This window comes from Delphinus delphis, chromosome 10, assembly GCF_949987515.2.
Source record: "Delphinus delphis chromosome 10, mDelDel1.2, whole genome shotgun sequence".
Classification (NCBI taxonomy): Eukaryota; Metazoa; Chordata; class Mammalia; order Artiodactyla; family Delphinidae; genus Delphinus; species Delphinus delphis.
Genome location: NC_082692.2, coordinates 64,431,177 through 64,486,411, shown reverse-complemented (window position 1 = coordinate 64,486,411; position 55,235 = coordinate 64,431,177). Strand labels below are relative to the sequence as shown.

Genomic DNA, 55,235 nt, shown 5'->3' with positions numbered 1-55,235 from the left:
TGGAAACCACACTGTGGGGGGAGCCTGGGGCCCCTTGTGTCCTGTCCCTCCTCACAGCCTCCCATGGACATGCTGTCTGTGGAGACCTGAGTCCAAGGATGTGACCTGTGTGTCTGGTCCTTCAGGGTACAAAGGGCTCCTGTACATCCACCTCCTCTGAACTCACAGCACTCTAGTCAGGTAAGCAGGGCTTACCACCAGTCTCATTAGGCCAAGGAAGAAACTGAGGCCCAAGGCAGGGTGGGGGTGTGGCCTTGGGAAGCAGGTCTTGGTCAAGTCAGGGTTGATGGCAGTACACAGAGCTCTGGCTCCAGTGTGAGTTTTCCTTGGCCCAATATGGGGCCTCCTGTCTCTCTTTTGGATGAGCCCCTGGCCACCTCTGTCTGGCCCACCAAACACCACCTTGGCCAACCCTGCATCTCTCCTACAGCCCATTGCTTTAAGAGGCCTGGAGACTCAGCTTTTTGACCTGCTTTGCTATGAGCATTGAGGGGCTGCTCTGGGGGGTCCCTTTCTGCTCTGTGCCAACTCCCACTCTCTTTCTTCCCTTCCTGAGCTGTCCCCTGCCCTGTGGATGCTCAAGATCATGGGTGAAGACAACACGTACACGTTGGACAAGTATGGAGTGAAGTAAGTTGCTCTGAGAATGGCTTCTGGGGCCTCCTTCAAGTGTTGTGGGAGAGGTGGAGCCATTACTGGCCAGGGTCAGCTTACATAACTTGCAAAATGAAAACATGGGTCCCTTGGCTCAAAAATTATTAAGAAATTCAAGCCCTCAGAAGTCAGAGAGATTGGAAGAAAGAGAAAGACTCCACTGGCAATTGATGGCTTTGAAGATGGAGAAAGATGAGCCAAAGCCTGGGGACAGCCTCTAGAAGCTGAGAACAACGGCAGCCACCAGCAGACAAGGGATTCACGACCTCAGTCCCACAAGCACAGAGGACCAAATTCTGCCAACAAGCTGAATGAGCTTGGAAGTAATTCTCCCCCAGAGGCTCTCAAAAGGAATCCAGCCCTGCCGTCTTAGCTGGGCCTTGTGAACACAGAGCAGAGGAACCCATCAAGCCTCCTGGCATCTGACCTACAGAGCTGCCAGGGTAAAGTTTCCCTTTGCATGCCTTAGAAGAAAAGAATGTTGGCTCCAGGAAACCTCTCTGAGCAGTGATGACATCACAGAATGGAGTGAGGTCAGGAGAGACGAGCAATCACCAAACTCACCCAAAAAGACCGTGGGGAAGAGTGGCTCCCATCGCAGGACACCGCTCAGTTTCATCAGCAACAGCAGACTCAAGCGGTGTGTTCTTGTACTGATTCTCTTCCCTACAGTTTTCACCGCCTCAGCAGCACAGACAGGATGGCACAGTGCGGAGCTTGGGGAGGGCATCAACACGCTGGCAGGAAAGCCCACCAAAACGGAGAATGAGAAAGGAGCACTGGCCCACTCTGAACTGCATCCCCTGTCAGATGGAACAAGGCTGGCAGCTTTAATCACCATCACTTCTGCAAGCCCTTCAGGGTGAAATTTAAAAGGACACAAACACAGCTTTTTCTTGACTAAAAGACTGTCGAGTGACTTAAATTTCTCACACCATTTTATACACTGTGTTTTATTTTTTTCATTGCTCTTATGCATTTTATTTATTTATTTATTGTTTTTGTTCCAAAGACTAGTTTTATTTATTTTTCACATGTCCACATTTCTGTATGTGATAGTCCTTTCCTTTTCTTTTTAAAAAAATATTTATTTATTAACATCTTTATTGGAGTATAATTGCTTTACAATGGTGTGTTAGTTTCTGCTTTATAACAAAGTGAATCAGCTATACATATACACATATCCCTATATCTCCTCCCTCTTGCATCTCCCTCCCATCCTCCCTATCCCACCCCTCTAGGTAGTCACAAAGCACCGAGCTGATCTCCCTGTACTATGCGGCTGCTTACACTGTGTTTTAATGTTAGGTAGTTTTACTTGCTTTCGTTTTGATCAGGGTTTATGTGTTTGTTTATATTTTGCACTTGTTAATATGAGACATCCGCGGGATGGTTCTCACAGGTAAACTAAATCCTTTCACTGTCCTTCTCGCTCTGTACATGTATGTATTTCTAGCCCCCAAGCATGGTCATCAGTGAGTTCTGTCTCTATATGCTGTCAGTTTCTATTACAGGAAGGACTGCTATGACCTCATGGTACAGCAAACAAGATCAACAACAACAAAGTCATAAATAATGAAAAAGACATAAAAAAAGAAAACATCAAAAAATAAAAACAAAAACTTCCCTAACTCTCCCTCCTACCATGGAACCGACTCTTTCCTGGCCCTTCCTCTCCTTGCCCTCTTCTCTCCCCAAGCAGGGCACACTTCTTACCTCTGTGTGTGGAGCCACAGAAAGTGGCTGGAAGGACAGAAGCTCTAAGAAACTCCTCTCTCTGAAATGGAGCAGGACCCTATGATCCTTGCCCCCCATGTCCTCAGTCTGCCTTTTGTCTGTAGAAAACTTTAGCCAAAGAATAAGTTTGACCAGAGAAGTGAAAAAATGCAGGAGCAAAGAAAAGCAGTCAAACAGAACAAAACAATAATAGTTTAGTCACTGAGCAAAGACAAAGAATTTTAGTTCCCTCTCAAGGGCTACAGATAATGTTCTGAGCCACATCCTGTGAGCTGTCTTATAGATACTGAAACCCACACCAGGTGGAAGAAGTTAACTACATCATGCCCAGACTGTAGACATGACAGAAGCTGCCACAATTCCGAGAACTGGCCTCAAGGAAATGGGAAAAAACCGACCCTGGAATTGAAGATTAACTGTACTTAAAACAATCAAGATGACGCTGGTCAGACCGCCACATGAGCAATTTCAAGATGACCGTCAGGGCTGACGGTACTGTTTCCGCATGTAGCCCCTCCCCCGTCTATAAAAGATCTTGTCCACTGATTGTCAGTGGCGGGGAATCGGCGTTTGGACACCCTCCAAACCTCCCCACCCTCCCTACCTTACCAGCATCTGAAATAAAGCCAACTTTCCTTTCCACCAACCTTGCCTCATTATTGGCTCTCGAGCGGTGAACAGCCAGACCTCACTTTCGGTTACATCACAGTGGTCGTCCCCTCACCTGACTGGGCTCCATCTTTCCCCATCCTACACCCAAATAATATCTTTGAATCTTTTCACCACTACCACAGAGCCCCACTCAGCCAGTTAGCCACAGTCTCAACTGAGAGGAGAAGGAGTTTCTTAGAGGATTCCACGCTGAAGCTGGCGGCGGCCAGGACAAAGGGCCTGTTGTACTCCGGCAGTGGGCTCCAAGGAGGACCACAAGGCCTTCTGCCAAGATCCGGATAGCTGCAGTTCAAGCCTTGCCTGCAGGGCCTATATGCGTATACGCAAGGTCACTAGGGTAGAGCCATTGCCCTACAATACCATACCCCAAATTTTCACATAACCAACTGAATTCTTTTGAGAGACATAGGCTGCCCCCTCACATACTCAAATTAATTGTACTGAAGGGCTGTGGACCCAAGTGTCTTCTGTGTCTTAGGCAACATCAGACGAGAGTGACCATGACGGACTCCCAGGAGGATGATCAGGCCCATTGGAGCACAGACTGGCCAGGCTCCCACCTGGAGCCAAATCAGCTAAATGTATTACTATTAACCCAGATGCAGCAAGTTGGCAACTGCATATACCCCACCTCTAAAGCCAGCGGGAAGTCTAGGGCAAGGCACTCTTTATCACCACAAGAGAGAATTTAGACTAGTTTGTGTGTTGTGGGTGAGTATAGGCCACACTTCCACATACTAAGTAGCAGCAAGCCCAGCAGGAGGTCTTGCTCCTGTGGGGTCAGAATCCCACAAGCATTTAAACTTACAACAGTTACTATAGTCTGTGCAAAATATATAAAAGAGTCCAAAATTTCATGATGAGGCTTAAAAAAGTCATATCAGTATCCAGAAGGTCTGTTCTGTCCTGTTTGGTGGAGGCTGTTCACTCCTGGGGGCAGCAGTTGCGGGAAGGTTTCCAAGAGTCCTTAGATCAAGACTCTTCATTGGCCGTTGATCAAGCTGAGGATGAGAGTAGCAGTCTGGGTGAAAGTGGCCAGACGCCCTGCTGACAAAAGCTGAGAGAGAGGTGAATGGTGCCTCCTCCCACCCTTGACGCTGTGAGTCGAAGGCCTTCTATTCCCATCACCAGGGTAGTTACTCTCTTCACAACCAAGTGATCGAACGACCAGTCCCTCAGCGATCACTGGTCCCGTCTCCAGTCCTCCCCTTGTCTCACCGGCACCACGTGCCCAGACTCCTCCCTACGTGCCCAGCAACTTTTCATCCTTATACCCCTTGACCCATCATAGAACATCTCTCTCTGCCCTGACAGGGGGTCTACACCGGCAGGACCACCTTAGGGGCTGTCACCTCATGTTCGTGATCGTTATTGTCACTGTCCCTCCTGCCCTTCCAGCAGCAGGGCAGGCAGCACAATGAGCACTAGGGTAATCTCACCCACCACAAGGCTCTTCTGGGCAACTTGCAAATTCCAGTACTAGGAGCTTCCAGGGGTGCATGGGAAGAAGAAAAGTGGGGTGAGAAAGATTACTCATGTGGTTGGAGAGTCTTCCAGATTGTGTGGGCCTCCTCCCTCATTTCCAAGGCTCATAATTAAACATTCTGTGTAACTAGAAGGTGGTCTTCCAGGGAATCGTCCCATTTAGAGCTCAAGATGCCTTCCTTAAGTGTGTGCTCCGCTGGGAGGTGAGCCTTGGTGTCCACTTATCCTTTCAGGGTTCCCTGTCAGAGTCCATTCCATCTCCCAATGGCACCGACTGCTTGGAAATGAGACAGGGCATTAAAGGTCCGGGGAGCGATCTGGGTAACTCTGCACTGCCGGTAGTTCTTACTGTAAGGCAGTGCCATTGTGGATTGGATGTATTTTGTGAATCCAGGTGTGAAACATAGACCATCTGAGAGTCCTGGAATACTATATGCCACGTATGCTGTGCAGATGGGGATGGCATCGCTGGTTATTGCCCTGGAGTTTCCTTTGTCACTCAGCTGTGGAGCTGGCGGTCAGCCACACTGGCCAGGCTTCCTTGGCCTCAGGTGCTGGCATCGCTAGGCCTTATTTTGAGTTTGATGCTGAAGGTAGATGGATCACCATTCCCTGTGTGATGGTGTATCCACATGATATGGGTCCCCACCTGGGCAGTGCAGATTTGATTCACTTGTTGATTCCATTGATGTTATCCTTGAATGGCCGTTTTCCATGGGCATCTGCAGGAGTCATGAACAGGGGTTGTGGGTGCTGAGCAAAGCATTATGTTTTGCCATAATGTTTATCCCCACAAAGATTGGGACTTGACTGTTCAGTTGTCCCACAGCCAGGCACCTGACCACACTGTCAGTTCATGGTGTACTGCCCATGAATCAGTGAAAAATGTAACAAGGTGGATTTTGGGGGATGTCTTCCAGGGTGGCTACACAGCCCACAGCTCCACCCACTGAGTGGAGCACCCTTGTTCATGCACAGGTATAAACAGGTACCTTGGAGGCTGAACAGCTGCATGTGGTGCAGCCCACACACCTGCCTTTAACTTAGCTGATCCATCCAGGAACAGGAACAGGCATCTTCGGGAAATGGGTGAGCTAAAGATATGAGGCTATAATCCAGATGTGTCAGTGATTACATTATGTAAGTAGCCCTGTGTTAACCAGGTTTTCTACTTTCTGTTTCTGATGTTTTCACATCCCCTCCCAGGGTTAGCAGATGCCTAGAGACAGCAGACTCTCTCCCTCAGCTCGCTTTTCACATGCAAACTGACCAGCACCCCACCCCACCCTCTCTGCTGCTGGGACTCTAACCCCCTGTCCTAATCACCCCAGGGTCAGGCATCAACAACTTGGGCAGCCCCTACACCCCAGCCCCAGCTCACTGAAATTACTCAAGCTAGCCGATCCTAAACCTGGTCAGCCTCACCCTCAAGCCTCGTCCATTCCTTCCCTGGAGAACATCACACGGGCTTCTCCGCAGTGCCCCGCCCTGGCTCTCTGCTTGTCACTGTCCTCTCCTGTGGGCCAGCACGACCCACTCCTCCCCACGGGAACTGTGAGCAACAAACTCGCTCTGCACCAGCGATGGCTCCACAGCTGAATAAGACCCAAACCCCGGGGACATAGGAACCACTGAGAGAGACAGAGACAGAGAGGGAGGAAGAGAGAGGGAGGGAAAGAGAAAGAGAGAAACAATTTAGGCAAAATGTAGGTGACCCTGGGAATAGAGAATATGAAAGTTTTTTTTGTACATTTTCTACTTTTCTGTAAATTATTACCAACTAAAATGTTTTTGAAATTTTTAAAGTTACAACACTGAGGGATTGCATAAGCATTACATTCCTTTTATTTGTAAACTGCTTCTACTCTTCGGTCTAATTCTTGCCCCTAAGACCTTGTTATAGTTGCACGCTTCTCTGGGAAATAATGAGCCAATAAAACATTATTTCCTTTTATGTTGCTTAAGACATATTTTAACCAGTATTAATCTAATTTTTGCAAATTAAACAGAATAAATAAAATTTCCATTTACATAAATGTACACAAACACACTGCCACAAACACCCACACAACCACACTGACACTATACCCCTACACTCACATATAAACCTGCACATGCCCACTCACAACACCCGTGCACACATGAATGCCCAGCCATACATACACATACACACCCCTGAATTACATACACACACAAACACTTTATACACTCCTCATACACACACATCCACACACACATTTTAGAAATCCCCATACACGACTCTACTGATATATCCCACACAGAAGAAACATCCCACACTCAAAATCCCCCACAAACCCACACACACCCAGACACACATCCCACATACACATTTCAGACACACCCTGACACCTACACATATACCCACAAACTCACACCAACATTCATTCTATACAACTTCACATATACACAAACTACACTCAAACCCACACACACACTCTCACACACCTAGGAACACAACATACCGATACTCTCACAAACACACTGCACAACACTTCCAACACATACATACACCTTGACATTTTAACACCCAACGATCCAACCCCCATCCACACACACACACACAGAAACATTTTTGAGAATAAAAGGAGGCAAAAGCCTATGGAAATGTTCCAGATTAAAGGAGGCAAATGAGACCTGACAGCTTCCTGATACACCTGACCCTAGGCAGGAACCTGTAACGCAGGTGAGAAACTCTGTAAAGCACATGATTATATCATCTGACATATAGGAAAAAGTACTGTATCCATGTAAATGTATAGACTTGATAATTGCTCTGTAGTTATATAAGAGGCTACCCCTAATCATAAGAAATACAAATAGAATTCTATGAGGCTAAGGAAGCCAGCTCTATCTACCACCTTAGCTTTAGATAACTTCTCTGTTTTGGTTTCCTTCTCTGTGACAGCACGGAATAAGTCTATGTTCTAAGTAACAGTTAGTTCTCCGTTTTACCAACAATAAGTAATGTTGCCAGTGCTTCGAAGAGTGGAGAGTCTAGTTTCACAAAATCTCATTCAATAGAGCTGAGATTCAAAAGAATCACGAATAGAAGATCGAGTCCCCAGGGGAACCCCAGCTGCTAGCCTGCTGCCTGCCAAGACACCAGGGCAGAAAAAACCGCAGGCAGTTCCCCTTGGAGGTCTCCATGAGCCCTCAAGCTTTCCCTGCAGTACCCACAGATGGCCAGCGGGGGCGATCTCAGAGCAACACCTTCAAGTTACTAGTCGCCCTAGGCAGCAGCAGCATTTACTTCCCTGCCAGGGCACCTGCGCTGCTACCAGAAAAACCACCTTCCTAGGGACCAACTCATCCATTGGGTACAGTAGGCACTGTACCTACGGACCATGATACTTCTAGGGACCCACAAAAATATTTTAATTTTAATTCCTTTTAAGAACAGAATATTAACATGACTATAATAGCAATGAATATATAACATTATATCTAGCCACGATTGTATTCAGCTATGTACGAATGCAGTTATAAAATGTAATTTTTAATACTTTTCTGTGGATGAATGGGTCCACGAAGGTGAAAGTGCCTAGGGCCCATGAAAGTGACAGTGTAGCCCTCTGTCTCCCCTGCCAGCTTCCTGTCCTGCTCTGGCTGAGGTGACACAGAGGCAGAGTGACACACAGGAGAACAGGGGGCTGCAAGTAGGACCCCAGGGACCAGGGCAGCCCTGACCCTCGGGCTGAGGCTAGAGAGGCCATGGGGGCTGAGGGACGAGACTTTTGGGCTCTGACTGGCAGGGGCATTGCCGAGTCAGAGCACAGGCAGTCTGGAGGGTACCCCGCCCTACTGTGCCAGCTGCTACCTTCTAATGGCCACATGGGAAAGGCTAGTGCACAAGGGCCAGTTCGGTGCCCTCAGGGAAGTCCACTGTGTGCATGGGCTGCATTTAATTCATCTCGTCCTGCTCTGATGGGGATTCCAAGTGTCTCTCTGGGTCCCTGCACTGACAGACGAGTCGGCACTGTGCCCTGAGACTAACACACTCTAACTATTGTCTCCTGACTCTCTCACCCTCTGAGATTCACATTTGGCCCCTATGAGGTCCTTGAACTTCCTTCTCTACCTAAATGACAGACCAACCCCTTAAAGGAGGTAATGTTGTTCCCAATTACAGATAGAGAGACAGAGGCCCAGAAAGATCAATTCTCCTGCTCAGGGCCACACGGGCAGGAGAGCAATTCCTTTCAGACATCTAGACCCCTCAGAATTCTCTCCCTCTGCCCCACTGAGGCTGACCTGGAGTCCCCTGTCCCGTCTCGGGAGCCCCCAAACTAACTCCTGAGACCTCACTGGTGGGGCTCAAGGGCAGGGTCCACAAGGACCTTGCCTGATTACAGCCCAGATTCCCTCCTTGGCACAGCAGGGGTCTGGGGGATGGAGAAGCCCCTCCTTGTCCTCACTCATTCCCTCCCTCTTCCTTACCTCTTGCTCTCCTCCACTCGCTGTGTTTGGCTTCTGTGCTGCCCCCCACTGAAGTTAGTGGCCTTCACATCTGCACAAACAATAGGAAAATATTAGGAGTCATCTCCCTGGGCCTCGTGGGCTCCTGTCCTACTCTGGCCACTTTGTAAAATCCTCAATGCCCCTTGGCTTACAGCACCACGCCCACCCCACTCCCCTCCTGCACCACCACCCTGGACGCCTCGGGCTCTTCTCTCTTCTCTCCACATCAGGCCCCGCACCTGACCCACCTGGGCCGAGTGGGTGAACTCTGCACAGCTCCACCACCATCACAGGCCACGTTCCCTAGAAGCAGGGCCTCAGCTGGGAAGTGAGAGGCATCTGATTTATTGAGGAGTGTTGTCTGGAGGAGGGAGGCGGAGGGGAGCAGGATAGGGCAGAGGAAGGAGCTGAGCAGGGACGTGCTCTACCCTGAGACGAGCTTCAGCCTCACCCACAAAAGCCTGGAACCCCTGCTTTAGGACTGACTGAGGCGGGGGCTGGGCTTTGATGTCCCCTCATAGTCAGTCCCCATCCACAGGCTGAGGGCAGAGGGGACACAACCCCCCAGGCATCTCCTGGGAGGCTGTGAAGGCAGCTGTGAAGGGGGCACCTGTGAGCCATTAGCATCCATATTGCACATTTCAAACAGATGGGGGACGGGGCGGGGGGGGGGTGCGGGGGCGGCAGCCGCCCAGTGAGGGGGGTCTGGGCAGGGCACTCACAGCACCTACTGCCCAGTGCCCCGCCCAGGGACCAGCATCCCCCTGGCACCTAAGAGCCAACCTGGTAAAGACTGAACTTTCATCTCCCCCCACCCGCATCGCATACCTACACCAGGACACTGACCAGACCGTGACCATGCTCTCTGGAAGCTCCCCACGCCCCCGCTGCATTGTCCAGCCTGTCAGGGAATCAACCTGCTTCATCCTGTCTGCAGTAACTCCATCCCAGTCAGCCCTGCACTCTGCCAGCCTCTTGGGCAACCCTCCTTCCATTCTCTCTCCCCTCCTCTGTTGGCTACTGCCCTGGCCTGATGCTCAAAGCCATTTATGGAAGGGTCTGATACTTGTTCTTTCACGGGTAAGGGGCCCAGTGGTCACACAGCAGACACTCTCACCAGCCAATCACTTTAGAAAGCACTGACAAGGCCTGCAGACCTCCCTGCCAGGGACCACTTTGGCTCCCTGGTCAAGGGTGGAGATGAAAACAATGTAAGCATCCAACCCTTTCCACTATCAGTGGTCACATATGCATGTTGAGGGCCTCATCATGGCAAGGCACATCTGGCCAACTCCGATGTAAAATATGAAAGGACAAGGCAGGGCTGAGGATAGAAAAGTGTTGCCATGGTAGCAGGATGGGCAGTCATGGGAGGAAATTGGAAACAGATGTGATCAGCACAGACCCATATCATCCTGATGAGTGATCCCTCTCTCAGGTTGGGCAGGGATGTGCCAGCTGCGATAGGCCTGACATGTAGCATTTGCTGATTTCCATGGTGTAAGTACTTCCATCAAGGCCGATTTCAAGCTACCAAGAGTTTAACAACCAGCTCGGAAAATCCTGACCATTTAACAACTGGCTCTGGCAAGCCTGTATCCTCTGGCACAGACACAACACAGCCCCCTGGGTGTCCTCTGCAAGGATTCCTTCCTCAGCTTGGGTTGATGTAGAGTGAGAAGCATGAGGTTCCTCTAACCTGCCTGAGATCAGCCCCACCTGCTCACCAAGAGGAGACAAGCCTGACAGGTAACAAAGTAAGTGCTCTGTGAGATCCTGTCCTCTGTCCCTCTCAGAGAGGGGAGTCTGTGTCTTGGTACAGGTTGGCCCACAAGCAGACCTAAGACAAGCATTTAGTGGAAGTAGTTTGTTTGGGAGGTGATTCCAGAAAGCACCAGCACGAGTGTAGAGAAGGGAGACAGGGCAGGACCTGAGTCAGAAGAGGACGTGTCAATGAACAGGTCACAGAAGTGGGCGACAGGGGCTCAAGCCAACTGGGGACCTCAGGGGGAGGTGTGACATGTCTGGGAGTGGACCCCCCAAGGAGTGAGGAAGAGGAGGTATTTTTCCACTGAGTCCCCCCAATGGTTGGTTGAGGCTGCTCCCTGCGTTCAGAATCCCCAGTGTTTCCAGTCCGCCCCAGAGCAAAGGTCAGCTAGAGAATGGGGAGGGGGCAGGATGTGCATAGTGTCTGAAACACCCAGGCACACAGAGATGTGACCCATGCGTCACTCTGTGTGTCTTTCACATTCATGCAGAGCTCTTCACCCTGATGAACAGGATCCTTCTTTTTTATTTAATTTAATTTAATTTATTTTTTTATACAGCAGGTTCTTATTAGTTATCTATTTTATACATATTAGTGTATATATGTCAATCCCAATCTCCCAGTTCATCCTACCACCACGACCACAACCCTCTCCCGCCACTTTGCCCCTTGGTGTCCATAGGTTTGTTCTCTACATCTCAGGATGCTCCTTTTTAATGCTGCATATTTTTGTAGCAGGTAGTTCCCTAAACACAAGCCCACCACTGAAATCTCAGACCCAGCTAAAGAAACAGTGATGTGTTCAATGCCAGAGGAAAAGCCAGGAGGAGTAGGATTTTCCAGACTTCAGATTGTCAAGGAGAAATGGAACACTATGGGCATTGTACCTGTAGGCTTAGCCCTAAGACTGAACTGCGTCTCTGTGAGTGTTTAACAAACGTCTGGCCCCTCCGGAGTCACCTCCATGTGAGCAGGGACAGCATCCTCACCAGCACTGCACACAGAGCAGGTCTCCTTAAGTCCTTACTCAGTGTTGGAGGAGGAGGGCAGAGGTGTGTGAAGGGCACGAGAGCGACCCGAGAATGGAGACGCTGTTGGCCCTGCTGCCTCTCCCCATGTCCTCCTGGAAGGAACAGGGGCCTCACCCACGACTGTGTTTACAGGAGTGATCTCTCTCTCTCTCTCTCTCTCTCTCTCACACAAACACACACACACACACACACACACACACACACACAGAGGAGGCATCCCAGAGGTAAGGACTTGGTCCCAATAAGTGGTAAGAACGAGAAAATTGAAATTGAAGCCTGGAGGAAGTTATTTTCACAAGAATTTATTTTTCACCGTCCAGAAGTCTGAACCAGAACTTATCAGACCCTCAGGACTCTTCTCTGGGCTCAGGGTTCACCAAAAGCCCTTAATGGCAATCCTTCACCGTTTTATGGAATACGTGGAATAGGTGGAATGGGGAAAGGTGGCGGGAACCTCGGACGGCGCCCTGGCCGTGGCAAATATGGAGGCCGGAAACGAATTCTCCTGACACTCTGAAGCTGTGAACCACAATGAAATTTATTTCTTTTGTGACTAGGCAGGGGTCAGGACGAGAAACCTCCCTCCCCACATGAACAACCCCCTAACGGACACACCAGGAGCACTGGGCCTTGTTCAGCCTTAAGCTGTGACCTTTGGAGCATGTGGATGAATCCCTACAGCCACAGACGTATGGGGAAACTGGGGTCCACAGATGGCAAGGGGATTCCCAGGGTCACAAGCCTATCCCAGCAAAGCTAGACGGGAGTAGGGGCTGAAAGCACATTACTCCAGTCAGTGCCTCTCAGAATTCAGAAGTCAAAATCCCCTGGAGGCCTTGTGAAAATACAAATGGCTGGGCCCCAGCCCAGAGTCTGATTCAGGAGGTCTGAGTGGGGCCTGGGAATCTGCCTTTCTGTCAAGTTCCCGGGTGGGACCCCACTTAGAGAACCACTGCTCTAAGGGATGGCAAAGCCAGTCCTGGAGGCCTGGGGCTCAGGTGAGGGAGGGGCCAGGTAGAAGGGCCTTTCTCTGCCCTCGAAGGGGCAACGGGTAATTGGTCCAAAGGATGTTCCACAACCCAACCCATTATCAGCTCCATAACACAGAAGGGGCCACTCACCTCATTACAGTTTATGTCAAATTGGTCCTTGGACTGGTCCAGGGTGACTGTCCCCACACACTGTTTCACCAGCTGGAAGGGGAGACTCGAGGTCAAACTGGAACCCCCCGGACCATCACCTCCCAAACTCAGCACAGGGGCTGGAAATATTCCCGGAAGCCCCCTGTTTACATCCCTGGGAAGCATCCTCCAGTGCCCCCAGCCCCCAGCCTCACCCCATTCTCCTTGAAGTCACACTGCTCCGGGGGCTGCTGGGTCGTCCTGAGGCACACGGTCTCCTTCACCGTGAAGCTCACAGGCTTCGGGGTGTCCAGGTCCTGATCCTGGTCAAGGATCAAAGTAAGGAGACTGGGCTCAAGCTCATGCTTCCTTCTCTGATCTGTCTCCCTGCCCCCACCTAGACGGCAGCCTCTCCAGCCCCTCCTGTGTGCCTGGGACCTGGCATGGTGCTGGGTGCACAGGGGAAGGGGACGGAGCCCACTCCTGGCCTCGTGGGCACACAGAGAGCAGGAGGGGACCTCAGACCAGCTCTGATGAGAACACCTGCACCTCTGACGGGCTGAGGGAAGTCAGGGGCTGCCTGCAGGAGGAGATCCTGTCACCGGAACCTCTAGGCCCAGCAGAGCCCTCCGAGTAGGGAACAAAGAAGTGCAGAGCGGACTCAAAACAGGGTAGTCACATCTCAGAGCCAGTGACCACCCTCTATCCCTGGAGCTCCCAGAAGGCCCTTAAGCCTGAACAGGGTGTACAGGGTGCCTATTCCCACAGCAGAGATGCTAAGGCAGGAAGCCTCATGCTGGGAGGGGACCCAGCTCTGGGAAGGTTTCCTGGAAGAGGTGGGAGCCCACCTAGAGGGAGAAGTCCCTTCCTGACAGGAGGTACAGCCTGAGCAGAGGGGGTGACAGCGTGGCCAGGGCTGGCGGGAGACAGCCTCCTCCCCAGGGTCCTCCTGACTCACGGCCTTGGGAGGCGGGTCCAGCTCCAGGAGGCGGTAGAGATTAGCTTCTGAGGACCGCTCGTTGAGACGATCCACAGCATGAAGCACAGCTTCCCTGTAGCTGAGGGTCTGGGCGCTGGCCGAGGGCACCACTAGTCCCAGCAGCAGTAGCCACAGTGACCACCGCCCCAGGGCGAGGCTGGCCCTCTGAGTCTCCATGGTCCCCAAGTCGGCCTCCTCCCAGCACGCAGGACCCTCCTTTATGCCCCTCCTGGGCCTGATGCAATGGCCCAACCACGCATCTTCCTGACCTGCCCCATCCCTGATCTCCTCCCCGGCTGTGAGCTGGACTTGCCTCAGCCCGGGCTGTTGCCTCACGGGGTTGTTGGGCAGTGGGAGCGGGAAGCCTCCTGTGGAAGGTGAAGAAATGGTTTCTCCATCTCCCTGACAACATCTTGGCCTCTCCTGGGGCCCATGGGGAGTGTCATAGGCAGGGTTGCTCAAGAGCATTGAGTCCTCCAGGAGAGGGAAGACCAGGCTCTGTCTCACGTCCCCTCTGCCTCCACACTCTGGTCTCCTCAGGAATAGGGTAAAGGAGTGTATTCAGCACTCAATCTCCTCCTCTAGGCACTGTCTGGCACAGAGTAGTCATCGGTTAATGTTGATGAGTGGATGACTGTACCAGCTCCTTCTAGAGCCTTACACACCTAGCCAAACCCTAGACAGACAGTCAACCCCACACCATCTTGTCTTTTGGGCCCAGCCCTCAGCCAGTCAGGGGCTTGGCTCCCTCTGTCTCCTGTCCTGGATTCATCCTCACTGTTTTCTCGGTTAAATAGTTCTCCACGGGTCCCCACCAGACATGGCCTGCCCCCCTGACCCCTCCTCAACCAAGCATGGGAGGGGTCATCTGCACTGGGACCCCAATTCAGTGCCGCCTCTCACACTCAAGGCCACTGCAGACTGGCCAGTCCTCACTGGATCCAAATTCACACTCAAGCCTTGTCTTCAACTATACGGACTCTAGAGACACGTCTGTCCTCCTGAAATGGCCCTTGACCGATTGTCCCCTGCTGCCACTCTCCTGGGTGCCCTCCTGCCTCCCCCGTGGCTCCTGCTCGGTCTCCTCCAAGGACCCTCCTCCTAAGAGGCAGGGCTGGCACAGGTGCATCCGGGCTGCTTCTCCTCCCAGTCCTCACACATTCCTGGGGACACCCCTTCTCAAGATACCAGTTATCAGGGACACACATCACTGGTCTGTATCTCTGAGCTCAAGACTCCCATGAGTGCCCCTGGTTGTCCGCACTGAGCTGTTGGCTGCTGTTGGCTGGGTGCCGCCGCAGGAGCCCTGAGCTGAAAGCCTGGGAGCCCCACCTGCTCCTTCTTCCTCCTGAGGACACTCCCTCTGGCCTCCCACCAGCCCAGCCCAGCTCCTACCACCGTCTTCTCTCAAGTGTAGCCACAGCCTCCACACTCCACCTTCTCTGGTTCCAGGCTCTCCCCAGACCACTGTCCGCCCTCCACACCATTGTCTAGGGGCTCAGGCCAAGCACTGATTGGGCCATTTCCCCCGCTGCCTTGAGGCACGGGCATCGGGGTCTGGGTCTGGATGCTCCCTGCTGTCCTCAGCCCCTGCCCTGCAGGCCTCAGGTGTCAGGCTGCCCCATCCACTGCAGCCACTCAGACAGCGCTGAGCCCCTGCTCTTCCCTATCTCTGCGCCTGGTCCCTCTGCTTGCCCTGCCCTTCCGCCTGGGGAAGGCTTCCCTGACCTCCATCCAGAAATGGCACCTCCTCCTCTTGGCTCCCACAGCCTCAGGAAGTCTCTTCTGATTTGACCCCAGGTGGCTCCCTGTCCAGTGCTGTGGATGAGACACCAGGCTGGGGGGTCGGTGTGGGAGTTGGTGAGAACACAGCCGGAAAGGTCATGGGCCAAAGCAATAGAGGGGCCACAGGCCAAGAAGGAGATTCTTGTACAGTTTTCTGGAGGAATAACCATGTGGTTGTGAGGCCTGGGGTAGCTCCTGGACTCAGCCGGCCTGTGGGACTCTTGGGGGCATGGCCAGGGCACCTCAGAAGGTGGCAACCGGGAAGGATGGCGCTGGTTGCGCACTCAGCCTTGGAGAAGGAAGGAGAGGTGGGCTTCTGTGCAACCTGGTTTCACAGTCCAGGTGTTGCCCCAGTGGCCTCTTGGTCAAGCTGTGTCCTTTCCCCAAGTCAAGGGAGGAAAAGAAGGTGATTACAGTAGCAAATAATTAGCAATACACATGGTTACTTGGTATTATGAAACCCTCCCTGTGCATTCCTGTCTCCGGGCCTTTCCATTTGCTCATCCTTCAGACTGAAGTCCCCTTCCCCATCCTCCCTGGATCCCGTGTAGGGTCCTCTGCCAGGTCCTCACACTGCACTTCCTGTAATGGGGGGCCTGCCTTTCATGCCTCCAGCATCTGGCTTTCCTGGTTTAGGAAAGCCTCATAGCCTATCAGAGCGGAGGTCTTCTCAGGAAAGACACCACAGCCCTTGTCCCCAGGCAGGTTGCCCCTGACTCCACATCTGGTCCTTGAGAAATCCTCATGTACCCTTCACCCCAACAAAGTCAGGTATGAGCCCTGACCCTACATCACCCACTCCTTTGCTCCTCTCAGCCATCCTTCCTGTCCAGACACTTTATGGGAAAGAGAACTGGACCCTAGGCTGCTGTGTCCCCAACTGTGGGGACACCCACTAGCTCTCTGATTTGACCAGCTGATGAGTAAAATGAGACCTACAGGCAATATCTTTCCAACAAGGCCCTCCCACCCTCTGAAAAATGACAGACCTGGACGTGGATCAACGGCCCCGACTCAACCCACCACGCTCGCCCTTCTACAGGGACAAGGGGCTGGAATTCAGACCCCCCTCCTGCCCTCTGCAGTGAGCAGGGAAGGCAGCCATGGCTGCTGTGAGGGTGGGAATTTGGGTCAGGGATGAAGGTCAGGACCCTCTGCTCAGGGTCAGCTTCCTCCTTTCCCTTGTACCACTTCATGTGAAGCAAAGAGCTGGGGAGATTATGTCCTCCTGGAAAGCCCTCAGCTAGGCTGGGATTTCCCAGGCACGGGCCTTGGAGAAGGAGAGCAGCTAGCAGGAGGGCAGCACTACCCCACCTCAATCAAACGCCTAACCAGCTCCTCTCCGCAGCATCTGGGGCCGTGTGACAAGGTGAGCTGGGCCCAGGTGGAGGCTGAGTGCGAGGGTGCCTGAGCTTTGCAGAAGAGGATCAGGCTTAGGGCCAGCCCCAGACATGGAGCAGACTGGTGGGCGTGAGTACCATTCCCGTGAGTGGGATTTTACTGGGGACATGGGTATAGACAGGGCAGCTAGGGGCGCAGGCCAGGCCTGCCCCCAGAGAGTCTAAGAGGGTGTCCTCTCCCCAGAGGGGACTCTGGATGCCTCAGGTACATCTGAGAAGGCACATCCTCCCTCTTCCTTCTGCCAGAACAAAGACCTGCAAACCCCAGGGTCTCAGGGTCGGCCTCCAAGAGACCATGTTCTGCAAGCAGGAAGCAGGTCAGGCCTATCTGGACCCCAGCTTGCAGGAGGATGAAGTGAGACGGTGCACTGCACACGAGGCCCACACAGCTTCACCTTTCCTGGGTGCCTCTGCGGTCCCTCCCCACAGCCTGGCTTGTCTTAGTGAAGGTCAATGCATCTGGTCATAGATGCCCTGGGAAGGCAGAAACTGCCCCTCCAGAGGCACCGAAGGGCTGTTCTGGGGGTCCCCTTCTGCTCTGTATTCCCACTCTCTTCCTTCCCTTCCTGGGCTCTCCCCTGTCCTCTGACTGCTCATGGCTGACGGCAAAGACTCAGGCATTTTCGAGTCAAGTACCCAGGGAAATAAGTTCTCTCAGAATGGCTTCCAGGACCTCCTTCCTGTGTTGTGACAAGTGTGGAGTCACCACTGGCCAGGACCGGCTACGTCATCTGCAAAATGAGAACGTGGGGCCCTTTGTGCAAAATCGTGGGAATTTCAAGACCTCAAGCATAAGTCAAATCTCCAAATTTTACAAGCAGCCCGTGCAGCTCAATATCAAAAAAACAAACAACCCAATCCAAAAATGGGCAGAAGACCTAAATAGACATTTCTCCAAAGAAGATATACAGATTGCCAACAAACACATGAAAGAATGCTCAACCTCATTAATCATTAGAGAAATGCAAATCAAAACTACAACGAGATATCATCTCACACCGGTCAGAATAGCCATCATCAAAAAATCTACAAACGATAAATGCTGGAGAGGGTGTAGAGAAAAGGGAACCCTCTTGCACTGTTGGTGGGAATGTAAATTGATACAGCCACTATGGAGAACAGTATGGACGTTCCTTAAAATATGAAAAATAGAACTACCATATGACCCGGCAATCCCACTCCTGGGCCTATACCCTGAGAAAACCATAATTCAAAAAGAGTCATGTACCACAATGTTCATTGAAGCTCTATTTACAATAGCCAGGACATGGAAGCAACCTAAGCGTCCATCAGCGGATGAACGGATAAGGAAGATGTGGCACATATATACAATGGAATATTGCTCAGCCATAAAAAGAAACAAAATTGAGTTATTTGTAGTGAGATGGATGGACCTAGAGTCTGTCATACAGAGTGAAGTAAGTCAGAAAGAGAAAAACAAATACCGTATGCTAACACATATATATGGAATCTAAAAAAAAAAAAATTGTCATGAAGAACCTAGGGACAAGACGGGAATAAAGACGCAGACCTACTAGAGAATGGACTTGAGGATATGGGGAGGAGGAAGGGTAAGCGGCGACAAAGTGAGAGAGTGGCATGGACATATATACACTACCAAATGTAAAATAGATAGCTAGTGGGAAGCAGCCGCAGAGCACAGGGAGATCAACTCAGTGCTTTGTGACCACCGAGAGGGGTGGGATAGGGAGGGTGGGAGGGAGGGAGACGCAAGAGGGAGGGGATATGGGGATATATGTATATGTATAGCTGATTCACTTTGTTATAAAGCAGAAACTAACACACCGTTGTAAAGCAGTTATACTCCAATAACGATGTTAAAAAAAAGAATAAGTCATTACCAGGTACCAAGCCCTTCTGAGCACAGGGGCCTGTGTGACTGCACTGGTGACACACTCGTGACGCTGGCCCTGCCCCCAGCCCCCAAAATACAGTCATGGCAGGAAGAGCTCCAAGTACCTGCTTCAGGAGTTCCTCAGATGGCGGAAATTTTAATTCCCTGGGAAATACATGTACTTATCACTTTGATTTACTGGTTCTCTGAAGTCGTCTTTAAGAAATAAAGAAGGGCTCTAAACACACACAAACATACACAAGTGTAGCGGCGCTGACTATACCAACTCCCATTGCTTAGAAGGGCAACCAGGCCCCAGGAAAGCAAGGGACAAGGGGGCTCAGCAAGGCTGTGGGTGGGGGCACGTGGCAGGGCTGGGACTGGACTCACGGGCCAATGCTCTTTCCACCGCCCACAGCACCCACAGCCGTCCAACTCTGGGGGCATCTGGAGCTCGTGACAGGGCCCATGGCCTCCTCTCCAGCCCAGCACCCCCCTGCCCCCAGCCTGCTCAGGCCCAGTGGGGCCCACACAGCAGGCTGCTTCCTGGGCTGGAACAGCCTCCTGCAGCTGCCCTGCCCAGCCGGCCTGATCTCCAGAGTCCTTGCTCCTCAGGACAAGCTCCCCTGTGCTCGGAGACACCGAGCGTGGGGGTGGAGAGCTGGGTACCCGGCCCTGTGAGCTGAAGAAGGGAGGCTCAGGGGACTTCCCTGGTAGTCCAGTGGTTAAGACTCTGAGCTTCCACTGCAGGGGGCGCAGGTTTGATCCCTGGTCGGGGAACTAAGATCCTGCATGCTACGCAGTGCAGCCCAAAAAAAAAAAAAAAAGAATGAGGAAGGGAAGCTCAGGATCGTCCCAGGCCCTCCCACAGAACGGGCACCAGAAGCTGAGCCAGGGAAGACAGGAGCACCCGGGCTCCAAAAGTGCCCTTCTCAGCTGTTCTACAAGGAACAGGAGATCTGGACAGTGTCCTCTGAAGACAAATGGGAACTCCTCCAGAAAGTGGATCTTCTGCTCTCCTGGGGTCAGGACAGATGGGACAGGTCCTGGGGAAGTTGGTTCTGATGACTGACATGCCATAAAATGGTCCAGGGCACAGATCCTGAAGCCAGAGTCCATCAGGTCCTAGCTCTGCCCCTCACTTGCTGTTTACTTTTGGGGAAGAAGTTGTCAGTCTCTTTGTGCCTCCATTTTTCTCTCAGTAAATTTGTCCTTGGAAAGCACACACCTCGGGTGGCTGATCAAGGATGAGGGCTGATAAAGGAGTCAACCCTGGGAAAGAACTTAGGGCACTGGTGCTGGAGGGTGGACAGAGAATAACTGGGAGAGATAATGGGCCAAAGTGTTAGAGGGGCCACAGGCCAAGAAGGAGATTCTTGTACAGTTTTCTGGAGGAATGACCATGTGGTTATGAGGCCTGGGGTAACTCCTGTACTCAGCCGGCCTGCGGGACTCTTGGGGGCATGGCCAGGGCACCTCGGAAGGTAGCAACCGGGAAGGATGGCGCTGGTTGCGCACTCAGCCTTGGAGAAGGAAGGAGAGGTGGGCTTCTGTGCAACCTGGTTTCACAGTCCAGGTGTTGCCCCAGTGACCTCTTGGTCAAGCTGTGTCCTTTCCCCAAGTCAAGGGAGGAAAAGAAGGTGATTACTGTAGAAAATAATTAGCAATACACATGGTTACTGGGTGTCTGTAATCCTCCCTTTGCTTTCCTGCCTCTGCACCATTGCATTTCCTAAACCTTAGGACTGAGGTGTCTAATGGTCAAAGAGCAGACCCTCTTACCAGTCAATCACTTTTGAAGGCACTGACAAGGCCTGCAGACCTCCCAGCAGGGGCCAATTACATCTCCCGTCTCAAGGGCTGACATGAAAAATATTCAATTAAAAAAAAACAACATTGTAAATTAACTATACTTCAATAAAATTTTTTAAAATAAAAATATACCTATATTCAATTTTTTTTGTTGTCAGTGTTCATTTAGGCATGTTCATGGCCTGGTCCATGGCATGGGAGGGACCTGAGAATGGAGACGATGTCCTGGACCTCTTGGCCCTGCTGCCTCACAACATGCCCTTCTGGAAAAAACAACCATTCCTCTATTTTGCATGTGCAATCACGTACGTACACAGAAAAACACACACTCTCACAGACAGACACACATACACACACACACACACAGGCACATATAGGAGGCCTGCCGTAGTTAAGGATTTGGTCCCAGTAAGTGGGAGGAGACGAGACAAGTGAAATTAAATAATGGAGGAATTTGCTTTCAGAATATTTTATTTTTCAGAGTCCGGAAGCTTGAGCCAAGGCAGACACCTGTAGGATTCTTCCATGGGCCCACAATTTACCCCAAAATCCTGATTAGTGGGCCAACTATCCGACCAACTTTCGACAAAACTCTTCCGAACCTGTTACGCAGCCGCCTGAATCTCCCAACACTCTGCAGCTGTGAACCAGGAAGAACCAGGTTACTTGTGGAGAATGGACCCAGGGGTAACACAAGACCGGTCCCCACCTGGACACCCCTTTCCAGGACCACACCAGGAGACTTGGACCCCAGTTTTCCCTCTAGCTATGACATTTGGAGCACAAGGTTGAATCCCTACACCCACAGACAGATGAGGAAACTGGGGTCCACAGATGGCAAGGGGATTCCCAGGGTCACAAGCCTATCCCAGCAAAGCTGGACGGGAGTAGGGGCTGAAAGCACATTACTCTAGTCAGTGCCTCTCAGAATTCAGCACAGTCGGAATCCCCTGGAGGCCTTGTGAAAATACAAATGGCTGGGCCCCAGCCCAGAGTCTGATTCAGGAGGTCTGAGTGCGGCCTGGGAATCTGCCTTTCTGTCAAGTTCCCGGGTGGGACCCCACTTAGAGAACCACTGCTCTAAGGGATGGCAGAGCCAGTCCTGGAGGCCTGGGGCTCGGGTGAGGGAGGGGCCAGGTAAGAGGGCCTTTCTCTGCCCTGGAAGGGGCAGCGGGTAATTGGTCCAAAGGGTGTTACACAGTCCAACCCCCCCAGAAACCCCTGCAGCTCAGAAGGGGCCACTCACCTCATCACAGGTGATGTTCATTTGGCCCTTGACCTGGTCCAGAGTGACTGTCCCCACACACTGTTTCACCAGCTGGAAGGGGAGGCTCGGGTCAAACTGGAGCCAGCAGACCATAACCTCCCAGCCTCACACCAGGGGCTGGAAATGGTCCCCAAGGCCCTGTTCAGCTCCCAGGGAGCACCCAGCCCCCAGCCTCACCCCATTCTCCTTAAAGTCACAATTCTCCTGGGGCTGCTGCGATGTCCTGGGGCACACGGTCTCCTTCACTGTGAAGCTTACAGGCTTTGGGGTGTCCGGGTCACCATCCTGGTCAAGGATAAAAGTAAGGAGACTGGGCTCGGGCTCATGCTTCCTTCTCTGATCTGTCTCCCTGCCCCCACCTAGATGGCAGCCTCTCCAGCCCCTCCTGTGTGCCTGGCCCCTGGCATGGTGCTGGGTTCACAAGGGAAGGGGACAGAGCCCACTCCTGGCCTCGTGGGCACACAGAGAGCAGGAGGGGACCTCAGACCAGCTCTGATGAGAACACCTTCCCCATGGAGGGGCTGAGGCAAGTCAGGGACCACCTGCAGGGAAAGACCTTGTCACTGGAACCTCCAGGCTGAGCAGAGCCCTCCCTGGTAGAGAGAGAACGAGGAGCAGGGGGACTTTAGCAGGGAGGCCACATGGCAGAGCTAGTGACCACCCTCTATCCCTGGAGCTCCCAGAAGGCCCTTAAGCCTGAACAGGGTGTACAGGGCGCCTGTTTCCACAGTAGAGATGCTAAGGCAGGAAGCTCTCATTGCTGGGAGGGGACCCAGCTCTGGGAAGGTTTCCTGGAAGAGGTGGGAGCCCACCTAGAGGGAGAAGTCCCTTCCTGACAGGAGGTACAGCCTGAGCAGAGGGGGTGACAGCGTGGCCAGGGCTGGCGGGAGACAGCCCCCTCCCCAGGGTCCTCCTGACTCACGGCCTTGGGAGGTGGGTCCAGCTCCAGGAGGCGGTAGAGATTAGCTTCTGAGGACCGCTCGTTGAGACGATCCACAGCATGAAGCACAGCTTCCCTGTAGCTGAGGGTCTGGGCGCTGGCCGAGGGCACCACTAGTCCCAGCAGCAGTAGCCACAGTGACCACCGCCCCAGGGCGAGGCTGGCCCTCTGAGTCTCCATGGTCCCCAAGTCGGCCTCCTCCCAGCATGCAGGACCCTCCTTTATGCCCCTCCTGGGCCTGATGCAATGGCCCAACCACGCGTCTTCCTGACCTGCCCCATCCCTGATCTCCTCCCCGGCTGTGAGCTGGACTTGCCTCAGCCCCTGCTGTTGCCTCACGGGATTGCTGGGCAGTGGGAGCGGGAGGCCTCCTGTGGAAGGTGAAGAAATGGTTTCTCCATCTCCCTGACAACGTCTTGGCCTCTCCTGGGGCCCATGGGGAGTGTCATAGGCAGGGTTGCTCAAGAGCATTGAGTCCTCCAGGAGAGGGAAGACCAGGCTCTGTCTCACGTCCCCTCTGCCTCCACACTCTGGTCTCCTCAGGAATAGGGTAAAGGAGTGTATTCAGCACTCAATCTCCTCCTCTAGGCACTGTCTGGCACAGAGTAGTCATCGGTTAATGTTGATGAGTGGATGACTGTACCAGCTCCTTCTAGAGCCTTACACACCTAGCCAAACCCTAGACAGACAGTCAACCCCACACCATCTTGTCTTTTGGGCCCAGCCCTCAGCCAGTCAGGGGCTTGGCTCCCTCTGTCTCCTGTCCTGGATTCATCCTCACTGTTTTCTCGGTTAAATAGTTCTCCACGGGTCCCCACCAGACATGGCCTGTCCCCCTGACCCCTCCTCAACCAAGCATGGGAGGGGTCATCTGCACTGGGACCCCAATTCAGTGCCGCCTCTCACACTCAAGGCCACTGCAGACTGGCCAGTCCTCACTGGATCCAAATTCACACTCAAGCCTTGTCTTCAACTATACGGACTCTAGAGACACGTCTGTCCTCCTGAAATGGCCCTTGACCGATTGTCCCCTGCTGCCACTCTCCTGGGTGCCCTCCTGCCTCCCCCGTGGCTCCTGCTCGGTCTCCTCCAAGGACCCTCCTCCTAAGAGGCAGGGCTGGCACAGGTGCATCCGGGCTGCTTCTCCTCCCAGTCCTCACACATTCCTGGGGACACCCCTTCTCAAGATACCAGTTATCAGGGACACACATCACTGGTCTGTATCTCTGAGCTCAAGACTCCCATGAGTGCCCCTGGTTGTCCGCACTGAGCTGTTGGCTGCTGTTGGCTGGGTGCCGCCGCAGGAGCCCTGAGCTGAAAGCCTGGGAGCCCCACCTGCTCCTTCTTCCTCCTGAGGACACTCCCTCTGGCCTCCCACCAGCCCAGCCCAGCTCCTACCACCGTCTTCTCTCAAGTGTAGCCACAGCCTCCACACTCCACCTTCTCTGGTTCCAGGCTCTCCCCAGACCACTGTCCGCCCTCCACACCATTGTCTAGGGGCTCAGGCCAAGCACTGATTGGGCCATTTCCCCCGCTGCCTTGAGGCAGGGGCATCGGGGTCTGGGTCTGGATGCTCCCTGCTGTCCTCAGCCCCTGCCCTGCAGGCCTCAGGTGTCAGGCTGCCCCATCCACCGCAGCCACTCAGACAGCGCTGAGCCCCTGCTCTTCCCTATCTCTGCGCCTGGTCCCTCTGCTTGCCCTGCCCTTCCGCCTGGGGAAGGCTTCCCTGACCTCCATCCAGAAATGGCACCTCCTCCTCTTGGCTCCCACAGCCTCAGGAAGTCTCTTCTGATTTGACCCCAGGTGGCTCCCTGTCCAGTGCTGTGGATGAGACACCAGGCTGGGGGGTCGGTGTGGGAGTTGGTGAGAACACAGCCGGAAAGGTCATGGGCCAAAGCAATAGAGGGGCCACAGGCCAAGAAGGAGATTCTTGTACAGTTTTCTGGAGGAATACCATGTGGTTGTGAGGCCTGGGGTAGCTCCTGGACTCAGCCGGCCTGTGGGACTCTTGGGGCCATGGCCAAGGCACCTCAGAAGGTGGCAACCGGGAAGGATGGCGCTGGTTGCGCACTCAGCCTTGGAGAAGGAAGGAGAGGTGGGCTTCTGTGCAACCTGGTTTCACAGTCCAGGTGTTGCCCCAGTGGCCTGTTGGTCAAGCTGTGTCCTTTCCCCAAGTCAAGGGAGGAAAAGAAGGTGATTACAGTAGCAAAAAATTAGCAATACACATGGTTACTGGGTGTCTGTAATCCTCCCTTTGCTTTCCTGCCTCTGCACCATTGCATTTCCTAAACCTTAGGACTGAGGTCCCCTTCCCCATCCTTCCATGGGTACAGGCAACCGGTTGTTCAAGGACAAGGTCTGATAAAGGAGTCAACCCTCGGAAAGACCTTGGGAGCAACTGGCCTATAACTGATGCTCCATTAAGAGCAGCTGTTAGTATCAAGAGGCCAAAAAGCCGTCCCCAGGGCTACCCAGGTCCTTAGACTCTGGAGTCAGGCCGATATGTGTTTGAATTCTTGGTTTGCCTCTCACTAGCTGTGACTTCCTTGCAAATACTCTGCTCTGGTGGAACTCTCAGCAGCAAGGGAGAGTGAATCCAGCTACAATGACCTAGAGAAACCCACGTGGCTCCATTTTCCTGCAGTTCTCTCTCCAGGCTCTTGCTTAGAGAGAGAGAGAGAGAGAGAAGCAGGAGGAGAGGGAAGCATGGGGTGGGGGGATGGATAAAGGAGCAGCATTAAGAGTGGGAGGATCTCTGAGGCCACAGTAGCTGTGCCTTGAGATGGTCAGGCTGGGCCCTGGGCACTCTCCCCACGCCCCTTCCTAACCCAACAGAGGACACACCAGCCAAGAGATGGGAGCAGAGGCTCCTGCAGAGGCTGCTGCAAGAGTGTTGTCACCACCTTGTCCCCAATCTGGGGCTCCCACCTTTCCCAGCTCCCCTCTATTTCCCTGCCCAGTCTGGTTGAGCCAGCCATCCTTTCCCATCATGCTCTGCACTTAAAACCCCCAATTGGACAAAGCACAGCCTCACCTGTGTTTAGACACATCCTCATCCCAGCCCCAGAGCCCAGGACTTCCAGGCAAACAGAGCAGAGTGGTTAAGAGAAGGAGCAGGGCCAGGGCTGAGTGCCCTGGCTTCTGGTCCCCCGGTTGCGGCCTCTGCCCAACCTGTTGACCACCTATGTCAACTTAAACCAGACTTTCACCAGCTGCCCCTCCTTCTCTTTGTCTGTAAAATGGAAGATTTCTTACAGTTGCACAGAAGGCCCTCCTCTCCCCCATGGAGAAATTCCTCCCATCCGAAATTGGAGGTGAGGGTCAGAGACTCTGAACAGCAGGCCCTTGTTCATGCACAGGTGTAAACAGATGTCTCTGAGGCTGAGCAGCTGCAGTGGCACAGCCCACACATTTGTCTTTAACTTAGCTGATTCAGCCTTGAAGGATCAGGCATCTTCAGGAACCTGGGTGGACCAAAGTCCCCAGGAAGCTCTGACACAGACCCCACATCTGAGAGAGCCACATCTGGAACGTGACCAGCCACGTTTCCGTCTAGATGTTTACAACCTAAAAAAGACAGCCTGAAGCACCACCCTTGCCTGGAGAGAAGTGTTCAAAGATCTCATTAGGAGTGCATAGGGTCAGAGCCCCGTGGAGTGTGGCTTTTTCTACTACAAGACCAAAAAGGGCTAGGTTTTAATAGGCATTTCAAGTTTGGCACAGGGGTAGTCCTAGTACCAGGAGCATTAAGTTCGTTACTTTGCAAAAGGCAGCAATTTCACTTTGCTGGAGGGATTCAGTTTTGTGGATTCACCCTCATGGTGTCAAGAAACTTGAAAGTTGAAACTAGCCTCTGAGTATTGTTATTTTTCAGTCACTCCTGCACTGTTGATAACACACAAGGCAGAGGCATCAGATGGAAACCTTTGGCTTCCCAACCAACAAAACATCACCTACACATGAAAACACTGGACAATGTTGTCAGTGCATTGTGGGAAGCTCCTTCCACTCCATGTTGAAGTGATATATTATTGAATACAGATGCAATTAATTACAGATGTATTCTGTAAACCTTAGGCCAATCACATAAAAGTATTTAAACAGAAGTATAAATAGTAGGCCAAAAGCAGACATAAAGAAAAATCATTGGGCTTCCCTGGTGGTGCAGTGGTTGAGAATCTGCCTGCCAATGCGGGGGACACGGGTTCGAGCCCTGGTCTGGGAAGATCCCACATGCCGCGGAGCAACTGGGCCCGTGAGCCACAATTACTGAGCCTGCGCGTCTGGAGCCTGTGCTCTGCAACAAGAGAGGCTGCGATAGTGAGAGGTCCGCGCACCGCGATGAAGAGTGGCCCCTGCTTGCCACAACTAGAGAAAGCCCTTGCACAGAAACGAAGACCCAACACAGCCATAAATAAATAAATAAATTTTAAAAATAAAATAAAAAAAAGAATCATGAAAACAATTCAAAAGGGGAATTCCCTGGCAGTCTGATGGTTAGGGCCCCGGGTTTGATCCCTGGTCAGGGAACTAAAATCCCACAAAAAGAATCTTAAAAAATAAATAAATAATGTTTTTTTTTTAAATCAAAAAAAGGCAGAAAAAGAGGGAAAAATAAGGTACTAATTTAATGTATAAGAGAGCTTTGAGATATGAGGTTATAATCCAGATGTGTCAGTGATTACATTATGTAAGTAGCCCTGTGTTAACCAGGTTTTCTACTTTCTGTTTCTGATGTTTTCACATCCCACATAGCCACAAACACCCCACACATCCCAGGGTTAGCAGATGCCTAGAGACAGCAGACTCTCTCCCTCAGCTCGCTTTTCACATGCAAACTGACCAGCACCCCACCCCACCCTCTCTGCTGCTGAGACTCTAACCCCCTGTCCTAATAGCCCCAGGGTCAGGCATCAACAACTTGGGCAGCCCCTACACCCCAGCCCCAGCTCACTGAAATTACTCAAGCTAGCCGATCCTAAACCTGGTCAGCCTCACCCTCAAGCCTCGTCCATTCCTTCCCTGGAGAACATCACACGGGCTTCCCTGCAGTGCCCCGCCCTGGCTCTCTGCTTGTCACTGTCCTCTCCTGTGGGCCAGCATGACCCGCTCCTCCCCCCCACCCCCACCCCGGGAACTGTGAGCAACAAACTCGCTCTGCACTGGCGATGGGCTCCCGATCTGGTGATCTGACCACAGCTGAATAAAACCCAAACCCTGGGGACATAGGAACCACTGAGAGAGACAGAGACAGAGAGGGAGGAAGAGAGAAGGAGGGAAAGAGAAAGAGAGAAACAATTTAGGCAAAATGTCGGTGACCCTGGGAATAGAGAATATGAAAGTTTTAAGTACTATTTTTGATATTTTCCATAAGTTCGAAATTATTGCCAAATAAAATGTCTTTTTAAATTTTAAAGACACAACATTGAGGGAATTCTCTAGCGGTCCAGTGGTTAGGACTCCACGTTTCCACTGCAGGGGGCATGGGTTAGATCCCTTTCTGGGAACTAAGATCCAGCAAGCCGCTTGGTGCAGCCAAAAAAAAAAAAAAAGATACAACATTGAGTAATAGGATAAGCATTATATTCTATTTGTAACTTGCTTCTACTCTTCAATCAAATTCTTCCCTCATACCTGCCCCCTCCCCTTGGGAATAATGAGTCAATAAAACACTATTTCTGTTTATGCTGCTTAAAGTATATTTTAATGAGTATAAATATAACTTTTGGAGATTAAAGTGAATACCTAAAATTTTCATTTACATAAATTACACACAAACACACTGCCACAAATGCCCATAGAACCACGCTGACACATACACCCCTACAATCACATATAAGCCTGTACACCCACACTCACAACACCCCTGCACAACCATATATACACATACACACCCCTGAACTACACACACACACACACACACACACACACACACACTTTATACACTCCTCTTACACACACATCCACACACATGCAAACTCAGTCCACCCTCATAAACTTCACACATACCCACACACACCCAGACACATCCCCCGAACACATTTCAGACACCTGGACACCTACACACAAACCCACAAACTCACACCCACACTTCTCCTATACAACCTCACATCACAAAAATTACACTCAAATACATAGCCACAAACACCCCACACATACCATATATATTACACATACACAAGCAAACACACTTGTGCCCACACCAACACCCTCATAAATACACTTCACAACACCTCACACATGACACACACCTTGACACCTTAACAACCAACAACCTCTTTCCACATACACACAAACACACACACAAACTTTTTTAGAAAAAAAAATTCAGAAAGCTGTGGAAATGTTCCAGATTAAAGGAGGCTAATAGGAAGTCACAAATTCCTGATACACCTGACCCTAGGCTGAATCCTATACCGGAGGTGACAAAATGCTGTAAACTAAAGCACATTATTTTATCAACTGACACAATGGAACTGGGCCAGCATATAGGAAAAAATGTTGTATCCATGTAAATACACATAGTTGATAACTGCTCTGTAGTTATATAGGAGGCTACCCTTAGTCTCAAGAAATACAAATGGAGTTATCTAAGGGTAAACAGCCAGCTCTATCACCTCAGCTTTAAATAACTTCTCTGTGTCTCCATTTCCTTGTCTAACACAAAACAATTCTATGTAAAAGCTAGTTCTCAGCTAGGACAATTCCTTTGTCCTAGCACAAAACAATTCTATGTAATAGCTAGTTCTCAGTTTTACTGACAAAAATTTATGGCGCCAGTGTTCTGGAGAGGTGTGATTTTAGTCTTAACAAAATCTCACTCAACAGAGATGAAATCCAGTCGAAACAGGAGGTACCCCAGGGGAACCCCAGCTCCTAGTCCTCTGCCTGACAAGACACCAGGGCAGGGAAATCCCCAGGCACTGCCTTCAAAGTCACATGAGGCCTCCCACTTACCCTGCAATACCCACAGATGGCCAGCGGGGGTGGTCTCAGAGCAGCTCCAGCAAGTGCCCACTGTCCCCAGACAGAAGCAGCATTTATTTCCCTGCCAGGGTGGCTGCCCTGATACCAGGAAAACCACTTTCCCAGGACCGACTTATCCATTAGGCACAGTAGGCACACTGCCTAGGTACCATGATACTTTTGGGGCCCACAAAATATTTTTAAATAATTTTTTTTTACAATGAGAAGAACGAATATATAATGAATATATAATACAGAGCGCAGGAGGTCGCATGTCTTGTCCGGTTCACTGGCCCATTAACTCTCATGTACCTTCTGTTGCTCTGTGTTCTGCACTGGTCCTTGGAGTCATTAGGAGGGACTCAGACAGACCCAGGAAACCTCAAAATGGACTCATTGGCCTTTGAGGATGTGGCTGTGAACTTCACCCTGGAGGAGTGGGTTTTACTGGATTCCTCACAGAGGAAACTCTACAGAGATGTGATGCGGGAAAAATTCCGGAACCTGGTCTCAGTAGAAAGAAAACAGGAAGATCATGATATTGAAGATCAGTACAAAAACCAGGGGAGAAAATTAAGAAGTCCTATGGTAAAGAGACTCTCTGAAAGTAAAGACAGTAGTTCCTGTGGAGAAAACTTCACCCTTATTCCAACTCTCAATCTGAAGAAGAAAACTCCTGGTTTAAAACCATGGGAATGCAGTGCATCTGCAAAAGTTTTCATGCATCATTCATCCTTTAATAGACACATGAAATGTCACATTGAAGACAAACCAAGAGAGTATCAAAAGTACCGTGAGAAGGTATATAAATGTAAAGAATGTGGAAAAGCATTCATTTCTCCTAGTTCTCTTAGAACACATGAAAGAAGTCACACTGGGGAGAAACGCTATGAATGTGAACCATGTGGAAAAGTCTTTCAATATCAAAAATCCTTCCAACTACACAAAAGAACTCACACAGGGGAGAAACCCTATGAATGTAAGGAATGTGGGAAAGCCTTCACGTGGGAAACAACTTTTTGAAAACACATGGTAACACACACTGGAGATTTACCTTATAAATGTCAGAAATGTGAGAAAGCATTCATTTATCCCAGTTGTCTTCAAATGCATGAAAGCAGTCACAATGGAGAGAAACCCTATCAATGTAAACAATGTGGAAAAGCCTTTAAAAGTCCTGAAACTATTCAAATACATGAAAGAATTCACAGAGGAGAGAAACTCTGTGAATGTAAGCAGTGTGGTAAAGCCTTCAATCATTTCAGTTTCTTACAGCTACACAAAAGACATCACACCAAAGAGACACCATATGAGCATAAAACATGTTCTAAAGTATTGAATACTGCCCGGTCTCTTCAAAGTCATGAAAGAATCCACACCAGAGAAAAACTATGAATGTAAGGAATGTGGGAAAGCCTTCACATGGAAAATAACCCTTCAGAAACACATGATAACACACACTGGAGATGGACCTTATAAATATAAAGAATGTGAGAGAGTATTCATTAATCCCAGTTCTCTTAAAATACATGAAAGGATTCACACTGGAGAGAAACAATATCAATGTGAACAATGTGGTAAAAGTTATAGGTATCCAGTGGTTTTTAAAATACATCAAAGGACCCATACTTAAGAAAAACCCTATGAATGTAAAAATGAAGGGAAAACCTTCACTTCCACATATGTTCAAGTGCATGAAAGAATTCACAATGGACAGAAACCCTATCAATGACAGGAATGTGGGAAATCCTTCATTTGTCTCTCAGTCCTTCAAAGACCTGAGACTGCACACTGGACAGAAATCATATAAAATGTGATGAATGTGGGAATGGCTCTTCTGATCTTAGTAGTTTATGAAACCATAAAAGGATTTACTAGATAAAACGTTGCTTGTGAACAGCCTGGGAAACACTTCAATTGGCCAATATCATTAATATGTAAAAACTCCCATGGAGAAGATAAATGTAAGTAACATGAGATAACTTGATGGAAAGTAATCTATGCCTAATGTTCCAGAAAACCTTCAATATGAAAGAGTTGTTTTTTTGTTTTTTTGGTTTTTTTGCAGTACGCAGGCATCTCACTGTTGTAGCTTCTCCCGTTGCGGAGCACAGGCTCCGGACGCGCAGGCTCAGTGGCCATGGCTCACAGGCCTAGACGCTCCACAGCATGTGGGATCTTCCCAGACTGGGGCATGAACCCGTGTCCCCTGCATCAGCAGGCGGACTCTCAACCACTGCGCCACCAGGGAAGCCCGAAAGAGTTGTTCTTACTTTTATTTATTATTATTTTTTTTTGCCGAGCTGCACAGTATGCAGGGGATCTTAGTTCCCCAACCAGGGATCAAACCCGTGCCCCATGCAGTGGAAGCATGGAGTCTTAACCACTGGACTGCCAATGAAGTCCAGAAAGAGTTGTTTTAAAAGTTCATAGGACTTTGTGGTGGTGCAGTGGTTAAGAATCTGCCTGCCAATACTACATGGTACACAGGTTCGAGCCCTGGTCCTAGAAGATCCCACATGCCTCAGAGCAACTAAGCCTATGAGCCACAACTACTGAGCCTGCGTTCTAGAGCCCACGAGCCACAACTACTGAGCCTGTGTGCCACAACTACTGAAGATCATGTGCCTAGAGCCTGTGCGCTGCAACAAGGGAAACTGCCAAAATGAGAAGCCCATGCACTGCACGAAAAGTAGCCCTGGCTCGTGGCAACTAGAGAAAGCCCGTGCACAGCAGCGAAGACACAATGCAACCAAAAACAAACAAAAAAAATTTATAAATATGCTGTTGTTTACTCAGGATCTTTCTTCAAGGGTATCCTTCAATGGTGGATTTCTACTAATTTCACAAATGAATATTAATGTGAATTAATTCTGTAAATTGTCTTTCAACAATAGTATATAACATTTAAAGGTAGTGATTTCTCCTTTAATCAGATAGTTTTGTTCTATTTACTTTTGAAGCCTGTTGGATCCATGGATGAATTTAAGTGTATTTCTAGTATGCAGTGAGGCTTAAATTTTTTTAATGTTCTATTAATTCTCTGTTAATGGGCCATTGAAAAATGGCAGTTTGGTATTTGTTGGGATTTTCCTAGTAGTTTTGTGTGGCAGTTCCTGGATATATAATCTATTGTATATATTGTACCCTTTTTACTGAGAAAGATCCTCTTTGGTGGTGGTGCATATAGGAGCCTTTTCCCATTTTCCATTCTATTAAACACTTGGAATAAATTTCATGTATGACTAGGATGTCAAAGAGTATAGTGTTATGTAAATTATGATTTTTCCTATTTGCTTTTTGTGTTTCCTTCTGACTGGTATTTGTTGAATAGACTGTGAGACTTGTGATAATACAAAAAATCTGGAGTTGGAGATATCTTGCCTGTGAGTCATATTAGGACCTAGACTTTCCAGAATCTATCCCCTCTGTGGTTCCATGTTAGCATTCACCAACAACTCACCTGTGTGTGATTTTAAAGCAGATGCAGAGAAGACATTCTTCAGATCATGGAGCCTGCACACTGGGAGAGAGGCAGATACATAGGAGCTTCAAGGACACCATCTCCCAGCTTATTTTCCAGATTCTGTGTCCTTGTAGTCAAGAGTGTCCTCAACACCACCAACAAATGTTAGATTTCCATTTTTATAGACATGTAGTCTCCCCTGACATCTTCACAGCTTACACATCAAATATCCATCAGAGTTTGAATTTTTTCTGTAAGGCCTCTTGTGTCCACTTTGAAAGTTATTTCAGTATTTTATGGTTGGAAATATTCTCTGACTCCACTCCTCTCTGGATTATATCTAGTGTCTAATATGTGTAGGAAACACTTTATGTTGTTAATAATACTAGTAAGTATGTGTTCCTGACTCACCCCGACATTCACAATGGTGCCGCTAATAAGAATGGCATGGGAGTTTGTTTCTCTGCTGCACTGTTCAGTGGCATTGGTGATCCATTGTTTCCAAGTGACAATAAGCACCTCCTTCTGTCAAGGTGGCTGTGGGTGTTTCCTGTTGCTTGTAGCTGAATATAATCCCCCGATATGTTTTTTATTGTATTTTATTTTACATGATTAAAACTGTTTGAGTTTTTTGTGAAACAGTAGTTTTTGTAGTCTTTTCAAATATTTTACCAACTCTTTTTGAAGCTTTCATTAGCTAACAAATGTTGTTTTTCATTTCCTCAAAGAATATATTAAAGTACCCATTTTATGTACGAATATTCACGAAAAATATATATATATAATGCAGCCTTGATTATATCCATCTTTACATGAATGCAGTTATAAAATGTAATTTTTAATACTTTTCTGTGGATGAATGGGTCCACGAAGGTGAAAGTGCCTAGGGCCCATGAAAGTGACAGTGTAGCCCTCTGTCTCCCCTGCCAGCTTCCTGTCCTGCTCTGGCTGAGGTGACACAGAGGCAGAGTGACACACAGGAGAACAGGGGGCTGCAAGTAGGACCCCAGGGACCAGGGCAGCCCTGACCCTCGGGCTGAGGCTAGAGAGACCATGGGGGCTGAGGGACGAGACTTTTGGGCTCTGACTGGCAGGGGCATTGCCGAGTCAGAGCACAGGCAGTCTGGAGGGTACCCCGCCCTACTGTGCCAGCTGCTACCTTCTAATGGCCACATGGGAAAGGCTAGTGCACAAGGGCCAGTTCGGTGCCCTCAGGGAAGTCCACTGTGTGCATGGGCTGCATTTAATTCATCTCGTCCTGCTCTGATGGGGATTCCAAGTGTCTCTCTGGGTCCCTGCACTGACAGACGAGTCGGCACTGTGCCCTGAGACTAACACACTCTAACTATTGTCTCCTGACTCTCTCACCCTCTGAGATTCACATTTGGCCCCTATGAGGTCCTTGAACTTCCTTCTCTACCTAAATGACAGACCAACCCCTTAAAGGAGGTAATGTTGTTCCCAATTACAGATAGAGAGACAGAGGCCCAGAAAGATCAATTCTCCTGCTCAGGGCCACACGGGCAGGAGAGCAATTCCTTTCAGACATCTAGACCCCTCAGAATTCTCTCCCTCTGCCCCACTGAGGCTGACCTGGAGTCCCCTGTCCCGTCTCGGGAGCCCCCAAACTAACTCCTGAGACCTCACTGGTGGGGCTCAAGGGCAGGGTCCACAAGGACCTTGCCTGATTACAGCCCAGATTCCCTCCTTGGCACAGCAGGGGTCTGGGGGATGGAGAAGCCCCTCCTTGTCCTCACTCATTCCCTCCCTCTTCCTTACCTCTTGCTCTCCTCCACTCGCTGTGTTTGGCTTCTGTGCTGCCCCCCACTGAAGTTAGTGGCCTTCACATCTGCACAAACAATAGGAAAATATTAGGAGTCATCTCCCTGGGCCTCGTGGGCTCCTGTCCTACTCTGGCCACTTTGTAAAATCCTCAATGCCCCTTGGCTTACAGCACCACGCCCACCCCACTCCCCTCCTGCACCACCACCCTGGACGCCTCGGGCTCTTCTCTCTTCTCTCCACATCAGGCCCCGCGCCTGACCCACCTGGGCCGAGTGGGTGAACTCTGCACAGCTCCACCACCATCACAGGCCACGTTCCCTAGAAGCAGGGCCTCAGCTGGGAAGTGAGAGGCATCTGATTTATTGAGGAGTGTTGTCCGGAGGAGGGAGGCGGAGGGGAGCAGGATAGGGCAGAGGAAGGAGCTGAGCAGGGACGTGCTCTACCCTGAGACGAGCTTCAGCCTCACCCACAAACGCCTGGAACCCCTGCTTTAGGACTGACTGAGGCGGGGGCTGGGCTTTGATGTCGCCTCATAGTCAGTCCCCATCCACAGGCTGAGGGCAGAGGGGACACAACCCCCCAGGCATCTCCTGGGAGGCTGTGAAGGCAGCTGTGAAGGGGGCACCTGTGAGCCATTAGCATCCATATTGCACATTTCAAACAGATGGGGGACGGGGCGGGGTGGGGGGGCAGCCGCCCAGTGAGGGGGATCTGGGCAGGGCGCTCACAGCACCTGTTGCCCAGTGCCCCACCCAGGGAAACTGGCATTTCATGCCCCTGGCATTTCAGAACCAATGTGGTCAAAACTGAACAGTCACCTCCCCCACACTCATCTCATATCTACACCAGGACTCTGACCAGCCCATGATCACATTCTCAGAACCCACCCCTCGCATTGTTCAACCTGTCAGGGAGTAAACCTGCCTCATCCCCTCTGCAGTGACTCCATCCCAGTCAGCCCCACACTCTCTCAGCTTCTGTGACAACCCTCCTTCTATTCTCCCTTCCCTCCTCTCCCCTTGGCCATTGCCCTGGGGCGACACGTCCTTGCGGCTCCCTGATGATTCACCCCTCGTGAATGCACACACACACACACACACACACACACACACACACGCACACACGCACACATACACACACACACACACACTGAAGCCAGGGTGTTGGCTAACGTGGACAAGGATCTGCTCTCCCCTCTAAAATCATCCGGCTCGTTATTGCTTTTCCAGACCTGGGTCTGTCCATCTCTCCAGTCCCACCCTGACCCACCCCCTTGCATGCCTCCCTTGAGCACTGAACTGAGTGTCACTTCTCACTCTACCATGCCAGTCCCTCTGCTTGTCCTAAGCAGTTTTCTCCCCAGAGCACCCTCTTTCCCCCTTGCTGGGCTCAGGTCCCCTCCATTGCACACCCATCACACTGTAGCCATCACATGCAAATGGAACTCACCATCCAGAGTTTTACTCTCAGGGAGGACTGACAATGCTCTATGCCATTCATGAAAGTCTGTTACCTGTTTTCTCAGGGGTAAGAGGTCTAATGGTCAAACAGCAGACTCTCTCACCAGTCAGTCACTGTAGAAGGCACTGACAAGGCCTCTATGCCTCCCTGCCTGTTTTGTCTCCTTCTCAAAGGTTGCAATGGAAAAAATGTTTGTGTCATCTCCTTTCTGCTATCAGTGGTCATGTATGCATGTTGAGGGCCTGATCCCAGGCAAGGGACATATGGCCAACTCCGATGTAAAATATGAAAGGGCAAGACAGGGCTGAGGCTATAGGTGGGTTGCCATGGAAGCAGGATGGGCAGTCACGGGAGGAAATTGGAAACAGATGTGATCAGCACAGGCCCATATCATCCTGATGAGTGATCTGTCTCTCAGGTTGGGCAGTGATGTACCAGCTATGACAAAACTGATGGGTAACATTTGCTGATTTCCATGGTGGAAATACTTTCACCAAGGCCAATTTCAAGCTACCAAGAGTTTAACAACCAGCTCAGAAAAATCCTGACCACTTAACAGTTGGCAATGGCAAGGCTGTATCCTCTGGCACAGACACAACACAGCCCCCTGGGTGTCCTCTGTAAAGTTTCCTCCCCCAACTTGCATTGATGTAGAGTGAGAAGCATGAGGTTCCTCTAACCTGCCTGAGATCAGCCCCACCTGCTCACCAAGCAGAGACAAGCCTGACAGGTAGCAAAGTAAATGCTCTGTGAGATCCTGTCCTCTGTCCCTCTCAGAGAGGGGAATCTGTGTCTTGGTACGGTTGGCCCACAAGCAGACCTAAGACAAGCATTTAGTGGAAGTAGTTTGTTTGGGAGGTGATTCCAGAAAGCACCAGCACGAGTGTAGAGAAGGGAGACAGGGCAGGACCTGAGTCAGAAGAGGACGTGTCAATGAACAGGTCACAGAAGTGGGCGACAGGGGCTTAAGCCAGCTGGGGACCTCAGAAGGAGGTGTGACATGTCTGGGAGTGGACCCCCCAAGAAGTGAGGAAGAGGAGGTATTTTTCTACCAAGTCCCCCCAATAATTGGTTGAGGCTGCTCCCTGGGTTCAAACTTCCCAATGTTTCCAGTCTGCCCCAGAGCAAAGGTCAGCTAGAGAATGGGGAGTGGGCAAGACATGGACAGTGTCTGAAACACCCAGGCAAACAGATATGTGACCTGTGTGTCACTCTTTGTATCTCTCACACTCATGCAGAGCTCTTCACCCCAATGAGCAGGATGCTTCTTTTTAATGGTAAAAAAACATTTATATACCTTTGATCCCTAAACACAAGCTCACAGGGACTTCCCAGGTGGTCCAGTGGTTAAGAAGCCGCCTTCCAATGCAGGGCACGTGGCTTCGATCCCTGGTTGAGGAACTAAGAGCCCACCTGCCGTGGGGCAACTAAACCCGCGTGCCGCAACTAGAGAGAAGCCCACGACAAAGAGCCTGAGCACCACAACGATGACCCAGTGCAGCCAAAAATAAAAATAAACACAAGCTCACAACTGAAATCTGGGACCCAGCTGAAGAAACAGTGATGTGTCTCAATGCCAAAGGAAAAGCAAGGAGGGGTGGGCTTTCCAGAGTTAAGATTGTCAAGGGCAAGTGAAACGCTATGGGCATTGTACCTGTAGGCTTAACCCTGAGACTGAACTGCGTCTCTGTGAGTGTTTAACAAAAGCCTGGCCCCTCCAGACTGTCACCTCCATGTGAGCAGGGACAGCATCCCCACCAGCACTACACACAGAGCAGGTCTCCTTAAGTCCCTACTGGGTGTTGGAGGAGGAGGGCAGAGGTGTGTGAAGGGCATGGGAGGGACCCGAGAATGGACCTCTTGGCCCTGGCCTCTCCCCATGCCCTCCTGGAAGGAACAGGGGCCTCACCCATGACTGTGTTTACAGGAGTGATCTCTCTCTCTCTCTCTCTCTCTCTCTCTCTCTCTCTCTCTCTCTCTCACACACACATACACACACACACACACACACAAAAGAGGCTACCCGGAGCTAAGGACTCAGTCCTGGTAAGTGGGAGGAGGGGAGACAAATGAAATTGACCCCTGGAGTAAGTTGCTTTCACAAGAATTTATTTCTCAGAGTCTAGAAGTCTGAGCAGGGCAGGCAGACCCTTAGGTCTTTTCCCTGGGCTCACAATTCACCCAATTAATCTGATTATTGGGACGATAATTGGGCCATACTTCTTCCAACCTCTTAGTATCTTCCTACCCAGGCTTCTCAGTCCTCTGACACTCTGGGGCTATGCAACAGGAAGAAACAAGTTACTATGGAAAATGGGCCCAGGGTAAGACCAGAATTCTCCCCATGTGGACATCCCCACTAACTGGGTGACTTCAGGAGACTTTGGGCCCCAGTTCACTTTCTGGCTGTGACCTTTGGAGCATGTGGTTGAAACCCTACATCCACAGACAGATGAGGAAACTGGGGTCCACAGATGGCAAGGGGTTTCCCAGGGTCACAAGCCCATCCCAGCAAAGCTGGACGGGAGTAGGGGCTGAAAGCACATTACTCTAGTCAGTGCCTCTCAGAATTCAGCACAGTCGGAATCCCCTGGAGGCCTTGTGAAAATACAAATGGCTGGGCCCCAGCCCAGAGTCTGATTCAGGAGGTCTGAGTGTGGCCTGGGAATCTGCCTTTCTGTCAAGTTCCCGGGTGGGACCCCACTTAGAGAACCACTGCTCTAAGGGATGGCAGAGCCAGTCCTGGAGGCCTGGGGCTCGGGTGAGGGAGGGGCCAGGTAGGAGGGCCTTTCTCTGCCCTGGAAGGGGCAGTGGGTATTTGGTCCAAAGGATGTTCCTCAACGCACCCTGTTATTAGCTCCACAACACAGAACGGGCCACTCACCACAGTGCAAGTGATATCGAAGTTGTCCCTGATCTGAGCCAGGGTGACTGTCCCCACACACTCTTTCACCAGCTGTAAGGGGGAGGTTCGAGCTCAAACTGGAACCCCCGGACCATTGCCTCCCAGCCTCAGCCCAGGGGCTAGAAATCTTCCCCAAAGCCCCCTATTCAGCTCCCTGGGAAGCATCCACCAGCACTCTAAGCCCCCAGCCTCACCCCATTCTCCTTGAAGTCACACTGCTCCGGGGGCTGCTGGGTTGTCCTGGGGCACACGGTCTCCTTCACCGTGAAGCTCACAGGCTTTGGGGTGTCCAGGTTCTCATCCTGGTCAAGGATCAAAGTGGGGTGACTGGGCTCAAGCTCATGCTTCCTTCTCTGATCTGTCTCCCTGCCCCTCACCTAGACGGCAGCCTCTTCAGCCCCTCCTGTGTGCCTGGCCCTGGGTTTGGTGCTGGGTGCACAGGGGAAGGGGACAGAGCCCACTCCTGGACTCATGGGCACACAGAGAGCAGGAGGGGACCTCAGACCAGCTCTGATGAGAACACCTTCCCCACGGAGGGGCTGAGGCAAGTCAGGGACCACCTGCAGGGAAAGACCTTGTCACTGTAATCTCCAAGCTGAGCAGAGCCCTCCCTGGTAGGAAGACAATGAGGAACAGATGGGACTTAAAGCAGGGAAGTCACATCACAGACCGAGTAACCATCCCCCCTACCCTGGAGCTCCCAGAAAGCCCTGGAGCCCAGGGCACCTGTTCCCACAGGAGAGATGCTAAGGCAGGAAGCTCTCATGCTGGGAGGGGACCCAGCTCTGGGAAGGTTTCCTGGAAGAGGTGGGAGCCCACCTAGAGGGAGAAGTCCCTTCCTGACAGGAGGTACAGCCTGAGCAGAGGCGGTGACAGTGTGGCCATGGCTGGCGGGAGACAGCCCCCTCCCCAGGGTCCTCCTGACTCACGGCCTTGGGAGGTGGGTCCAGCTCCAGGAGGCGGTAGAGATTAGCTTCTGAGGACCGCTCGTTGAGACGATCCACAGCATGAAGCACAGCTTCCCTGTAGCTGAGGGTCTGGGCGCTGGCCGAGGGCACCACTAGTCCCAGCAGCAGTAGCCACAGTGACCACCGCCCCAGGGCGAGGCTGGCCCTCTGAGTCTCCATGGTCCCCAAGTCGGCCTCCTCCCAGCACGCAGGACCCTCCTTTATGCCCCTCCTGGGCCTGATGCAATGGCCCAACCACGCGTCTTCCTGACCTGCCCCATCCCTGATCTCCCCCCCGGCTGTGAGCTGGACTTGCCTCAGCCCCTGCTGTTGCCTCACGGGATTGCTGGGCAGTGGGAGCGGGAAGCCTCCTGTGGAAGGTGAAGAAATGGTTTCTCCATCTCCCTGACAACGTCTTGGTCTCTCCTGGGGCCCATGGGGAGTGTCATAGGCAGGGTTGCTCAAGAGCATTGAGTCCTCCAGGAGAGGGAAGACCAGGCCCTGTCTTACGTGCCCTCTGCCTCCACACTCTGGCCTCCTCAGGAATAGGGTAAAGGAGTGTATTCAGCACTCAATCTCCTCCTCTAGGCACTGTCTGGCACAGAGTAGCCATCAGTTAATGTCGATGAGTGGATGACTGTACCAGCTTCTTCTAGAGCCTTACACACCTAGCCAAACCCTAGGCAGACAGTCAACCCCACACCATCTTGTCTTTTGGGCCCAGCCCTCAGCCAGTCAGGGGCTTGGCTACATTTGTCCCCTCTCCTGGATTCTTCTCCACTGACTTTCTCACTCTAAAAATGTCCCATCCTAAGTCCCTGCCAGCCGTGGCCTATTGCCCTGGCCCCTCCCAACCAAGCCTCAAGAATAGTCATGTAGAATTTTAAAAGTTCAATCTGGGATTCCTTATGAAAAGTTCCAGCAAAGCAGACTTAAAGGAGCCTATATGGTCAGTCACTTTTTCTTGCTGTACTCATATAAATAATCAAGCCAAGTTTATTGAAACTAGACTTAATTTGCAAGCAAATTAGTCGTAAGTTGGTTATCTTTGATAAAAATGGGGGTAATTTTAGACAGAAAAATTATGTTTCAGTAGAAAATTTAATATGTACTTGAGGATATTAAATACTAGTTCTGTTAATTGTCATTGAGGTTTTGTTGTCTACCTATAAACTGGTCTGCATACTGATTTCTCCTCATCTCCTCTAATATCTGGCTACAACTCTCCAAACTAATGTTTCAAATTTTTCTCCCATCCTCCTGACTTGGAATCATTGAGAACTAAAACTGCCCTTTTCCTGAAGCTATGCAGGCTAAAATAGGACACTTAATATAAATTTCAGAGAAATCACCGTAACAGCTCATGTATGGACAATCTTCATGTCTGTTGCTGCGTGGGCCACTCAGAAGCATCACCAGAGATTCAAACTGTGACCCGGGAAAATCTATTAGATTGCCACTGTCTGCCCTCACTCCATTTGAAGAGGATTTAAGCCCAACACCTAGAAATCTGGCTGCCTTCAGAAGTCAGAAATTGGGATTACAATCTGCTCCAGTCACACACCTTTGTTTTTTTTTTAATTTTTTTTGTTTTCATTGTTTCCATAGAAATGCCTCTCATTAAATACCTGATTGCTTGTACTCTGTAGGCCTAACTTGGGGAACCCACCTGCATCACTGCTTCTGAAAATGAGGCACAACCTTTTAACTAAACTGATCTATTCTCAGGACTAAGAGACTGGTTTGATGAGATATGGAGCAACCTACCAACTCTGGACAGGCTCAGACCTATTTCACAGGATGGTGCCAAATATTAACATTTTCCACAATATTATGCAAATCCTTGAACAAATTCCTAGGACCCTCAAGATCACTGACCTATTATCATGGCTGAAACCTTCAAGTTTGGGACAATGGCTCTAAACTGTATTTCAGACTATTGCCTGTATAATTATTATAAGATTTGCTACTACAGTCACTGAGGAGAACAGTATGGAGGTCCCTTAAAAAAAAAAAAAAAACTACCATACGACCCAGCAATCCCACTACTGGGCATATACCCAGAGAAAACCATACTTCAAAAAGATACATGTGGGCTTCCCTGGTGGTGCAGTGGTTAAGAATCCGCCTGCCAATGCAGGCGGCACAGGTTCGAGCCCTGGTCCGGGAAGATCCCACATGTCGTGGAGCAACTAAGCCCGTGTGCCACAACTACTTAGCCTGCACTCTAGAGCCCACAAGCCACAACTACTGAGTCCACGTGCCACAACTATTGAGGCCCGCATGCCTAGAGCCTGTGCTCTGCAACAAGAGAGGCCACCGCAATGAGAAGCCCACGCATCACAACGAAGAGCAGACCCCGCTTGCTGCAACTAGAGAAAGCCTGCGGGCAGCAACGAAGACCCAGCACAGTCAAAAATAAATAAATAAATAAACAAATAATTTTTAAAAAGATACATGTACCACAATGTTCATTGCAGCACTATTTACAATAGGCAGGACATGGAAGCAACCTAAATGTCCATTGACAGATGAATGGATAAAGAAGATGTGGCACATATATACAGTGGAATATTACTCAGCCATAAAAGGAACGAAATTGAGTTATTTGTAGTGAGGTGGATGGACCTAGAGTCTGTCATACAGAATGAAGTAAGTCAGAAAGAGAAAAACAAATAGCATATGATAACGCACATATATGGAATCTAAAAAAAAAAACGGTACTGATGAACTTAGTGGCAGGGCAGCAATGAAGACTCAGACGTAGAGAACAGACTTGAGGACACAGTGGGGGAAGGGGAGGCTGGGACATAGTGAGAGAGTAGCACTGACATATATATAATACTAAATGTAAAACAGATAGCTAGTGGGAAGCTGCTGCACAGCACAGGGAGATTAGCTCAGTGCTTTGTGACGACCTACCAGGGTGCGATAGGGAGGGTGGGAGGGAGACTCAAAAGGGAGGGGATATGGGGATGTATGTATACATATAGCTGATTCACTTCGTTGTAGAGCAGAAACTAACACATAATTGTAAAGCAATTATACTCCAATAGAGATGTATTTTAAAAAAAAAGATTTACTACTGTAATCCTATTTAGATGTGTTTCTGGGTTATAACCTCTGACTTTTAGCATATCAACTACCCAGGTAGTTAAGGTCCTCACCATCAACTCTGATGCCCAGGCATCACTTGGTGGATTGCAGTGTAAACGCTGACAGTTGATTGTTTTTTTCTTTCTCTCTTTTCTTTTCTTTTTTGTAATGCAAGTGCCTGATTTAAGCTTTGACAGCCAGGCATCCACTTCAAAGGTGGCTATCTTGAATAAACATATTGTCAGCTGCGTGACTAGATTAAAAAAGCCAGGCCACCTCCCCCTACTGAGGGTCCTTTGTTTCAGATTTCTTTAACTGATCATTTGGGCCACTTGTTTTTTCTCTTCCTGTGCTTCAAATTCCTGCTCTTATGTTTTAAATTCACCAATAAAAAGTGAGCCGTTAGAAACCCTAGGCCCCCATCCTCAACTGCAATAAAAGCAGGACCCCAGGCCCATATTCTCTTTCTCTCTCTACCCTAGATGTCTTTGAGTGGCTCCAGTCATGCCACATAATTTCCCAGTCCCATAAATAATGAAACTTGTTTTTTTCAAAGTTCTCTGATGGCGATTGGTGAAGGGCATCGTGCAGTCATAATCAGAACCCCAAGGGCTGGTCCTGTCACAACACTGGCTGTTGATAGTCTGAGACCTGCACACAACACTGACCCTTGAGAGTCCTGCTGAGAGTACTCAGCCAAGGGCTGCCTTCCTGGAGACAGCCGGGCTCAGGCAGAAGGCCATAGTTCCCCCTTCAGGAGCCTTGGCCGAAGAGGTGCTCTCACGAGGCCCAGCTCAGTCCTAGGCCCAATTCATTTCTCGAATGTCTGACCCTCCCAGAAGGCCCACTGCCCACCCCTCAAATGGAGCTCCCACATCTTATGCTAGCAAACCTGCCAGCTCCCACAACTGCTACAGCCAACCACTTCCTTTTCCACCCTGCCTCCCTCCACAGCCCCTTGGAGAGCCAGGGCCGCATCCCAGCCCTCTGCCTGTGCACAGCCCTCACCATGTCCAGCTGTCCATCTCAGGGGCCATACCCACCAGCCAGCCACAGGGTCCCTGTGCAGCCAGCTCTCTCACAGTGAGTTCTGCCCATTGGATCTTCTGGGGTCCTTATCTGTAAGCCAGCTGACCTCCATGGGGCCTGCCTCAGTTTACTAGAGATGTACTAATAATACGGACCCTCCCAAAGCGAAGGTTTGGAGTCTCAACCAGAACTTTCTCTGATGAAGGAAATATTCTGTATCTGTGCTATCTAGTATGGCAGCTATTAAACACACATGGCTACTGAGCGCTTGAAATGTGACTTGTGCAACTGAGGAACTGACATCTTAATTCAATTTTCATTAATTTAAGTGGCCACATGTGTATAAGACAGTGGTAAAGATCCTTTTTTCTTTGGTCTCTTTGCAAAATTTTTCTCCTCCTTTATAGCTCCATATTCCAAGGTGTTTGCGGCAAGAGGATCGCCTTTAACAACCCCGAAAATCTTAGGCCTTGCCCACTCAGCTCAGGACCAAAAGGAACCTCTTAGGATTTGCAGAAATTGACTGTCGTCCTGTCCACACTGACTTGAGAGGGAATAGAGCTCTCAAAGGGAGGCCTTTGTCCCAGAACCATGTTCTTCCTCGCAAGTACCGCTGACCTTCGCTCCACCCCTGCTGCGACAGGAAGGGAGAATCATAGTGCTATTGCCATTTCACAGATGAATAAACTGAGGCCAGCCCAGACCAGGATAAAGCAACTTGCCCAAGATACCAAACTACTCAGAGACAGATGTAAGGCTGAGGCTCCAACCTCTCCCAGCTTCAGCTCACCCTCTCATCCCCCTCTTCCCCTTGCAGATGATGGGAGGACAGCCAGAAACCATCTTGAAAAGGGTAAGTTCTCATGCTTACCATACATCCCAGAAATTCCACTCCTAGGTATTTACCATCAAGAAATTAAAACATTCCTCCACACAAAAATTTGTACAAGAATGTGCAAAGCAACTTGATAATAGTCAAAACCCAGGAACAACCCAGATGTCCATCAGCAAGTCCATCAAATTGCAGGACATCCACACGATGGAATGCTACTTGCCAGTAAAAAAGAACCAACTGGTGATATGCGCATCACGAATGAACCTCATAAACATTATGCTAGACATTATGATAAGTGAAAGAAGTCAGATGCAAAAGATCACATATTGCATGATTCTATTTATATGAAACCTCCAGAAAAGGAAAAACTATCGTGATAGGAAATAGATCAGTGGCTGCCAGGGGCCAGGGTTAGGAAGACAAGGTAGACTGCAAAGGGCCGTGAGGGACCATTTGGGATAATGAAAATATTCTACATCCTGATTGTGGTGATGGTTGCACGATTGTGCATTTTTTTTTTTTTTTTTGCGGTACGCGGGCCTCTCGCTGCTGTGGCCTCTCCCGTTGCGGAGCACAGGCTCCGGACGCGCAGGCCCAGCGGCCATGGGTCACGGGCCCAGCCGCTCCGCGGCATGTGGGATCCTCCCGGACCTGGGCACGAACCCGCGTCCCCTGCATCGGCAGGCGGACTCTCAACCACTGTGCCACCAGGGAAGCCCTTTTTTTTTTTCTTTTTTTTTTTTTTTTACGATTGTGCATTTTTGTCAAAGCTGAAATAATTACATTAAAACTGTGAGTTTTATGGTAGATAATTTATATCTCAGTTTCAAAAGTTTTAGAGCAGGGGGGGAAGCGCCGGCAATGTGTGGGCAATTGTTTGGTCTCCCCAGCTCTCCGTGGCCGCAGAGCCCACGCTCACATGAACTGGCCCTTGAGCCACTGAAGATGACAGAAAGGGGTGAAGGCAAGGAAGAGCAGTAGCCCTGCAGCTGCCCCCTCCCTGCCAACTCAGGAAGGCTCTGAGTGTGCCCAGGGAAGGGAGGCCCCAGCCACGCTTAGGAGACCACCAACCTGGGCCTGGGGCAAGCCCCTAGCCCACTCTGTTTCCATTACCTCTGTGAAGTGAATGTGAGGGCTGCATGGATTAAGTGGGTACTTCTCAGAGCATGTTCCATGGATTAGGGGTGGTCGCGCAAGATTCCCAAGAAAAGGGTCCCATGGTCAAAGAAGTATGTGAACCCTCCCTTGCTGTTTCCCAGAGACTTACAATACACGTTAGCTTACTAAAGGCTGTGAGAGTCCTGCAGGAAAGCAACATGTTTCACTCTGATTAACCCCAATTTCCTCAATTGTGCCCCTTTTTTCACAGAACACACAAACATCCCAGAAGGCCCAGGGCATGCCTTGGAGCCTGGATTTTAGGCTCAAAGGATTGGAATGGGTCCAGCCCCAAGTCCTCTAGGGCAGGTATTGCTCAGGGCTAGAAAGGTCTAGGTCCTGGAAACTGTCAGTGAAAATAATCAATAAGCAATCTATAATAAGAATAGAAGAGAGTTTTATTTGAGCCAAACTGAGGACTATAGCCCAGAAACCATCTTCTCAGATTGCTCTGAGAAACTGCTCCTGAGAACCGTGGCTCTCAGCACAGTTTTATATCTTCTCAGAACAAAGAACATTAAACATGTCAGGGATACATCTCTTCAAGGTTTCAAAAAAAAAAAAAACAGACCAGCATGTCCACAGCGAGTCAGTATGTCCTTGGCACCTGGGAAGGGAGCCTTATCATCAAAGGAGGAGTACCAGCACTGGTGCCCCAGGAAGGGAAGCATTTAAGCTTTCCCCCATCCCCCACCCCAAGACACACGGCTTGCGGGATCTCAGTTCCCTGACCAGGGATTGAACCCGGGCTGTGGCAGTGAAAGCCTGGAATCCTAACCACTAGGCCACCAGGGAACTTTAATAAACCCTAAGCTTTATTTTTAACATGGGCATTTTTTTTTTTTTTTCCGGTACGCGGGCCTCTCACTGTTGTGGCGTCTCCCGCCGCGGAGGACGCGCAGGCCCCCCCGCCATGGCTCACGGGCCCAGCCGCTCCGCGGCATGTGGGATCTTCCCAGACCGGGGCACGAACCCGTGTCCCCTGCATCGGCAGGCGGACTCTCAACCACTGCGCCACCAGGGAAGCCCAACATGGGCATTCTTTACTTCTGGTCAATGTGCCCTTTACTTTAATAATTAAAACAGATATACAATGTATGTTTGATAGGCCACAAACAGGCTGTCTCAGTTACCATAAAATTCAAGTTAACTCGTGTATAAGCCAGAATGACTCTCCCATACCTCAATATGTGAAAATTTCTTTTATCAAAACCATGAGCCCTTCCTCTATCTGCCACCCCCCAACAAGGCACCTTGCCTAATGGGGGCCTTTGTCAACCGGTCATCAGCAGGATGGCACAAGAGGCTCTAACTCATCCAGGACAGGAGGGAGCCCCAGGAACAATTTCACCTCCCAGAGGCCCAGGGATTGAGAAAGACTGGGACAGGGCAATGTTACCACAAGTCCACCTTCCTGGTCTCCAGCCCCTTCCAGCCCCTGGCACAAAGTCTTTCCTCTCCTCCCAGGAAATCTGTGAGGTGAATAGCACCCAGGTGCAAGCTGTAAGGAGGGCCCACAGCTGCTAGCCAGGACCTCTGACTACCAGAGGGAGTCAGACTCACTTCTCAGAAGTTTATTTCAAACTTCTCAGAAGTTTATTTCAAACTTCTCAGAAGTGTTTACACTACTTGCTTTGTTCTCTCTTGCTAATGCCTCTGTGTGGTACACTGATCAGGAGTCATTCCTCCCATTTCCTGGAGGGGTGCAACCGAGACCAACAGTGATCAAGAGGCTGACACATAAGATAAAGGGCCAGCTGAGACTAGCAACACAGGTTTGGGGCTCCCGGCCCTGAGCTCGTCCCACCCTGAAAAAGGCTCTAGAGGGACTTCCCTAGTGATGCAGTGGTTAAGAATCCATCTGCCAATGCAGGGGACACGGTTCAAGCCCTGGTCAGAGAAGATCCCACATGTCATGGAGCAGCTAAGCCTGCGAGCCATAACTACTGAGCCCGCGCGCCTGGAGCCCGAGAGCCACAACTACTGAGCCCGTGAGCCACAACTACTGAAGCCCAGGCGCCTAGCGCCCGTGCTCCGCAACAAGAGATGCCTCCGCGATGAGAAGCCCACGCACCGCAATGAAGTAGCCCCTGCTCTCTGCAGCTGGAGAAAGCCCATGCACAGCAACGAAGACCCAAGGCAGCCAAAAAAAAGGCTCTAGAAGCAGAGCCCCAGAGACTGGGGTGCATTCACTTTTTCACACGTGGCAAGTCCCTCTAGCTGCCTTTTCTACCAACAACACTCCTCAATTCGGTCCCCAAGAATATTCTCCTGGGAAACAAGTGCCCTCTGGTGGCCTCTTTGAGTGCTACACCAATGTCCACCGGGGAAGAGCGGCAGAAAAAGTCAACCTTTTCAGAAGAGAAAAGGGACCACAAGGACCTGCCTCACCACCCCAAGCCATAAGTTCAGTTCATCTTCCTTGCGGGGAGAGGAGGGGAGAGGAATGCTGGTGTCTCGAGGCCCTTTCTAACCCCACTGCCTTCAGGATAACATTCACATCCTTAGTTTTCATTTACACCACAAACATTTCTCCTTCTGGCTACGAGCCAGGCTCTATGCTGCTGCTACTTGGAACAAGAGGCCGCCATGCCCCAGAAGAACTTCAAGGCTGTTCTCCCTCCCTGTGCCTGCTTCCCACCCTTGAGTGGCCAAATGGCTTCCTCTGTCATGACCTCTCCAAATAATTTTTAAAAAAATTTTTTATTGGAGTATAGTTGATTTACAATGTTGTTAAAGCATTTTTTTTTTTTTTTAGGAGCAACTGGACAGAGGTGGAAAATCTGGAGTACGGTGTCCTGAAATCCAAGTGCAGAAAATATTTCTAGAAGGGAGTAGTGAACTGTATCCAGTGCTATAACAGATGGCTGCTGAGCAGAGTAAGACAGGCATGCGAATTGGTACTAGGTTCAGCAAAATGAAGGTCCCTGGAGAATTTGCCAGATGCCATTTCCACGGAGTCGGCAGGGTGAATGTCTGGTTGGAGTGGGTTCAAGAGAAAATGGGAGGTTGGGAGATTTGGATTGACATGTATACACTAATATGTATAAAAGAGATAACTAATAAAAAAATACTTTTCCAAAAAAAAAAGAGAGAAAATGGGAGGAGAGAAGTTAGAGACAACTTTTTTGCGTTTTATTATGAAGGAAAGGACTATAGCTGGAGGGGAAAGTGGGGTCAAGGGAAAGTTATTTTGTTACTAACAGGAAACATTTCACTGAAATATACTATTCATATAGAAAAGTGAACAAATCAGGAGCCTGCAGCTCAGTGAATTTCCACAAGGTGAGCACATTCATGTAAAAAGTCCTCCTCTTCCCTCTTGAGTCTGGGAACATATGTATATGTATAACTGATTCACTTTGTATAACTGATTCACTTTGTTATAAAGCAGAAACTAACACACCATTGTAAAGCAATTATACCCCAATAAAGATGTTAAAAAAAAAAAAAAGTCCTCCTCATGGCCTTTTCTAGTCACCACCACCCCAGAGATCACCAGGACCCTAATTTCTATTACCAAGGTTAAAAAGCAGGACTTTGTTTAACTTTATGCTGCGGAGTCAAACAGTATATCCTCTTCCATGTCTAGCTTACGCTCAACATCGATTGTGAGATCGATCCATGGTGTAGTTTTTTTTGTTTTCTTAAATTTATTTATTTTTGGCTGCGTTGGGTCTTCGTTGCCTTGCGAGGGCTTTCTCTACAGTGGAGGCTACTCTTCGTTGCGGTGCCCGGGCTTCTCATTGGGGTGGCTTCTCTTGTTGCGGAGCACGGGCTCTAGGTGCGTGGGCTTCAGTAGTTGTGGCACGTGGGCTCAGTAGTTGTGGCGCGCGGGCTCTAGAGCGCAAGCTCAGTAGTTGTGGTGCACGGGCTTAGTTGCTCTGCGGCATGTGGGATCTTCGCGGACCAGGCCTCAAACCCATGTCCCCTGCACTGGCAGGCAGATTCTTAACCACTGCGCCACCAGGGAAGTCCCAATGGTGTAGTTTTTACTTTCATTGCTGTATGAAAGAACCTCCAGATACCCATTCTATGGTTGATAGGCATTTGGGTTGCTCTCTGCTGGAGCTAAAACGAATAACATGGCTATGAACATTTGTTTAAGTGCTTGTTGGTGCACTTTGAACTGTACTATACCTTCTGTGCCATCTCTTGCCATCCCAGAGCCTTCCTGTGGCTTCTTCCTCACCTCCCACCTCTACCACTCACTCAACATGATGAAGACCTCTGCGTGGCCCCCTTCAGTGACTCCCTTCAGTCACCAGGATTGAACCATAGACTGGCCACTCCTGCCTTACGGTGGCTTCTCCAGCCCCACCTTCCTGGGCCTCTCCTGCTGCATCCAGGCTTCAGTGCTGGTGCCCTCCAGAGCCAGCCTCCTAAAACACTCCCTGCACACGCTCAGTGGACATTATCATCCTTATGCTAATGAACTCCAAATCTCTCTCCCGAGTGCCAACCCCAGACAGTAGACAAGCCCAAAACTGAGCTCATCAGATTCCTCCAAGAACTGTGCCTCTTATTGTTGAAATAATGCCACCACCCACCCAGGTGCTTAAGTCCTTTCCTAGAAATCATTCTAGACTCCTCCCGTTCCCTCCCCCACCTCAATGACTCAGCTATCAAAACCCAGTGAGCTCCAGCTCCTTCCTCAGCTCCTAAGGTCACTCACACCCCTCTTCCCATTGTTGAGCCCTCACCCCGCTTCCCACCGCCTCAGTTCAGGATCTTGCCATTCCCCACCGGAACTATTTGGACAGCCCCTTCCTTGTTCCCCAGGCTTCCCCACTCTCCCCCACTGACCCACCCTGCAGCAATTTTCATCCACCCTCCACACCCTCCACTGTCCACAGGATGAGGCCAATCCCTTCAGCATGCTCAATCTTTCAAGAATTGTCCCCTTCCTCCCACTTGTGTCCTCATAGCCATTCCCACGAGCCCATTCTGCAGAAGTAGTATCCTCACCTCCTGGCTTCTGAGGCCTCTTTCCTCTCCTTAAAAATCACCCCACCTCACCCCACCCCGAATCACCCTTTTCCAACAACCTACACCCTCAAGCTTCAGTAGCTTTAATCTCCTTTGGGAAGTCCCCCCTCCCTTCCCACTCCAGCTTTCTGAGTCTCCATCTCCACCCCTCCTCCTAGCTCCACCAGCCTGCCCCAGACAGCATCCATTATCATGATAATGCTTTCATCACTGTAAGCATTCCTCTGTGAGACTGTATTTGGCAGATGTAAGCCTGCTGAGGGTAGGGATTGTGGCATTTTATTTCTAGCACAAGGTTTGTCCCAGTAGGCAATGAATAAACATTTGTTGAGTGAATGAACGCAAGAACAGGGATGTTGAGCCAAGTAATAAACTACACAAAACAAGAGGAATGGGAAGGAGTTTTTCTGAGATTTTTTTTGGGGGCCGCTCTGCGAGCAGCTTGAGGAATCTTAGTTCCTGACCAGGGATTGAACTCAGGCCACGGCAGTGAAACCGCCGAGTTCTAACCACTGGACTGCCTGAGAATTCCCACATTATTTTTTCATACAGCTTTTAAGATGAAAGGAGTCCTGCTGACACCATTATTAGCTTACTGAGCCTATCGGCCACTGCTTTTCAAAGTGTAGGTCACAGGCCATCATAACACATTTATTTTAGGGATTCATAGCTAGGATTTTTTAAAAATTTCAAATTTTTTCATAGCTAGGATTTTTAAGTCACAAAAATAAAAGAGAAAACAGTGTATTACAGGTAGTACTGAGTAAATGATGTATTGAAAACTTTTTGATATGTGTGTTCCAGGTCATGGGTCCAAAACGTATGGGAGCCCCTGCTTTAAGCAGTTGGGGGGTTACAGGAAAGGGCTTCAAACAGAGGGTGAGAGGAGATCAGATTTGCATTTAGAAAGAGCATTTACGGGTCAAGGGCTTGGGAGTCCAGCCAGATCAGGTCAGCAGCGGGGGAAGAACAGGCAGGTGAAGGTGCCGGTGCCTTTTCCTGCCAAGGGCACTAGGCAGGGTCATAAGTCCGGTTAGGAAGGAAAGAGAAGTAAGTGGACTTGAGGTAAGTAGAGTTGTGAGTTGCCGGCGGGCCATTCTAGGTGAATTCAGATGTGGGGCAGGAATTCAGGCGAGATATTCCTATCAGTAACGGGAATTTGGGAGTTCTCTGCCGTAACGCAGGAGGCCAAAAAAGTACTGGGGGTGGGTTTCACTGTTCAGGAAGCACCCACGAAAGAATGGGCAGGGGTGGGGGTGCGGTTTCTGCTAGAAAAGTTTGTTATCCCAGAGCAGACATTTAACCATGAGACAAGATTTAGCCTGTGCTCAGAATACCATCCTACAGAGCTTGTTACCCAGCACAAACCAGGATAAACACAAATTATGTATTAGAATAATGTGTGGGATCTCTGGAATTCAGTGGCCTTAAAAGTCATTCAGTTAAGTGGTTCCCAAACCTGTGTTTCAGAACAATTCATAGAGCTTTCTGATTATACAGATTCCAGGCAGGGCCCTACACCAAGCCTATGAAGTCAAAATATCCAAGGGAGACCAGAGAATCTCTATTTTCAAACAAGCTCCCCAAACTGGTAGCAATAAAAAAAAAAAAAAGAGGAAATTTATCTGTTAATATGGAACCAACTCCAAGATATATGAAGTGGAAAAAAGCGAGATTCAGGACAGTGTTTATAACATGTTTTTGCCGTCTATGAAAAATGAAAAGTATGTGTGGCGGAATATGTACATGCACTTGTTAGCACAGACACAGGCTCTAGGAGACACACACACACAAAGCTGGCCAGTGATGACCAACGGGGAGGAAACAGGGTAGACAGGGATGGGAGGGAGATTTTGTCTAGGCCTTTTTTGGTATCATTTGAATTTGTCCCATGTAAATGGATTGCGAACTCAGTAAATAAATAACTAAGTAAAAGTCAAAACTCCCCAGATAACTGTAATGTAGAACTAGGATCTGGGAACCCTCGATGCTAGGTACTCCTCACCCCCACAGCAATAAGACCCTGGTGATACAGATTTGTGGACTACTCATTCCACCTTGGAAAGCTTTGTTAGTTCTGACTTTCCTTTTCAGTGTTAATCTGAAACCTCCAGGGAGGCTCACACTGCCTCAGGTAACCATGCAGAATAAATCCAATCTGGCTAACAGCACAGGTGGGTGAAAGAAGAATGGGCACATGTAAAATATTAAATCAGCCAGGGTTATCTTTTTCAAATATAAATGTAAACCTTTCAATTATTTCCCATTGCCCTTGAGATAAATTTGCAGAATGTGGTCTACAAGCCCCTGCAGAGTCTGTGCCCTCTGCAACAACCCCTCCCCCTCGTTCTCTGCCACAAGGTGGGGAGGGGGGGACTCCTCCCAGCCTCAGAGATTTTGCTTAGGTTCTGTCCCTCTGCCCAGAACACGCTTTCTTCCACCTCCTAAGGACTTATCCTCCCGGACACTTCCTCAGAGATTCCCTGACGGTACCACACCAGATTAAATTCCCTTCTTAAACACTCTCAAAGCAGTCACACTTTTTCTTCGCAGCATGTATTCGATCTATTATGTGCTGAGGGTTTCCCTGAATCAGGCACTAGAGTAGAGAAAACGAAAGGGGGGGGGTCCCTATCCTTTTGCGTTTATTATCTTTTTTTGGGGGGCATTAAATTATCACAGAAACCAGTGTAAACATGTGGTGCCTGGAATGTGGATGGTAACAGGGGAATGTGTCAGTGACAGTATCTGACGGTAGAGCTTTCTTAAAAGGGTGGGTGTTAGCTGAGTGAAGAAGAGTATTCCAGGCAAATCTCCAAGGAAGCATTAACCCTGTCTGTTTGGATCTGGCAAATTGGTAGGCTCACAGTAGAGACTGAATGAACGAGTGAACAAAAATCGACTTGCCCCAAAGCAGAGCTAGATTAGAATTCAGACCTCTCAATTCACAGCGCAGGTCTCTTCCCTTCCCCCCAGAGCTGCTCCAGGACTTTGGAGAGCATTCCTGAGTGAATGGGGAAAAGGGTTTGGTTAAATTATTCCTTTTCTTTTGCTTTTATTTCACAATCCATGGACGCAAACCTTAAAAAAAAAAAAAAGTCATCCTCAACACTTCATCAACCTTTTAAAAAAAAAATTTATATATTTATTTATTTATTTGGCTGCACCGGGTCTTAGTTGCGACAAACTGGGATCTTTGTTGCTGTGTGCGGGATCTTTAGTTTCGGCATGTGAACTCTTAGTTGCGGCACGTGGGATGCAGTTCCCTGACCAGGGATCGAACCCAGGCCCCCTGCATTGGGAGCGTGGAGTCTTAGCCACTGGACCGCCAGGGAAGTCCCCAACAACATTTAGAAAGGAAAAACAAAAAAGGTTCTCTAACATTTCGGACACAGTTTTCATTCCAATACTTGGATTGCTGGTGGAAATGCTTCAGTATGTCAACCTACTTGGGCAAATCCCATTCAGGAAATGTCTGCTCGGGCAAGGACTTTCCATTCCTTTAACCATGAAACAAATATTGACTGTATAATTATAGTGTATGTCCATACAAAAAGTTCAAAATGTTGACCATTGTTTCTTTGAAGATGGTAGAATTATGGATGATTTTTTA

At 49.9% G+C, this 55,235-nt stretch overlaps 3 protein-coding genes and 1 pseudogene across 3 annotated transcripts; 1 reads left to right on the top strand and 3 right to left on the bottom strand.

The window, feature by feature from the left end:
• Nucleotides 1-12,126: 12,126 nt before the first annotated feature.
• On the bottom strand, nucleotides 12,127-14,394 carry LOC132431673 (cathelicidin-4-like). The gene is made up of 4 exons (XM_060021432.1): nucleotides 13,906-14,394; nucleotides 13,163-13,270; nucleotides 12,948-13,019; nucleotides 12,127-12,345 (listed from the first exon to the last, which is right to left on the bottom strand). Exons 1-4 carry the CDS (start codon nucleotides 14,392-14,394, stop codon nucleotides 12,235-12,237), a joined length of 780 nt encoding a protein of 259 aa, XP_059877415.1. The 3' UTR covers nucleotides 12,127-12,234.
• Nucleotides 14,395-21,231: 6,837 nt separating this feature from the next.
• On the bottom strand, nucleotides 21,232-24,426 carry LOC132432254 (cathelicidin-6-like). The gene is made up of 4 exons (XM_060022385.1): nucleotides 22,968-24,426; nucleotides 22,223-22,330; nucleotides 22,025-22,096; nucleotides 21,232-21,418 (listed from the first exon to the last, which is right to left on the bottom strand). The coding sequence occupies exons 1-4, from the start codon at nucleotides 23,454-23,456 to the stop codon at nucleotides 21,317-21,319; spliced, it is 771 nt and encodes a 256-aa protein (XP_059878368.1). The 5' UTR covers nucleotides 23,457-24,426; the 3' UTR covers nucleotides 21,232-21,316.
• Nucleotides 24,427-29,467: 5,041 nt separating this feature from the next.
• On the top strand, nucleotides 29,468-33,405 carry LOC138414199 (zinc finger protein 709 pseudogene; annotated as a pseudogene).
• Nucleotides 33,406-39,105: 5,700 nt separating this feature from the next.
• On the bottom strand, nucleotides 39,106-41,890 carry LOC132431672 (antibacterial protein PR-39-like). The gene is made up of 3 exons (XM_060021431.1): nucleotides 40,498-41,890; nucleotides 39,763-39,870; nucleotides 39,106-39,619 (listed from the first exon to the last, which is right to left on the bottom strand). Exons 1-3 carry the CDS (start codon nucleotides 40,984-40,986, stop codon nucleotides 39,368-39,370), a joined length of 849 nt encoding a protein of 282 aa, XP_059877414.1. The 5' UTR covers nucleotides 40,987-41,890; the 3' UTR covers nucleotides 39,106-39,367.
• Between the last annotated feature and the right edge of the window lie 13,345 nt (nucleotides 41,891-55,235).

Excerpts from the sequence above, each read along its gene's own strand:
- LOC132431673 (XM_060021432.1), bottom strand. The coding sequence starts at position 14,394 with ATGCTCTTGAGCAACCCTGCCTATGACACTCCCCATGGGCCCCAGGAG. Across the intron at positions 13,271-13,905 it reads TGGACCCGCCTCCCAAGGCC|GATCAGGACCTGGACACCCC; the intron begins GTGAGTCAGGAG and ends ATCCTTGACCAG. Across the intron at positions 13,020-13,162 it reads GTGACTTCAAGGAGAATGGG|CTGGTGAAACAGTGTGTGGG; the intron begins GTGAGGCTGGGG and ends CTCCCCTTCCAG.
- LOC132432254 (XM_060022385.1), bottom strand. The coding sequence starts at position 23,456 with ATGCTCTTGAGCAACCCTGCCTATGACACTCCCCATGGGCCCCAGGAG. Across the intron at positions 22,331-22,967 it reads TGGACCCACCTCCCAAGGCC|GATGGTGACCCGGACACCCC; the intron begins GTGAGTCAGGAG and ends ATCCTTGACCAG. Across the intron at positions 22,097-22,222 it reads GTGACTTTAAGGAGAATGGG|CTGGTGAAACAGTGTGTGGG; the intron begins GTGAGGCTGGGG and ends CTCCCCTTCCAG.
- LOC132431672 (XM_060021431.1), bottom strand. The coding sequence starts at position 40,986 with ATGCTCTTGAGCAACCCTGCCTATGACACTCCCCATGGGCCCCAGGAG. Across the intron at positions 39,871-40,497 it reads TGGACCCACCTCCCAAGGCC|GATGAGAACCTGGACACCCC; the intron begins GTGAGTCAGGAG and ends ATCCTTGACCAG. Across the intron at positions 39,620-39,762 it reads GTGACTTCAAGGAGAATGGG|CTGGTGAAAGAGTGTGTGGG; the intron begins GTGAGGCTGGGG and ends TCCCCCTTACAG.